We start from the raw sequence: 72,089 nt of genomic DNA, 5'->3' as shown, positions 1-72,089 counted from the left end.
TAGGATCTTAGAAAGTGATCATCTGTCCTTTCATTCATAATACTCAAAATTCAACTTTTTAATTCATAAAATTAAGAAAAAAACTTATGGACTTACTATGGACCTATTATGCTCCAGGCCCTCCTCTGTGTGTCTAGGTACAGAAATGCATGTGAATTACAAGGTCCCCCCTCTCATGAAGATTTCGTTCATAGTGAGGGGGAGGGGAAAAGAGAAAGTAAAAGAAGCAAAGAAAATAATTTCTTATCATGATAAATGCTTAGAATGGGGGTTGAGAAATGCTTTTGGAGACAGTGATATGGAGACTGAAAAGTGAGAACCGTATGAAACTTCATGGGTGGAAGATCCAAGGCAAATGTGATAGCCCTGAGACGGGAATGAGCTTGGCATGTTGAAGTGAGGGCGTGCCAGAAAGCCGCAGAGCAAGTCTTCCCTGGAGTGTTAGAAATGTGTACGAGCATTTCTGATGGTCACATGATAGCTGGGGGGGTGTTGCTATTTCCTGAACAGGGGCCAAGGATGCTAAATATCTAGCACTATTCGAAACAGTCTGATCCAGAAATTTCCCACCCAAAATACCAGGACTTCCTTTGAGCAACCCTGACAGAGAACAGTGAGTGAAAGAGAAATTGATAAAGAGGAAGTCAGAGAACTAGACAGGGGAACATCAGAGAGGGCTTCAGGGCCAGAGTGAGAGTGAAGAAGTGCAAACAAAGTCATCAAAGGCCCTGTAAGCAAAGGGATGCTTTCAAAAGTCCTAGAGACAGGAAGCATAACGCCTTCATGCAATGTTCTGTTCCACCACAGAGGCATGATTTAGAGGATCCTTTTTATACTTGAGTCTTATTTTTATAATTTCCTCTGAAATTCCTACAACCACAAAGGGAAGCCCTAGAAAATGTTCCCTCTTTGTCTGATTCCCCACTTTCAGATTCCATCACACCCTGGTCTGGGACCAGTTCTGCACTCATCAGAGGGAATTCCACAACTCACAGGTCCATATCTCAAGTGAAAATGAAACAATTTTCTCACTTCCTTGTTGTCCCCACTTTATTCTTGTCCCTATTTCTTCTTAGGAACTGGCTGCTGGGACTCATCCCACCATGTTCTATTCCAGATAATTACTTCTACTCAGATAGAGGGCCTGCAATTGATAGCTGCCAAGAACATTCATTCTCCTACAACTAGACCCACTTGGTTTTTGACCACACTTTCAGCATTCAGATCCTGCCCATGAACCTTAGGCCCACAGCAGATGTTCTATTACTTCCAACCAGACTTTCCTAATGCCCACCATATGGCTACCTGGCTGCATACACATGTGTTGTCTTGTTGCCAGACCTGTCTGTGCTCATGCCGTGCCCATCTGCTAAGACCACCCATAAGGGAAGCAGGCCACTGTCGTAAGACAAGTGACTTGGGAATCAAACCTGGGTGTGAATCTTGATACCATAGTTTAGTAACTGTGGAATTCTCTGTAATTCTTTTTAAAAAGTCTTAGTTTTCTAAGCAGTGATGGTAGTGATGAATAATGATACCTGCCTCAAAGCTCTGTAATAAGTAAATGAACATGACATTAGCATTTAAATGCAGCCATTGTAAGCTTTATTTAACGGTCATCACTGGACCTTCCTAATAAAGGCCAAAGGCTTACACCCATCACCAGCATATTGGATTCTGTGCCCTCAACAGCCCTTTGTCCTCCCTGAGCTCTGCTCCATGCCATTGAGTGTGCCTGCCTGCAGGTTCTGGTCCCCTGTCATCAAAGAACTGAACTGTAAGCACGACTCTAAATCAGTCTATCTGCTCAGTAAACCAAGTCACAAAAGACTATTGAGCAGGAGTGGGTGGGTGTACACAGGAAGAGGTCGATGCTTAGAGGTATTCTTGGAATGTTAAAAAGGTAGGGCAATTGTTGAGGATAAAGCTAAACGGGAGGATTGAGACAGGAGAAAATAGCAGGGAGTGGGAAGCGAGAACAAAGAAACTCTCATCCTCAATTATCCTGACACCTCTGGGTTTGGCCTACATTAGCAGGATCTCTGTTTAGATCCTGATTTTGCTTTGGCTGTAGAGGCCTCTCCTGGGGGGCCTGCAGGGGAATTTTATCACCCATCCTCCCACTTCTCTCTCTCTCCAGTGGTTTTCACTGACGAGGAGGAAGGGAACTACCCAATAAAACTAGGTCCCTTCCATACAACACAGCTGCTTTTCTTCATAGAGATTTACTGTTGACAAGTAATTTATGCTGCTTCCAATTACTAAGTGCTATCACTGAGGGATGGAGGAGGAAAGAACTAGAGACTAGATTGCCTGGGAGTGTCCTAGTGTCGTTTGTTGTAACAGGTGGCCTGAAGAACTGCTGCCTTGAAGCTGGGCCACAGCTGCTCTCCGCTGGCTGGACTGATGCAGAAACCTCACCGAACCTGTAGCAGGCATGACCCAGGCGCACCAAGGGAACAGCTGCCTCTGCGTTCACCAGGGGAAGGAAGCAGGCACGGATTTGAAAAGAGAATATTCTAAGAACCAGAGTGCAAAGGGATGGTTTGATTCCACTTAATTTTATTATTTGTTATAAACAGTTTATAAAAACACACTGAGTGAATTATGATGTATCTTTAGAGGGTTTTCACTAGTGTTGCCGACCAGTGCATCTCAGACTGTGATGTGCATACAAACCACCTGGGGACTTGGTTACACTTCAGATTCAGTGGTCGGGTGTGTGCCTGGGATTCTGCATTTCTGACAAGTTCCAGGAGATGCCAGGTCTGCTGGTCCGACAGATGACACCAAGTAAAAGGCCATCAACTACACAGCACTTCAGAATATGAGACTGGTAAAAACACTGTTCAGCTGTCAAATGTTAGAGATGGTCTATTAGTAGGGAATGAAAATAAACTACATACTGATGAGATTTTTAAAGGAAACTGAATGACTGAAGAAGTCTTTAATATTAATGATTTAAAATTACTCTTTTGACCTCTTAGACTTCTACTCATATACTTGGGCTTAAAAGTACCCATTACAATTATGTAAGAAATGGCTTAGTGTATGAATATTTCAATTTCTGAGAAATTTAACTACAGCCTTTTCTATATTATTTTGACCATACAATCAAGCAACCAAGGGATTCTTTAAATTATTGAATTCAGCAATTTAACTATATTCAAAGTTTTAGAAAGGCTTTTTCCTCCACTTTGGCAAAATGTTTAATTCTGAGGTATTACAAGTCAGTAGAAGTTGAGACAAGTATCAGTGGGGATGCACTACATAGACGAGGTGCTGAGAAGAAGTGCAAGGATGATTCATCACGTGTGCCTTAGCTGATAGAAAAAGACTATTTGGCAATATTAAACCTATGTTTAAACCTTTGATCCTCTCCCTGTTCCCCAATGCCACCATCACTGCTCCAAAAACAAGAGGAGATGAAAAAAGTAAGTTCCTATGAGTCAGGAGAAGGAACATGAGAGCCTGGCACTGCCACTGTGGGGAGCTGGTGAGAGGAAGAAAGGGACAGAGCAAGTGTTGCCCTGCCCTCCCTTTCAGCCAATGCCAGAGACATGGTAAAGAGACTGCAGGTCGAGTCAAAAGTCAGCATGGCCCCATTTGTGTCTGAGACAGTGAGGTGATGATTTAACCAGCCCTCCTCAGATCAGCAAGGGATGGCCACTGCAGTGAGAAGAGATGGGGTGTCATTGTTGGTCAGAGTTAGAAGGCCTGCACCTGACTCTCTGGAGGCTTCCTGTTCCTGAGGGCATGAACAGTAGAGGTTTCCACATGCAGCATGGAGGGTGCAGAAGATAGTTGATAATGCTGGCTGGCAAGAAAGGTCAATGGCCCAGAGGCGGGAAGTGGCAGGAAAGACCAGAGTTGAGAATCAAATCAGTGCAAGCAGATTTCAGGGAGGCCCACAGGGCCACCAGAGGCAAGGGGAGGCTGGGTCTTCAGGGTAGTCCCTGGGGACGTGACCGAGCCAGAGGGATGAGACCTCAACCTGAGCCGACCTGAGCAGCAGGTAAGGAAAACTGCTGCCAGAGGAGAGGATGCAGTGCCGGGACCTGCTCACGGATCCTGGGCTCCCACCATTCTTCCCCAGCACCATCGGGCAAGTCACATCCACCTCCACACACCCCAACAGGGTTCTGGAAAGAAAATGTGAGTGGGAGGTAAAAATCTGAAAGATCAGGACTTGATCTAAGAGACTCTGCTTTACCTTAAGAATCTGTATAAATTACTGAACTAGAATGACAAAATTTGGGCGTTTTGTTCCCACCTCCCTATCTAGATAAAAGGGGGTTCCTAAGGACGATCAAATCTACAAAAAAAAAAAGTTATCTTTCCTCCACACAGCTCCACATAGTGTGCATTTAATCCTCGAGCCTGCTTCACCCCTAGTAAATCATCACATTTCAGTCAGTGGGCCACCTCATTGTGAGGTGGAGGCACTGAGTTTTGGGTCTCCAATCTATCACAGCTCTCCCCAGCTCTGGCCATCTGTGGGCTGAGTTCTAATCATGGCCTCCGCCACCGCTAACCGTTAGGAACCTTCCTGCCGTAAACCTGAGGGAACCCCATAGCCTGAGTCCACTCCAGGATTTGCCCTGGCTTTGAAAATGTGTGTGACAATTTCCTGAGTGTGTTCAGGAAATAGAATCAAAAGAGCAGGAGCTTTGGAAACTCTGTGTTGGATTCTGCTTCAGGCATTTATCATCTGTCTCTGGCTGTGGAAAAGCTACTTTTCCTTTTGAGCCTCCTTCTGTAAAGTGGAGCTATTAATATCTACTTTTAGGACTATTATAAGGATTAACAATAAATCAATAAATTAGGGTCATAATATGTTATTCTAGTTCCTTCCACTGTATCCAGAGCCTTGTAATAGCCTATTCAACTGGGACCACAGACCTCTGCTCCTCTCACCACAGAGAGTTTATTCCTTGTTACTACCAGCTCTCTATGCATTTTCCTTCTTCTCGAATAGATGTCATGGGTGCTCTGTGTTGACACTCAGAATCCACTTCAGGACCAAAGGATGCATTTCCCCCACTGATGACAGACATTGTCAGTTCTCTCTCGGATTTCCTTAGCCAAAATTACACCCTCTTCCTGGAGGGGCAACCTTCTAGTGGACACAGAAGGATAAAGACCAGTCTCCCTGGCCCAAGCCAGGGAAACTGTGGGAGGTCATCCCACCTTCAGACCAAGGCTAGCCAAGAAAGGCTTTGTGGTGGCTGAACCACAGTCCACTTTTCCTTCAGCCCAGTCCTGCTTCCCTGTCTTTCACCTATAGATACTGATCCTAAGAGCCCTCCCCAGTAAGCATTCTACATGCCGGTCTCGGGCTCAGAGTTGGCCTTTTGGAGAACCCATCTGGTGACAAGAGGTTACCACAATCCTTCACTCAAAACCACTTAACTAGCTATTATTGTTGACACTGTGAAATCATCTTAACACAGAATTGGGTAAAGTAAACACGCATAACCCTTTTGGCCACTATTTTTGGATGGCTGCTACCTGTTAAAGCCGATGTAATCCCTGAGTCCTGGTCTTTCCTTCCTATTGGCCTTCCACAGTCTGCTCACCAGCCAAACACGTCCAGGGTGGCCACTACTTACACAGTGGCTTTAGGATACTTGCCACACTGGAGTGCTGGCTAACACAACTATAGCCTTTAGCCTTTCTTTGACCCAGAACAGAAATTCGCAACCACAAGAAGGTTTTTATATCATTGTCTCCAATCGATATGAATAAACTATGTCTAGCTATAGGAAACTGTCAATTCCCCTATACAGACTAAGCACCTGCTCCTATTGTTGCCCTGCTATATACAAACAGACCATTTTGCAAAATTAGTAGGACAGATATGCTCCAGAAGCTGCAATACAAGCAGTACCCAATGTGGAGATAGGCTGTGTTCCCTAAGTTAATTAGCAAGTTGGCTATTTGGAACCCAGAATTATCGCAGAAGCAGTGTTATAAATGATGGCCAGATTCACAGTATTGTGCGCAAGACTGGGTAAACTCACAATGTAATTAAAATGATATGGCCTTTAATAATGGACTGCTCTTTAGGGGAAAAATATCTTTCACAGGGCATAAGATGTAAACTATGTGGCACAAGGAACATGCATCTCTCTCTCTCTCTCACTCACACAGCTGTACTCTCTTCTATGCCACACATTTGCTGTAATCACCCATTTTCAAGATGGCAACAGGCAATGAACCTGGCCCTTGTCCTCTGTCTCCTCTAGAACTTGAACACAAATATAATGTAGACTTGGTGGACTCTGGCTTCTAGCAGATGATAAGCAAATTACAGAGGCTTCAAGAACGTTTCTGGATCCCTGGATCATGAGGAGAACACTCCCTGGCACTACACTGTACACCTGTAGTTTGAGAGTTCTAGTACGTTTGCAAAGGAATAAATCCCAAAGGAACAATATTATTTCCTATGTATAAGCCCAACAGAGAATGGCTGAGGCCAGAAAACCTATCCTCTAGTTTTAATGTATCCTACAACAATTCTATCTTACCACACATATGCAAAAGAATATCCTCCTAAAATGATATTTTTACAAGGTCTCCTGAAGCAGAAAAATATATCTGTAGCCAAAAGGGCATTTTCTCAAAATGCAATCCCTTGCTCAACAGCATCAGCATCACAAACAAACTTGTTAGAAATGCTAATTTTGGATACTACCCCATACCTATTAAGTCAGAAACTCTGGGTTTGGTGCCTGGCAATCTGTGTTTTAACAAGCCCTCCAAGTTATTCTGCATACACTAAAGTTTGAGAACCACTGACCCAGTGGTTTTGAAAAAATGATGTAGGAAAATCAAGATGAATTTCTTTTTAAAAAGAAATGACTAGTAACACTGTCAATGTAATTATTCTACATATAGCATAAAATATTATTCTTATGAGATACCCAAGAATTCAACTCAAAAAAATGTTTATTCCATGTCTCGTATGTGTAGGCTACTATTTTGTCTGCTAAGGAAAATTAAAATGAGAGTGGGTTAAATGGTGAGTGGAGTACAAATCAAAAAACTTTCAACCTTATGAGGTTGAAGGGGAAAAGGTAACAAGAACTAACAAATACCAGAGAGATTATTTGTAATTTTACAGAAAATGAAAAATAAAATGTTATGGGGAAAAGAAAAAAAAATAACTTTAGAAGAAGAAATCAGAAAAAGTTTTGTGGCAACATCAGAGTCAGACCTTGAAAGACAGGTATACATTTTGAAAACAGAAGCCATGTTGGGAGGAGGGGGGATGGAGGCCCATGGATTTGGTGAAGAGCAGTTTCCCAGGAAAGGAGAACACATGAGCAAAAACTAAGGAGTACAAAAGCATGATACAAATCTTGCTCTAAGGTGTGTCATAAATGCGTCTAGTTGTGATTAAATAAATTCTCAACTCTCGGGACAGCTGGGTGAACAGTGGAGTAGCCAGAGACCAAAGGCCAATTACCACTGTCAGAAGTAATTATGCACAGCTACACCAGCGTGACTTACTAATGTTATTCCATGCATACTATGACACCAAAGAACTTGCTTAGGGAATCAAGATAAATGCATAGAGTTTAGTCACTGAGTAGCTAAGGAGAAGGGGTGGGAAGGTTATGGGTGCCATATTCAGTAGACTGGATCTTATTTAGAAGGTGACAGTGTGTTTGGACTCCCCCCCCCCCCAAAAAAGGCATGATTTGCCCTGGCTTGTAAAATGATCATTACACAATATGTAGGTAGATTTAGACTGAAAACAGATGGAATCAAGAAAATCAGTTAGGATTTTACCAAATTAGGGCAGACAGGAAGTATTAAGAGCCTAAACTATTGTGGATCAGAATAGGAAAGGAAAGAGTTGCAAGATAATTAGTTCAATTCACTAATTGATTGTCTATGACACAGAAAATACATTTTGTCACTTTAGAGAAAACAAAAATGGCAAAGACTATCCTTTGTTTTAAATAAATTAAAATCTGTTAGGCAGAGTTATAAGACCACTATAAAATTATGATAAACAGTAAAATAATTATAATAAAGGAAGCATACAGTGTTATAAAGGTTTAAATAATCACAAGGTCACTTTTATATGGAGGAGTCAGTAGTTATTTCACGGATAAAGTACTGGTTTAAAGTACATGGATAAAGGACGAAAAGTGAGTATGTACAACAAAATATTGAGTATAGTACTCAAAAACTGAAATAATCTCTGCATGACAAAAGAAACTTCCTAACCCTACTGCAAAGCCCACCCCGTTGACAAAAATTCTGCATACTATGATTCAGTAACCGTATTTCTTATATAATGACAATAATCAATCTTCTCTATTTAGGAGAAATAGTAAGACTTGTGGGACCCAGAAAAAAGAGAAATTTTGGAATAAATATCAAAGAAAATTGAGAGATGATACAATATAGAACAAAACTTGTATTAAGAACAAATGGAGGCCTAAGAATGGATAGGCCCCTTTTAGGAAAAAAAAAATGGTAAAATATTAACAGATAACAAAGACCAAAGACCTATTCAACTTTTGTATTTCTTCCATTTTCATCACTGAAATGAATGATACTCTTGAAACCCTTGTAAAACACTAGATGGAAGAATAGTCTGGAATGATTAAAGAAAAAAGATACTTACATAATAAAATAAGAGTATATTTAATGATGCAAGTCTCCATATTAATATTATACTCCAAAGCATAAAACACAGAATTCATATAGTTTTTAAGAATCTCAAATGATGGAATAGAAGCAAATTTCTTAAATGAGTATAACAGTTCCAGAAACTATCTGAGGTTTGACTTTGACTTGGAGAAGACCTCAAAGGGGGCTTATTAGATGGTTAAGGAAAATAAGAAAAAAAAGAAGATAATTCCTGAAAACAATATGAAATACAGTCTTCTCAAATGTATGGTTTTAATTTTTACTGAACTATGAATTAATATAATAATTAAATCCTCCTTTAGGATTTTCAAAACATCTTGACAGCCATAACACCAATGACCGAGGAAAAATATCTTATAGGGTAGGCAGCAATAGAGAGGCAATTATTCCTATGTCACAGGGCAGTTCTTAGAATTAAAACAGATAGTACATACTACATAAGATGACATAGATTTCATTTCTCTTTGCTCTTCCCCATTAAGAACAAATATAGCCCAGGAAATAATGCAAGAGGTAAGCAAAAAAGAACCCTGAAACGTGTAAAGAGAAAGAGAAACTGATTATGGAATCCAGGACTGGAGGAATACAGCAGTAGGGTTTCTCATGACCTCCAATTCAACAAAAGAAGGCAACCCATTTCCCAACATTCAGCTTATCAACAGAAGGTGTCCCATATAGATTCATTTTTTCCCCACATCAAATGGGAGTCCCAACACTAAGTGAGCCCAGAAATAACTGGCAGAGGAGATCAGACAGAAACCCCACTGACAATTAAAGACAAGAGAGAGCACTCTCCTCTGCTGGGCGTGAGACTGCCCTCTCCCACTGAGAGTCATCAGATGGTACTAGCAAGGTGGAATCCCACCACATCAAATGGCCCAGCTCAGGAAGCCTCCTAGTACCAACAGGTTAGAGAATCTTCTCTTCTAGATACTACCAAATCAGCAATGACATAAAACATCTAAACTACACAATAAATCAAAAGGATCTAATTTATATACATAGATCCTTCCACTCAACAACACAAAAAGCTTTTTTAAAGTGCCCATGGAAGCTTTATCAAGACAAACCATATCCTAGGTCACAAAATAAATCTCAAGAAATTTAAAATAATTAAAATCATAAAATAAATTCTTTGACTACAATAAAATCAAACCAAAAACTGATAACAGAAAATCAACATAAAATCTCTAAATATGTGGAAATTAAATGACTCATGTCTCAATAATCCATAAGCCAAAGAGGAACTCTCAAAGGAAATTTTAAAAAATACAAATAACTGAATAAAAATCAGGATACAATATATAAAAATATGTAGAATACAACTAAAATTTTCCTGAGAGGAAAATTTATAGCACTAAATGCCTACATTAGAAAAGAGAAAAGGCTTAAAATTAATAACCTAAGTTGTTACTTCAAAAACTAAACAAGGTCCTACTGTGTAGCACAGGGAACTATAGTCAATAATTTATAATAGCCTATAATGAAAAAGCGTATGAAAAGGAATACATATAACTAAATCATTATGCTGTACACCAGAAATTAACACAACATTGTAAACCAACTATACTTCAATGAACAAAAAAAGAGAAACATAAGCAGAAAACAAGCAAAAGGAAGATAATAAAGATAAAAGCAAAGGGGAGGGGAATAGCCCAGTGGTAGAACATGTGCTCAGCATGCACCAGATGCTGGGTTCAATCCCCAGTACCTCCATTAAGAAGAATAATAATAAGTAAAGATAAGAGCAGAAATTATTAAAACTGGAAACAGGAAAACAACAGAGAATAATCAATTAAGCAAAAAACTACCTATTCAAAAAAATCATAAAATTGGCAAACCTCTAGCAAAACTAGTGAGACAGAAGATACAAATCCATTATAAAAAATGAAATAAGATATCACAACAGATTCTGCAACCACTTAAAAATGATACAGGAATACTACAAGCAACTTTATGTTCATATTTTCAACAAGTTAGATGAAACGTACCAACTCCCTGAAAATCACAAACTACCAAATATCTATTAAGATGATGTAAATAATCTCAATAGTCCTATAATCATTAAAGATACTGAATTCATAACTTGAAACTTCCAAAATATAAATCTCCAGCCAAATGGTTCCACTGGAGAACTCTATTAAATGTTTAAAGAAGAAATATACATTCTCTTCCAGAAGACAAAAGAGGGAACACTTCTAAGCTTATTTTATGAGGCCAGTATTACCCAAATATCAAAATTAGACAGACAGGTCAAAAAGCAAAAACTGCAAATCAGTGTCTCTTATGAACCAAAATGCAAAAATGCTCAAAAATGTTGGCAAATCAAATTAAGCAATGTATAAAATGAATTAAACACCATGACCAACTGGGATTTATTCCAGATATAAAAAACTGTCTCAACATTTGAAACTCAATTAACGTAATCCATACTAACAGCTAAAGAAGAAAAAAAAATTCTCAGCAAGTTAGTAATGGGGAAAACTGCCTTAACTTGATAAAGAGCATCTTCAAGAAACCTATAGCTAATAACATACTTAATAGTAAAACACTGAATGCTTTCCTCCTAAGATTAAGAACAAGGCAAAGATAGATTTAAAAAAAAAAAAAAGGTCCTACCGTATAGAACAAGGAACTATATTCAATATCTTGTAGTAACCTATAAAGAAAAAATATATATATATATATACATATATATATGCCTGAATCACTATGCTGTATACAAGAAACTAACACAACATTGTAAATCAACTATACTTCAAAAAAAAAAAAAAAAAAAAAGAAGGCAAAGCTATCCACTCTCACTTCTCTTAGTCAATGTAGTCCTAGCTACTGAAGTAAGACAAAAAAAGGAATAAAAGGCATACAGTTTGGAAAGTAAGGACCAAATTTACTTATTTGCAGATTACATAATTTTCTGTGTAGGAAATCAGAAGGAACCTACAAAAACACTTGTAGAACTAATAACTGAATTCAGCAAGATCAGTTTACAAAAATTAATAGTATTTCTGTATAATAACAATGAATATGCTGACTAGGATTTAAAAACACAGTACCTTTTACAATCACTTCAAAGACACTGAAATACTAGGAATAATCTTACCAAAACATACACAGGATCTGTATGTTTAAAATTACAAAATGCTGATGAAAGAAATCAAAGATCTAAATAAATAGAGAGACTTACCACGTTCATGGATTGAAGATTTAATGAAGATGTCAATTCTCCCTAAATTGATTTATAGATCTAAAACATTCTATCAAAATCTTAGTAAGGCGTTTTATACATAGACAAGCTTATCTTTATATTTTATGGAAAAATACAGGTCCTAGAATAACTAAAACAATTTTCCAGCTTAATTAAGATATAACTGACATACAGCACTGTGTAAGTTTAAGGTGTATAGCATAATGATTTGAATGATATGGGTCATGAAATGATGACCACAATTTAAGTTCAGTGAATATTATCTTATATAGATACAAAATTTAAAAAGAAACAAAATTTTTTTTCTTGTTATGAGAACTTTTAGGATTTACTCACTTAACAACGTTCGTGTATAACATACAGTCGTGTTAATTATATTAATTATATCGTACATGCCAGGGCTGGATCCCCGTGCTCATAGTCTAGAGAACTCCAAAACGGCACTTGCCAGCAGCAGTGTTTTTGTAGTAGAACAAGCTCCCCAAAACGGCTATTGCCAGCATCTGTGTCCCTCAGGGGAGTCGCGGTGGCCTTATGTCTTTTCTAGGAGGCTTCTCCAAGATCAGCAAGTGGGTCTAATTCAAGCTACTTTCAAATTACTGTCTTGGCTCTGGGTCCCAGAGTGTGTGAAAGTTTGCACAGGAGCTTTAAGAGTGGAATCTCTATTTCCCACAGCCTCTGGGTCTCCCATGCTCAAGTCCCACTGGCTTTCAAAACCAGAAATTCCTGGAGCTCATATTCCCGGTGCGGGAGCCCTGGACTGGGGAGCGAGATGTGGGGCTCAGACCCCTTGCTCCTTGGGGAGAACCAGTGCAATTTTGATTATTCTCCCATTTGTGGGTCACTTGCCTCAGGATGGGGGTCCTGACATATCTCTGCCCCTCTTACCCATCTCATTCTGGCTCCTTCTTTATATCTTTACTTGTGAAATTTTTTTTTCAGCTAGTCTGCAGGTCACTGTCATCAATAGTTTCTCTGTGAAGAGTTGTAATGTTGGTGTGCCTATGGGAGATGAACTCAGGGTCTTCTTACCTGCCATCTTGGCCACTCCTGTCTGACTAAAATAATTTTGAATAGAAAAATAAAGTAAGAAGAATTACTCCTACAAACATTATATATGGTACATCTACATGATCAAGAGAGAGTGGTACTGGTGAAGCAACAGACAAGAGCTAAGTGGAATGAACAGAGAACCCACAGATAGATCCACATAAATAAACCGAATTGATTTTCACAGTGGTGCAAAAGCAACTCAATGGGGGAAAAAGCATTTTAACAAATGGTATGGAGCAACTGGACATCCATAGGCCAAAAAATAAAATAAAATAACCCACAAAGCAAAACCAACCAACCAAACAAACAAACAAAACACCTGAACTTCAACCTAAACCACACACCTTGTCCAAAATTAACTAAAAGGTATCATGGACTTAAACATAAGATGATAAACTATAAAACTTTTAGGGGAAAAAACAGAGAAAATCATCTAGACCTAGAGCTAGGTGAAGAGTTCTTAGACTGAATACCAAAAGCACAACCCATAAAAGAAAAATATTGATAAATTGGACTTCATCAAAGCTAAGAATTTTTGCTCTGCCAAGATCCTGTTAAGAGGCTGAAAAGACAAGATATTGAGAGAAAAATGTCCAAACCAACAAAAGACTAGCAGTTAGAATGTATAAAGAATTCTCAACCAAAACAATAAACAAACCATTTAGAAAATAGGCAAGACATTTCACTGAAAAAGATATACAGATGGCAAATAACACATGAAATGGTATTCAAATCATTAACCATTAAGAAAAATACAAGTTAAAACTGCAATGAGATTAGTACACATCTATCAGAATGGCTAAAATTTTTAAAAATAGTCCCAATACCAAATATAGGCAAGGATATGGAGAAACTAGATCAGTCATACATTACTGATATGAAACTCTGAAAAACAGTTTGGCGGTCTCTTCAAAAACTAAATGTGCAATTACCACACAATAGCAATTGCATTTGTGGGCATTTACCTCAGAGAAATTAAAATGCATGCTTATGCAAAAACCTGTACACAATTGTTTGTGTTCTAATAGCCTAAAAGTGGAAACAACCCAGATGTCTTTTAATACGTTAATGGATGAACAAATTGTGATACATCCATACCATATAATACTTCTCAGCAATAAAAAGAACAAACTCTTGATACACACAACAATTTAGAATTTTATACAGATTACTTAGGGGGAAAAAAAGGCCAGTCCCCAAAAGTTTACATACTGTTACGATTCCATTTATTTAACATTCATGAAATGACAAAATTATAGAAACGGAGAACAGATCAGTGGTTGCCAGGACTTGAGGACGGGGTTGGAGAGGGGAAGCAGGGAGGAAGGGGATATGTCTATATAAGAGCAACACAAGGGATCTTTCAGGTGATGAAAATGTGCCATCTTCGGACTGTGACAGTGGAGACACAAAGGTGATAAAATTGCATAGAATTCAACACACAAACCGAAAGGAGTGCAAATAAAACTGGGGAAATCTGAAAAGATAGATTAAGTGCATCAATATCAACTTATTGGTTATGATAATTTTGGAAGATATTACCACTGGGGAAAAACTGAGTAAATGTTACATGAGATCTCTCTGCATCATTTTATACAACTGCTTATGATAAAATCTATAGTTACCTTAAAATAAAATGTATAATTGGGGAAGGGGGTATAGCTCAGTGATAGAGCACATGCTCACCATGCACAAAGTCCTGGGTTCAATTCCTAGTACCTCCATTTTTTTAAATGTTCAATTTTTTAAAACATTTTTTACTGAGTTACAGTCATTTTACACTGTTGTGTCAAATTCCAGTGTAGAGCACAATTTTTCAGTTATATGAAAAAAATGTTCAATTTTTTAAAAATACAAAATACATATAAACTGCTTAGCACAACGCCTGCTTTAAGGGGAAAAAAGAAAAGAGTAAACTGTTACTGTTTTTCACCAGCATGTGCAATTCTGGAAACAATTTAAAACAACAGACAGTATCAGAAGATCTTGATGAGAATGATCTATCATACCTCTGGAAACTATGTTATTATTTGGGGATGGAAGAAATTAGAAATACATATCACAGAGTAAAGAAGACTAAAGAAAACAAGTCAGTCATTAAAAGCATCAAAATAGTAGAAGCTGCATACTCTATTAACTCCTAGGGTCATTTTGAGACCACTGCAAGAGAAGTTTTACCTCGGTATAAAAATTACAACCACTCAAGCTGCCTCTTAACTGAAAAGCTGATCTCAAACAATGTGCAATAACCCCACCAGGTTCATTAGGTAGAGACTCAAATCAGAGATTTCTTGCTACAAACTCCAGGGAACACATTTGGGATCCTGGCTCAAAGCCCATCTTTCAGAGATGCCCGGAGAGGATTTGTGCTTAGAGTCAGAACTTGAAACTTTAAAGGTCACTTCCAATCACAATTCTGTGATACTTCATGACAGAATTCAGAAAACCTTGGCAAAGCTACAGAGATGAACCTAATATTAAAAAGTAAGGAAAGGATGCATGGGGGTAGGAATGAAACTTTTGATAAAATGAGCTGTCTTTTAAAGTGAAATATTAATGAGCTTTTAAATATCATATCTCATTTCAATATCATATATTCAAATTATGAAATTACTGGAACCAAAAGAGATTGGTTACAATGTTAGCCTCTTGAAAAGTGACCAGCTACTGAAGGAACAATAAATAAATAACAGCAGTTTCGCTCATAAAGGGATTGGTGATCAGTTAGTGAGTGACCACATAGCCTTTCACGATCTTGTAATAAAAGTAGCTACACAGGCATAAATCAACATTATGGTCAGGCCTTGAAGCCCACAGTATCTCATCAGACTATCTAATGGGCCTATTTATTAGCTGCCTAAAGGAGCTGATAGCATGCATGAATGTTTTAGTCATGTTTCAGCACCCAGGACTACATAATCACACCCCAGCAATTCACCACAATTAAGCAAATGGGTATTCTCTCACTTTAAAAGCTGGTCTATTAGTAGCTCTTAATATTTATTACCCAAGTATATGTATTACTAGATCCTAGAACTAATAAAGATGGTTTTAATGTTTCCAACTAATATTTTCAATATTCACCAAGGTAATCAATTTGTCCAATTTTGAGCAGCATAGCTCTATAAATGAGATATCTGGCATGGAACCTGATTTAAAATACATTCTTTTCCCAAGTGATTGAATATTGTAATGAAAGTTTATAATTTGCAGTATATTATAGAAGGAAGTGAATTGAATTCCTCTATCAAAATTACTCATGGTTCAAAATCTTTTGTGCTCTAATACATAGAAACTGGCAGACAAATGCCATTACATTAGATATGCTGTCATCCAGAACATCTGAAGAATGCTATTTATCCAGTCTTACCAATTTAAACTTACTCTACGACCACAGCTGAGTACAAATACCAGGCCATGGCCATCACATTAATACCATGAGGCTATCCCAAATGCCATTTCTGGAAATAAGTGGGGGAGAATTTTACTGGGTCCAGGCTATTTCACTTGAAGGCAATTGCAAAATCAATTTGTGTATAACTTAGATTCCTAACTTGATTTGTAATCTGGTTAATACCTACAATGCTTGCAGATTAGACAATTGATTAAGAAGTGCTGATTTAGTCTCAGAAAAATGGACCTTTCAAATAAATCACATTATTACTTTCCACAAAAATTAACACACGTTATTTCCAAAATACATAAATTATTCAGTAGAAGTAATAAAGGAGAGAGCACCATTTTTGTGAAAAGCAATTTCAATGATGTTTCTTACGATAATTTTGTGACACTTAGGAAAGCTCTGACTTATCAAAACATACAGGTTACACATTTACACTAAAAGATTTCACTACTGTATGTACAGTTCAATTTATATAAAGAAAGACATTACTCATGAAATCTCATACTGGTTCACTTTTCAAATTGTCTCTAATGTAAATGCAGTTAATTGTTTTTTAAAATTGTTTTTTAAATTTATGGCTCATTTCACCTACCAAGACTGTGTATAATACTTATAAACCTGATTACAAGCTAAACTTCCTTGAACTAAGACTTTCGTGTGCTCTGTCCCAAAATATGGAAACCAATTTCTGTTCTGAACTTAAAAACTGGAAACCTAAGGAATAAAAATAACTGGAAGACCTCAAATCATGGGTTTCTTATCAACTTCAATTTACCATTCTACTTTTGAAATTGAATACAAATTTTATAATTAGCTACAAATTGATTTTATTTGCTTTTAGTCACCCAAAAGATATCACTAGAATTAATAATTTTTTAATTATAGTAAAAGTGGCATTTTACATCAGAGAATAGCTACCAAGTTTTTAAAAAATACTATTTAGAAGTCTCCCAACTTGGTCAGGTGACCTCTGTCCCTTCCCCACCATAAATACTCACAGCACCAGATTAAAGGCAAGCATCCTTTCAGCCTTACACTCACACTGTTTATCATTTGGAACATTTACATCATCCTCTCATTTAACAACACCCTACCTATGGTTTCAGTTTCTTCCCTAGAACCGGAATCCAGAGGGCTTCATCTCACTCACCTCCTGCCATTATCACTGCCATGGTTCCTTTTCCTATACTTATTCTATATATTTATCAATCCAACCATCTATCACTCCTAGAATACACCATACACTTTGTCTCTGAATTATGGACTGGACCCTTAGCACTACTGCCACGTGACGCTGGTTAACTCCCTATAGCAGACGTTCCAAATATCTCTTCAAGACCCATCTCACTGTAACCCACCCTGGTCTCAACAGAAAACCTTGTCTGTTACTGCACAGAAGGAGTAAGGCTAGCAAACATGAAGTTTCTCAGATGTCTGGCCTGTCGCATCTCCTTTCTACAAATCTCTGAGGGAAAGTTGGCCTTTATACTGTTCAAGGTTAACTGAACTGCACATGCTCTTGCGCTGACCCCTTCCTATCTGTTCAGTTCTCTGCTGCACATGTTATTCTATCTTGTATGTTCCCTGTCTGCCTCTTGTTCTGCCTCCACAAACACAGTCAAGTAGAAAAGCCTTGCTTCAGTTCTCTCCTACTCACCATGCACCACCGCCATCTCTTGACAACTATGTTCCTTGAAAGAACGGTTATATTTAGTTACCATTCATTATACCCACATCCTCCCCTGCAATTGTTTTCAATTCACTAAAGTCATTTTTTGCTTTGGCCAGGGTGAAAAATGACTTATCCCATCATCAAATACCATGGGTTCTTTTCATTGTGCATCTTACTTGTCCTCTCTATGAATATTAACATTGTAGAAGACTCTTTTCCACTTGGGACTCTTCCTTGGACTTGCAAACACCACCTTCCCTTGGTTCCTCATTTCCCTCTTTGATAATTCTTTCTCCATCCCTTCTCTAGGCTCCTGTTATTTCCCTCAGCCCCTAAGTGTTACTGGGCCACCAGAAGTCTATCCTTGGTTTTCTTCTTGTCATTCTTGGAGAATATCATTAACTTCTATGCCTCCATTTACCATATACATGGCTCCCAGATTTATTCTCTCATTTATTCACCAAATATTTTCCTGAGCATCTTCTCTGCACTGGGCTTTCTGCTGGGTGCTGTGTGTTAGGTTATCTGCTATCATCTGGCTCTTCCAAAGGCATCTCATATACAACATCTCAAAAGCAATATTTTGTCCTAAATTGCACTTGCCTCTAGATTTCTTTTCTTGGGTATTGATACCACCCAGCCTTCCAGGCCAAACACAGAATTATCCTATTTCCTTCTTTCTCATGACTGGCAGTCAGTGACCAGTCAATTTAATCCCCTTTATGTTTGTTACCTGTCATTTCTTCTTCACTCCTGCAGTACCTTGTTATCTGTTACATTGTTCCTGAAACTTGCTGTGGCTCTCTACTTTCACAACCTTGCAATCCATCCTCCACAGTACTATTTTGAAAAAAAAATCAATCTAATATGTCGCTTACTAATCACATTGCTTAATGAAGACCTCAGAGAAACAGTAAACAGTAAACCCCTCGGCACAGTATAGAAGACTTTTCACTGCTAAACCTAGGAAGTGACAGCTACACTTTATCAGTGCTTACTATGTGCCTGACCTTGTGCTAAGCACTAAAAACACGTTCTATTATTTACTGTCAATATTCTGCAGGGAAGGAGGTGAAACTGTTGGGATGGTTAATTTTATGTGTCAACTTGACTGGGCCACAGGATGCCCAGATTTACCTGGCTAAACATTTTTTCTGGGTTTTGTCTGTATGAGTGTTTCTAGAAGGAAACAGCATTGGAATCTGTAGACTAAGTGAAGCAGATTGCCCTCCCCAGTGTGCGTAAGCACTACCTAATCCACTGAGAGCCTGAATTGTACAAAAAGACCGAGTGAGGGAAATTCTTTCTCTCTGACTGACTGCTGAGGTGGGGCGATGGTCTTGTCCTGCCCTCAGACTAGGACTTGCACGATCAGCACTCCTGGTTCTCAGGCCTCTGGACTCAGTGGAACTACACCACTGGCTTTCCTGGGTCTCCAGCTTTCAGATAGCAGATCGTGGGACTTAGCCTCCATAATTGCATGAGCTAATTCTTCATAATCTATCAATCAAGCAGTCAATCAGTTCCACATTGGTTCTGTATCTCTGAAGAACCCTGATTAATACAATTGCTATTCCCATTTTTAAAAATAATGAAACTTGAAACAATCAGAGAAATCAAATAATTGCTTAAGTCACAGCTACTAAGTGACAGTGACGGGATTCACCCAAATCTATCGTCTCCCAGGCCCATGCTCTTAACTATAAAGCTGCACCGCCGCTCTCCTTGCTCCAGGTCCACCCCTTCCTAGTAGTCTCCACTCTAGCCATGCCAGCTCTTTTAGAAGACCCAGCATGCTTGTCCAGGCCTCCGTATGAAATGTCTTTTCTTACTTTGGGAAAACACTGAGTCATCTTGAACATTCAGCACAAATACCATGTCCTTTGTAGTTTAAAAATCTGCTCTGAAAGCAATTCCCAAAGAGAGACTGCTAAAATGCCACTAACTGGGACAGACGTTGTTATAATGTCATAACTTCCTAAAGTGAATGATATTAGGGGACAGCTCTCGTTTGGTACAAAAAGGGAAAGAACATTTTTTAAATGAGCCTCATTAATTTATATTTATGTCTCATAAAGTATTTAGGTAATAATTTTGGCCCAGAAGTCTTGGCAGATGGTAACAGGACTGGTAAAGAGCCTTCCAAAATCAACAAATACACATTTATACATTTATTTGAGGGCAGTATATTTAAGTGAAGGAACACTGACATTTGTATCAGACCCACCAGGATTTGAAATTATTTCTACCACTTATCATATATGTATGTATCCTAGAATATGATGTTTAAACCTCTGAGCCTCAGTATCCCCATTTTTTAAATAAGAGAAAAATAAGTATGCAAAAGGGCTTTTATCAGGATTAAATGGGAAAATGCTTATAAAGATCAAACCATGGTTCCTGGGGAAATAAATGTTAGCTGCCTTCCAGTCCCCACTTCTCTTTTCTTCAGTGCTGCTACTCAAAAATGTCAGAACCAACTACAGTACAGACTCTTTAATGAGATTTCATTTGGACCAGCTGAGATATTTGTCACATCCATTATTTTACTTTACCCTGACAATCTGGACCACTATATTTAGGTACCACAGACAGCAGGAAATGAAGGGATCATTTGAAGAAACATGGTAGATCTTTTATGAACACCTGCCAGAATTAAATATCACAACTGATCTACTCATAGTCAGTTAATAACTGCATTGCTATCAAGGAAAGGCCTCCTGCTTAATAGAAGCATTTAAGTTAACCCAAACACCCTTCTAGCAAGAAACAACAGAGGGGACTAGAAAGACACTGGTGAGTGATATTTAAGCCACTCATACAGTGTTCTTCTGTACAGAGCCCTGTAGAGTCTGCATTATAAGCACAGAGCTGTCCTCCATGAGCACACAGTATGAAACAGGAAAAAGAGCATGATCTAGAGCATGAGAGAGAGGGAGAGAGAGAGACGGATTTCCCAGCTTTGCCCCTGAACTTGAAAGCAGTCAGGGTGGTAACAACAGAGAGGACTTCTGGCAGAAGTGGTGGAATCTTCAGGAGCTCAGAACACCAAATTGAGACTAGTATGACTGTGGCAGCTGCAAGCCACACACAAATAGAATGTTGGCAAGTCGAGCGGAGAACAGAGCCAGGAATAATACCGAGTAGCAGCAGAGCCTCTAAAACCTGACCATTCCTCCACATGTCTTAAACATATGTTCAGCCCAGCAGAGGTCATGGTGACATCTGAAAAGCCCCTTTGGATACTATCAGAAGTGGCATTTGTGAAAGCCTCTTCGTGCCTTCCTATGCCAATAAGGGAAATGTGCCTGAGGGAATGCAGCATATAAACCCAGAGGATGAGAGAGCTAGAACCGAGAGGCCAGGATATTTCCTTTAGGCCAGACCACCTGTCCCACTCACATGGCCTCTGGAAACCAGCACCTTATCACCACACTATCCCACTTCCCAACAAGGTACCTAGGAATGCTCAACTGCCACTGGAACATCTCAGATTTCAGCTCTCCAAACAAAACACACCATTTGTCTCACATAGTGTATCTCAATAAAGAGTATGTAGAAGGAGGAATTTGTTATTTCTAAATCATATGATCAAAAAAAAAATCAATTCCTGTTATTGGCAAATAGAGCAGGGAAGCCACAGGAGTAACTGCACTGAAAGCTGACTATTACCCATGTCTCTACAAGTCTACTGAATGATCATGTTCCTTATTTGGCCCCATGTTTTTGCTAAAATATTTTATAAAATAACAACACATCTGTATCTATACAAGGGCATTACAATTATACAGCTCTGGCTCTACAAATACATTTTAAAATCTTAGTTCCTTTAAAACACTTAGAAAAAATAACTTGAAATAACTTTCAAGAAACAAAGGTTTTAAAAAATAGAAGTAATCATTCCATTCAACAATTTGAAATAAAGTGAATGTCTCATAAAAATTCACAACTGTAAATAACACCAAGACAGTACCCATATTTCTGAATGAAAGATCAAAGGCCATATTTCAATACATTAGAACACAGGATAATTTTTTCAAAAACAGATTCAAGGATCTGAAAATTTATCTTGCTAATTTCATAAATGAAAAGTTCCTCTTCAGAGTATTTTATAAGGTACAGTAAATTCAGTTATTATACAAACTATTGGAAACCCAAGCCTCTGGCCTCTTGCCAGCCCCATGTCATTGTTCCATTCATTGTTGGATGGTTCTCACCCGAAATTTAGTCTCTAAAGTCAAAGACAGCGCAATTTACTTTAAAAACCTAGTAGAGTGTCAGGTTGATGCTGAAAAACTGGAAGAAGGTTCCCTGCGGAGACAAAGACATGAGAATAAAATCAAATCCACAGAAGAAAGTTCTCAAAAGTGGTTCTGTGAATGTCACTGCAAGAATAAAAGGCAGTTTAATGTTTTCTTGAAATAAGCCCCAAAATTAGAAGATGTATGCCCTAAGAGAAAAGATACTCAAATGTATATTTATTTCACTAGAATTTTTAAGGGGAGGAGGTTTTCATTATAAATTGTTTCTTGGGTTACAAAACGACATAAATTTATCAAACACATTTCCAATTATGTGCTAAATTTACCTTTCACATTTCAAAAAGTGCTCCTAGTCCTCATATTCTAAAATCTGATAACCAAATATCAGCATTTTCAGGACTTTGATGATTGATTGATTGATTGATTTTTTTTTTCCATTTTAACTTCTCTAAGTCCTTCAAAACTGAAAAGACAGTATACCCTAGTGCTTAAAGCTGTAACAGTCAGGTTTCCAGACCCAGCTCTGCCATGGAGTAAAAATGGAGTCCTTCAGCAGGCGACTTTATTCTCTACTTCAATCCCCTCACCTTTAAAATTGAGTAGTAATAGCAAGAAGCTCATCTGGCTGTTGCGAGGATTTTACACTGGTTAAAAGATGCATTCACAACATACTATCCATTATTATTATGAATGTTAATTTCTTTCATCTGGTCTTAAATGGGTGGCATTTTCTGAGGACTCAATCCCTTCTACTTTTATCCACTTTTACCTATTAGCACCATAGTTTAAACTGGTTGTATGTCAAAAAAGAATTAGTTCCAACCCATCATTTGGAGAATGATGCAAGAGCTGAGAAATAAAGCAGAGAGCTGAGTCCAATGGGCAGAACCTGCTCTAACCAGATAACAGACAGGCAGAGGGGGAAGAATGTGATTAAGAGGGCTGTTGGGTTAAAGAGAAGAGCCACACAGGTCTGAATAGCAATATTAGTAGGCAAGAAGTCCTCTTTTCCTGATATTCCTCCAAATAAACAATGAAGGGTTTTTTTCCACTTTTAGAGATCTATGAATGGCTTAGAAAAATGTCACATTTGTCACATTTGATCATATTGCAGTATTGGCTACTAAGCAAAACAGTTTCCAATAACTGACAAGATAACTCTAGAGGTTCTCAAGCAAACTTTCTCTCCTCAGAGCTACAAAATTTTTCTGTATTTTCACTGTCATATGATTCATAAATGTTTTAATTATATTAAAGATATATCTATCTATATCTATATCTATATCTATATATACATATATATAGATATAGATATAGATATATTTTACTTTTAGGCTAAATCTCCTATGGAGAGTAGTACGTTTTCTCCACATCTTGTCAGGATGGTAGGAACAGCAACCACTGAAAATTCTGCCCACAAATACTCATAAACCTAACACCACTCCTATACACACCCTTCAACGTTGTCAAAGCTCTTTTACTTATATTATCTCATTGCCTTCACAGCAACCAAACAGAAGGGAGGGAAATCTATTTTCCCAATAAATGAAGAAACTGAAGCCCAGAGAGATTGTTTCTCTGATCTCTGATGCTTCTTTCCATCACTGACCCTGGGTCTTATTTCTAGGCTACCCCACAACCACTATACATTTGGCGACGCTATTAACATGGCTTGTGTGTGTTCTCTCCAGCTCTCATCTTGATGACAAAATTTTCTGGCCTAGGACTCATTAAATTCTAACTCAGTGCCAGAGTTCCCAAATAAAATTGTCATGGGTAACTTAACCTCAGTCTTCCTACCACCTCATGGTTACTTATGTGCATATCATCTGCCCCAGTGAATTAGATTAGAAACTAAAATAACAATAACAATAATAATAATAACTGCAAGGCAGAAGTATGATAAACCTTTTATTTACAATATATTTTATCCTCACAACAATGTTGCAAAGTAAGTTATCTATATATATATTTTTATTTTATACACAAGGAAGCTGGGTCTCAGGGAAGCTATAGAGACATGGTGATAATGTCAGAATTGAAAGCCAGTTTTGGCTGGTTTCAAAATCCATTGTCTTTTCATGATGACACACTTTTTAAATCTCTGAATTCCCGACATCCAGCATGATGCCTACCACATGGTTATAAATCATTAAGAGTATGTTAATAGAGGGGAGGGCCTAGCTCAGTGGTAGAGCATGTGCTTAGCATGTACAAGGTCCTGGGTTCAAACCCCAGTACCTTCATTAAAGAAGAAAGAGTGGAAAAAAAGAGTGTGTTAATAACTAAAGTAAAAGCCAAAAAGACATGTACTTTCTCCTAACCTGATTGGAAATCTCAGCTTTCCTGTTCAACGCTCACTCCCAGTTTTCTCTCCAGTAGATGCTGCTCCCCTCCACTCCTCTGAATTCAGTGGGCTGGAGGAGTTGGCACTGCATAGACCCCATTGCTGCTTCCCAACAAGTGCCCATCCCCAGCTTGCAGCACACTTTCTGAGGCATGCTTGAGCATCTGTGTACTTTCCTACATCTTTATCATCATCATCTGGTGACCTCCAAGACACATTCCCAAGCTCTTTAAAACCTTTAGCACCCAAGGGAAAATCTTCTGCAGCCCAACATCTGCTATCTCATCTTTCATAACCTTCTCAATGTCAAACAACTACAACTGTGATCCACTCAACATCTGCCATCTCATCATTCATGACCTTCTCAACGTCAAACAACTACAACTGTGATCCACTGTAGCCACTCTGCATCTTATCATTTCTTAGAACTGCTCCCCCTACCCCACCCCCCGCCTTCAAGGTTATGATCTTTGCATTTCCTTTCTCTGGCTATAATTACCCTTACTTCCACCACCAATCTCTCTGTGATTGAACCCTTTTTTCCCTCCACTCTTTTGTCAATAACCCTCACAATCTCCTGCCTCTCTCATACCACTACTCTTTTCTTCTCCCTCCTGTCTCTTCCCTCTATAACAAATATAATTACTCTTCCATAACCTACAAAGTCTTTCCCACAAGCAGACTTAAATTCAAATTATTCCTCTATGTCTGCATTTACTACTTGTCCATTTACTTGGAACTTACCAGCTGGATAAATCCACAACTAGTAATTAGCCTCAGCAGTAACAGAGCTATACACAAAGACTCGTGTATAAGAATGCAATTACGAGTTCTGCATGCTTCTGTAATAATGCTTCAGGTACCAGGAATAAAGCAATAATATAACAATATATCTTTGCTTTAGCAATTGGTTATCCAAATACAAAGCAATCACCATTAAATACACTCTATTCTGTTTTCTTAACTGTCATGAAGAAAACCTGCTTTTGATGTTTCCCAAGGACCAATATCATATTTTCAAAATTTCTGATCAAAGAAGGTATATGCTCTCTCTCAAATATAGCTTACCATAAAAGTAAAAAATATATAAATTTATGCCAATAAAAATATCTGGTTTACTGCTATTTTCTTACTCATATTTAGGCAAGAATTCTTTTCAAAAGCAGGCAGTTGTGATTTTAGTACATTCTGTAAAGATGTACTTCTAAAGATGAGGAGCAAAGTATTCAAAATTCTTAAGGTTTAGGGTAAAATATGGTTTCTGTTAACTAAATAAGGTGAAGCTTTTAATTTGAGATACAAAAATTTTAAATTCTGATTTGAATATTCTACACTTATGTAGATTTATTTATATTTATTTTATTTGCTTATATTATGAGGTAAACACAGAGCTAAGAGTGCTATGAATAAGGAAGCTTTATTAGTCAAGTTACTATAAAACACCAGTTCCTTTAGGATAATATCAAATTCAAAAAAGGAGCTCATTTATATCCGTAAACATAAAACTCTCTTGCCTGGCTTGTCTGCCATCAAATAAATACCATCCATCCTAGGTGAACATCTAAGAATAGAGAATAGCAAAACTAGCGACCTCTCTTCTCTGAGATTGGATCCATTTTCCTCTTCTCTCTGATCTACCTCCAGGGGGCAGTACAATTCTGATGAAGAGCTCTGGAGTCAGACTGCCCCAGCTGAAATCCCTGCTCTGTCAGTTTCAGTTATATAAATTAGGACAAGTTAGTTAACATAAGCCTTAGTCTCTCATACATAAAATGAAGAGAAAAATAGAACCTATTTCATAGGATAGTTTATAAGAATGAAATGAGAAATGGCCAGTATATAAGTTCTCCATCAATACTTGTTAGCTATTATTTTATGTTATCATTATATTAGCCTTTCCTGTGATATCATCACTATACATAACTTATTCAACTAATATATTTTAAGCACATAATATTTATTAGGCAATGTAGGTAATAACGCTAAAAACATAACCCAACCTATCTTCTCCATAAAATCAGTCTAGCAAGGGAAAACAGAAATGTAAATTATAAACGGAACAATGCAGTAAGACCAAAGTACTTCAAGTGTCTTTACCCTCAACAGTATAAGTAAGGGGTGGAGGGGCTTCTGGTCATCGCTGATAGAAGAATAGATAGATAAAACTGAGTTGAAAATGAAAAGGCCCATCCACTAATCTCCTGCTTTCCCCTCCCCTAGTCAGGCACCATCCCTAGATGTTTGGACAATCACACATGACCTAGACTCAGCCAATTAGGTGCTCTTAACCAGTCCTTTGATTGCTGAGAAAGAGAGAGAGATGTCAAGTTGCTCAAATAGCCAGAGAATATTCCTGGCCCACATAGAAAAGGGCAGGGTCTAGCTGTGTGGTGGTAAGTGCCCAGGGGCATTGATGTCAATGGTAGCAGGAACAGTGACCAGTTCTAAGTAGTGGAGGGAACTCAGCTATGTCCCCAGCTGCTCCTCTTTTGGTTCCCACTCTCTTTCTGAATCAGATCTCTAGCCCTCTAGCCAATTTGTGAGAAATCCAATATCCTTCCAACAAATTATTTCTCTGCCTAAGTTGGACAAAGGTTATCTGTTATTTGAAACCAAGAAACCCAATTGGTACCTTGAATCATCAAGTAAAACTTTCCAGCTTCACTGGGACTGTGGCTCTGGCTTTCCAACTGGCCCCTAATCACCATTTTCTTCTATGTTAACTAAGATACTATTTTGCTGCCTTTTTCAGTATAAACAGACTTTATTGTGAAACGTTATCTTAGCAAAATGCATATCAAGGAAAGTATTGTCTAAATTTTCACTTCGCAAAAGAACCAATTGTTCCTACTTGCCATGCACACAAAAAATCTTCCATGATTCATCCCTTCCACATAAGATTCTCTTGTTCTTTTAATTTTATGATAAACAATGAAGAAAGCAAAAGATACTGGGAAGAATAATCTAAGGTAATAGAGAAATAAATCATTTATTGGTTTCTTAAAAGCCAACAACCCACTCCAATCTTTGCTTTCTTAAAATTAGGTTGATCAAGTTGGCATTTAAAAAAAAAATCAAATTATCAGTAATTAGACACTTGAAGCAGAAGCTTAAATTATAGGAACATCTCTTAGCCTGTGGACCACTGTCATTGCTGGAGGATAAACAGATGAAAAACATTGAGTTGAACATGCCCACCCCTTCAGGCAGCTTCAAGGATACCCAGATGGGAAGCCACACTTTGAGAGTCACTTATGTGAACACTGTAAAGAGAAATATCCTGGTACCCTGAACTACTGAAAAAAGAAAGATTAGCTTTGCTTTGCTATTTGAACTGTAGGGTATACAGGCAACAAAACTTAATTGAGAACATTTAAGAAGACCTTTTCACTTTCATATCCCCAAATTTCTTCCTCTCCCTCTTTATCACTTCTCAGCTGTCTCCAGATTTTAGCTAGGACGTCAGAGTTAAACCCTCAGGAATGTGTCTCTCTATAGGCAGAAACTTGATTCCCTCTCAAAAAACTCTTGGTAGACCTTGGGAAAACTGCAGTTGCTATCACATGTACAGAGACAGCTTTTGCAGTCTTTGGGCTTTAAATGTCTGTTTGTTGGACTGCCAAAAGGTTACTGCTCCCTGGAGAACTGAGCCAGTTCCTCTAAACCCCTCCCACTGACTCATATGTTTGTCTGGCTACAGCTGCTAAAAAAGATGGGAATTTAAAAGCTGCTACACAAGTGCAAAAGCAATAACCAAAACAGTGGCAATATCCTCAGGTCTCAAACAGAAAATATCCTTACTGAGAAAGGCAAAGTGTCGGGGAAGGGACGTTAGCAAGGAAACAGTGAAATACAGAAGGGATAAAGATGAAAAGGAACAGGAAGGAAATCACTGGTTCTCAGGGCTGGAAAGTATTTTGCTCTGTGACCTTGCTAATGGCAGTCTCATGGATGTACTTTCTTCTGTCTGTGAATAAATTTTCTTTGACCCAGATTTACATGGATAACTTGTCCACTATCACAGTGTTATAATCATATTCTCCAGCAATGCTCAGAGAACTTTTTAAAATTTATTAGTTGTATTATTATTATTATTATTATTATTATTATTATTATTATTATTATTATTATTATTATTATTATTACTATTATTATTATTATTATTTCATTGTTACTTCTGGCCTAACAATATTCCAATGAGATAGGACAGAAGGTTTTTCCTACATAAAGTAAAGATTCCTTAGCTCTCAAATCACTGTACACAAATCCATGTTTCATTCAGAAGAGCCCAGAAAAAACTGTCAAGTCAGCACCAACACTTTGCAGGACTCTGACTCCATTTCTGCAGCTCTACTCTCCCTGCTCCCTTCCACACTCTCGCCCTTGAGTTCTCAAGTTTTCCCATATTTTTCATCAAACAGGAAAGTGATCTAATAAGCACTGATGTAATGTGTGAAAGAGAGAAAGTGCTGCCATTCTCGGCAATTCCTCCACCTTCAAAAAGAGACAAAAGGAAATTGCTAAGAATGGGACTTTTATTACTAAGTGTGAGAGTTAACTGGAGATGGGAAACCTTCCCTGAAACCCCTCAAATCACACTGCTGAGACATACTGAAGGTACAGTTCTCTAAAAAAATTCCCCAAATCTTTTCCACTGATGCCTATTATGTCACAAATCCTGCATAACCCATTTGATCCAAAAACAGTTTTAACACTGCAAAATAAAGTCCATGCCCACAGATTAGAGATGTCATCTTTATAGGGTTTGTTAGAGAAACCTCTGCCTTACCAGAAGCTGTCTCCTCCAAAGCCTTTCTTCATCTGTTATCAAAAACAGGGGTGGTTCTTTCTTAAGACTGATTCAGCCTAAGACAGCACTTTAGAATTCCACTGTATCTCATTTTCTTGTTGTGGTTGGAACCCTGCCACCACCTACAGTTTTGTATGAAAGTCTCTGGTAATAGGTACATCCATGGACAACTCCATTTGATTTTATTTTTAGATCTTACTTAGGTGGGTCTTGCTTAGGTGTCACATCTCCATGGATTCATTTTCTGTCAGTTTCTCAGTATATTTCCACAAAGATCTGAAACTATTTATAACCAGCTTCACTTCCTGGAAAGTTTTTGCTATTCCAAGGAAACTTCTAAAGTTTTAGAACATCAGTTTGGAACTGGCCACTTCGGCAGTGATCCTTTTTTTTTTTTTTTTTTTTTTTTGAGGGGAAACGTTTCAAAAACTCACATTTAAATTATCCTAACTAAATTGCTTATTTTATTTTGTGAAAGTGTGCCTCCCCAGCAAAACTGTCAACTCTTAGAAGACAAGAAATATGCCTACCATTCGTTAGTGAGTTAGCTTATATAATCATCACTCCTTCCAGTGCCTAGCACAGCTCCCAGGCACACAGTGGGAACACAACAGCATTTTGATAACTGACCTTGAACTAGGTAGCTCAATATTTAAGGCTGTGTTTGCAATGACCAACATTTTTGTATATACAGACAAATGAAAATGGAGATGGTTAAAACAGACAGGGCTATGAAATACAAGCTGTCACTTTGTCTCTTAGCTATGAAATGTGTAAATGTAGAGATGAGGGGAGGAATTACATTATTCACTGTGTAGACACAGACTAATTATACTCTGACTGGTTACTGAATAGTTATGCATCTGAGGAGCTGGGCCCCTTGTGCTTAAAATCACCAGTGAACACATACAACAAACATTTGGAAAGTGTTTAAATCACTAGTTTAATCATTCATCATTTACACTACCCACTAGGATCTGTGTTTCAGGAACCAAATCTCTGTTCCCTTTCTATTTTCAGCACTAGTCCAGCTCCTGACTTAGGATATGCAATTTGATACATTTGTTCACTGCTATTGAAGAACTAGATTGCGTTGCTTGGGGGAATTGCGGTCTTCAGTAAAGCCGTATTGGACCAGAAGAACAATGATATATGAAAGATAGAAAGCTGGGAGCTGAACAAAACAGCATCATTTTTTTATTTTATGTACTGGACATGTATAACTTCATAATGGAAAATAAAAAGCACTTATAAAAGAATAATTATCAGTGCCTTGTGCTCCCCTGATGAACCAGAGGGCTGATGATTCAAGAGGTGAAGATCATGGCATAGGAGAAAGTACCATCTCCACTGCACTGAGACAGAACTTTCTTTGCCAGGCTTCCTGCTAACAGAGCAACGACAGAGTACTTTATTCTCCTCCCTCATTGCCCCTCACCTGTCATCCTCACAAATTATTTGTGGAAATGAACAATGGCAACCAGGGAATAGCTTCTGATCTCTTTCCATGACTAGCAACAAGCATCCCCCAAATCCTGTTCATACTAAATTCTGAACTGGCAGTGGAATAGGCTTAAAACCTGATGTAACACTTGAGATATGAGATTTCAAAGAAGGGAGTTTTTCTCCAGCTGTGCTGCATCTCCACATCTGCCAAAATGCTCATGGTTTGACTCTGTGCATTACGAGTTACATTCCTCCCTCTTAAAACTATGAGAACCATGTGCCAGAACTCATTAAGAAATTACCCAGTAAACACCCTGGCTCCCAAGTTATTTTCTGACACCAAGTAACTTTCTTTGATCAGTAGAAATAGTGTATTACATTCAGTATAAACCTTTAAGTAGGAGCCACTGACAAGAAATTCCAACAGATGAAAAGACCAGAATTTCCAAGTTGACCCACAATTGCTTCTTGATCCCACAGTACACTGTGATTCAAAGAGCTTAATTCATTACTATTTAATTTTGAAAATGTTTCTACACCCAGTTAAAAATATCCTCTTTCATTTTTCTCTCCTTGAACCTCACAGAGTATCACTGTTCTATAACTTGAAACTATACCTTGGGATTATTTTATTATAGTTCGAAAGTAGATTTCCAGGGATCAGTAGCCTGCCACTTGTTATTTAATGGTACACAGCACACAAATGGTGCTGTGTGTGCAACCTCCCCACCCCAATCCCACCCTCATTTCCACAGGTTAAAATAAGCAGTGAGTATAGATAAGAAGAGAAAAATGTCCATCAGCAAAGGACAATCTGGACAGAACATTTGATAGGGAGCAAGGGTAGCTTTTGTTAAGAGAGGCTATGAGGAGTTTATTTGTGTTTTCTTTAGAGAACAGAGATATTTTTAGTGTCAATTTGTATGATAACTTTCTTCTATTTTACTGGCTACTTTCCCTAGAGTTCCTGAGCAGAACAAACCCCAAAATTATGGTGCTCAATAGGACAACCCTGATAAGCTTAGTAACGAATACAACTCTTACAGCAGCATTCAAACTTTTGAGTAGAAAACACAGAAACAAACTTGTAGTGCCTGTATCAGAATCATGTGGAGAGTTTGGTGCAATTCCTCAAGCTCACACCCACCCCCAGGACACTCTGAAATGCACTCATCTTCGCCCACCTGCACCCCCATTAAGAACCATTGCTCTCATAGTTACCGCCCACCCTTGATACCATAACTCAGTCCCTCACTGTTTTGACCACCTATTAACTAGCTTTAAGCCATCATTATTATATAGGAACAGGGCTGAGAAAAGGGATCTTGGGGCTGGACACATGTAGCTCATTCATAAGAAGTTTTTGTTACATTAAAGCCACAAGACTTGCAGGAGAATTTCCTGGCCCACCTGGTGTAGCACACTGGGATGATGTACATTTGCTACAGCTGTGGCCAGACCTTGTTTCCCCTTAAAATGGTCAAGCACAGCACACAGACTCCCTGATCTGCGGCCTCCAGCAGTGAGCAGCCTCTTCTGTTCACTCCAGAGTGCTGCACAAATACCCACAGCTCCATGTGTGCCTAGAGGTTTGGGAAGTTGTAAATTTCAGGAACTACAAATGTTACCAGGTATTTGTGTCACTGCATGTCTCAAAGACTAATTTCCAAAGAAAAGAAAACAAAACATTGACTATAACTACAGCATCCTATGCAAAAGAATAAAGATACTTGGGGCTATTGGAATCCTTTCTTCATCTTTTACCTTAAAACCACTTTGAAATGCTAAGTGAAAGAAGCTAGACACAAAAGATCATATAATATACGATTCCATTTATGTGAAATGTCCAGAAAAGACATGTCCATACAAACAGAAAGTAGATTAGTGGTTGCCTGGGGCAGGGGTAGGAACAGATTGACTGCAAACGGTCATGAGGAATCTTTTGAGGATGAAGGAAATGTTCTAAAATTGGACTATGTTGATGCCTACACAACTCTGCAAATTTACTAAAAATCATTGAACAGTGTACTTTAAATGAGTGAATTTCACAATATGTAAATTATGTCAATAAATCTCTTAGGAAACACTTTCAAGTAATACTAAACAATTTACAATTTTAGCCATATTACATAGATTTCTAAACAACAGAAATATATCTGCTATAAAAAGTAGGTAGCAATATTGATATCCTATCTTTTTCATTTAAAAAAGAAGGTATATTCTAAAGAATGAAAAAAGCATTTAATCTTGAATATGCACAACAAATGACTAGAAGGAAATACAAGGAATGCTGTTTCGGGTGAAATTAGAGTTTCCTTACACGGAAATTTTCACTTCTTAATTTACATATTTTTATACTATTAGATATTTTTATAAGCAAATATTTTCTTTATTTAAAGATATACAAGTTATCCTTAATATCTGTGCTTTTCTTTGGTCCTCAAACAGACATGTCACCAAGGTTCTTAGAAAACAAATTATTTGTAATTAAATATTTCAATTCAAAAATAAAAAGATAAAGTATCTGCTGGTTCTGGAAACATGTGATTAAAGAGTTAATGCATACTCTCTTTGTAAAACTGCACTATAGTTATGTTTTACAGAGTGTGCAATGTCTTCTATTAATGGTATATAGATAACTTTAGGTCAGAGGTCGGCAAAATTTTTTCTTAAAGAGCCAAATAATAAATATGCTAGTCTTTGTGGGCCATTCTGTCTCTGTCTCAACTACTCTGCTGTTGTAGGTCACAAGCAACCACAGACAATTCATTGATGAATAGACTTGATTGTGTTTGCTGATCCCTGTATTAGACGGTAGATTGGATCATTTTTTTTAACACTTGCCTGAATAAGTATTAGAAAAATACGACTAGCACACCAAGTCTATGAATTCGTAAGTGTTATTGCTTAGGATAAGACTAAATATATGCAAGTTTTTAAAAGATTAGAAATTTAAAGAAAATATTAAGTAGATAATGCAACAGAAGATACCTGAGTATGACAAAAATCATGAAATATATCTGCAAATGATAAACATTTGGGAAAACTACACTTGAGTATAAACATCAATTTTCTGATTAACAATAAACAGTAGAAGAAGAAAATCTCTCCAGATCAGGTAACTCTTAAAATCCAATCCAGTAGTTAAGCCAAAGCTCCTTGAGAAATATCAAAATGCAGACCAAAAAATCCCCCTAAGTAGTGGTCCTTAGTATTTACTGGATCACAGAAATTATGGATGCACTACCCAGAAAAAAAAATACGTACTTAAAAACTAAGCTCCTTAGAGCACATCCAAATTCAGAAACTTCAAAAGAGCATCACACGTACACAACAGCATCATTCCCAGGTTTTTTCCAGGCACTCCAGTGCACATGACCCGTGCTCGGCGCTGAACTCAGCAAATCAAACAGACAGACCAAGAATACAGTGCCCTGTGGGAACCAGTGCCCTCCTCGCATACCAATTGTGATGACACAGGAAACTATGCAGTGTCAGAATAAAGTACTGTTGCTGCCAAGGACCGCCCTCATTCAATTCAACATGCTGTAATCCAGGTCAGAAAAAGAACAGGCGTCTAAACCTCTTGACTCTCCCTCCACTTTCCTAAACACAGCCATAATTTCCACCATTAAGGTTTTTTTTTTTCCTACTTGGGAAAATCAGAAGTGAGAAAGGCATATGAGGGTAAATGGTAGCAGGGAAAAGGAGTTAAGACTTTTGAGCACCTACATGCTAGGTACTCTACATATGTTGTTTTACTGAGTGCTTACAACAAATCCACAAGGTAGATATAATTATTTTCATTTTAGAGAAAAAGAAATGGAAATATCTGTCCAGATTTATCTCCTCTGTCTCCTTAAGATGAAACTTTCGTATCAGTAATATTGAAAAGTAAATTGTGATCTGTAAATATATCATATTATTTCATGTATCCCTGTTAGATTTCCTTAGGCTGCTGGAATGTTCTTTCTACATCTAAATTCAACTACATTGTACTTGGCTTTAAGACTCAGCTTAAGTATGACTTTCCCTGAGAAGCCTTCCCTAACACCCTCCCCCATTTCCAATTCACACCTGCCTTGGTTTTAGTTCTACAGGCACTACCATTCCACATAGTTCCAAGGTACACTACAGCAATCACTGGTTAATTTGCCAGTCTCCCCTAGTAGACTAAAATCGCTGAAAACACAGAGATCATTCCTATCTGACTTCTCTCCTCAGAGCTTTAATAGTATGCCTGGCACAAAGTAAGAACTCCATAATCTGCAGAATACATAAATAAACAAATGAACTGCATTGCCTAATGTCCTACAGCATGTAAATTCTAGAACCAGGATTTGAAACTAGTCTTCCTTTCCATTATACCATAATGTGACTATAAAAAAATCAATTAATTATTAACTACTTTAGCCTTAGGATATTAAACGATAGTCTGTCACTGACTCAATTGCTCCAAATTGGCTTCAGAATCCTTCAAAAGTACTATAAACAAGTTTTTGAGGGACAAATAAAAAGTTTTAAAATGTCTCAAATCTAGTGGAACTTAAAATTCTGTTATGTAGAAAAGCTAACTTTTTCTCAGAATTAAATTGCTAAAGAACTAGGAGGTGCCAGTGTGGTACTCAAAAATAAAACCATCAAAGTCAAGAAACTCTGCATTGTTGTGAGGTCCCTCTAGCCCTACAGCAGGCCACAGTATTCCTGTCGTCCTATTTTTAACAAACCCTCAGGAAGGTCCCAAGGTGGAAGCTGTTTCATATCAAACTGCCCCTTTGAGATTTCCCTTGAGAAGTTCACAATCCCTTAGCACCCAGGAATCTATATATACACCTGCTGTCTGACTGGGAAACAAGCAGAGCTCACACTGAATACCAAGTTGTTACTCCTGCTTCTCTGCAGGATTTTTCAGATAGTTCTGTGGAATGGAATGTGGTGGGGCCTGGAGGCCTTTATCAAAGTGAATCTGCATCCTGCATCCAGCTGCCACTGACACGACCACCATGCTGAGCCCTGTGTCCCAAACAGAAGTTTCGGGACTGACACTAACAGCAATGAGAAGCAGTTGCAAGGTTATAAACGAAACAGTGATCGGACTGACGCTGAAATACTCTAGTTGTATCACTGTCATTGTCGTCGTCATCATTACTGTTATTGTCATTATTACTTTTACAGTAATGTTTTCTCATGCACATTCCATATGCTTCCAGAATGGGAGAGAGTTACAGTTGGTATGCATGCAGTGACCTTGAGCAGACATGAGAGATGCATCAGAAGGTTGAAGCAACACCTATCACGTGTGTCATGAGGGGAAAACGACAGACAGATGTTGCTTTAGACTACCACAGTCTACTGAACTGACAAAGTTAAAAAGTACTCGTTGCACATCTACTGTGTGCAGAGCATTGTGCCAGATGCCGCTGTATCTATCTTTAGAGAGAAATGAAGAGTTCTGTTAACTTCTCAGGCAAGATCTCTGGGGAAATTTTTTCAGGAATATCACCATTGTCTAAGACAGGTCCTATGCTTTCCTGCTTCAATTTTTAAAGACATAGTTAGAAGATTCATAAATAGTTAAATATAAAGAATCACCTGCTAATTTTTGCAGAGAATATGCTTTTTCCCAGTGACTAAAATAATATCTACTCTCTATGGCATTGGCTTTTGAGTATCTAGGTATTTGAGAAACCCAATTATTAATCAGAAGGCTATATGTACAGCACAAATCCAGAAATAAAACAGAAACGGCTAATTTTTTAATGAAGTATAGTTGATTTACAATGTTGTGTTAGTTTCAGGTGTACAGCAAGGTGATTCAGTTATATACATATTCATACATTATTTTTCAGATTATTTTAATAGGTTATTACAAGATATTGAATATAGCACCCTGTGCTATACAGTAGGTCCTTGTTGTTTATCTATTTCATATGTAGAAGTGTGGATCTGTTAATTCCAAACTCCTAATTTATCCCTCCCCCCACCTTTCTCTTTTGATAACCATAAATTTGTCTCTTATGTCTGTGAATCTGTTTCTGTATTGTAAAAAGTTCATTCGTATCATTTTTTTAGATTCCATATATAGGTGGTATCATACGAAATTTGTCTTTCTCTTTCTGGCTTACTTCATTTAGTATGATAATCTCTAGGTCCACCCATGTTGTTGCAAATGGCATTATTTCATTCTTTTCTATGGCTGAGTAGTATTTCATTGTATACATACCACATCTTTAGCCATTCATCTGTTGACATTTAGATTGTGTTCATGTTTTGGCTGCTATGAACATTAGGATACATGTATCTTTTGGAATTAGAGTTTTCATCTTTTCCAGATATATGCCCAGGAGTGGGACTGGCTGGATCATATGGTAAGTCTATTTTTAGTTTTTTAAGGAACCTCCATACTGTTCTCCATAATGGCTACATCAATTTACATTCCCACTAACAGTGCAGGAGGGTTCCCTTTTCTCCACACCCTTTCCACATTTATTATTTGTAAGCTTTTTGATGATGGCCATTTTGACTGGTGTCAAGTAATATCTCACTCTTAGAACTGGTTAACTTTAAAGAATATTGTACAAAATGTTGAATAATTTCTGCCCCCAATTCATCTACAGACCACTAAAACTGAGAATCTCTCTTCTTTGACTATAGATGTCAACTCCGTCCAATCAAACAGCCTTTGTTAAAAGTGACCACAAATATCATTTCACCACATAACATAAGTTGCAGTACAATTAAATAAATTACAGTTTTCATTTATAGTCCCATTATGCCTCCTTGAGGATACACCCAGTTCAAGACTATAACAGCAACACATTTAGAAACCAACTCTTAGGACCAATAACGGCAACAGATGTAATGAATTCATTTAATGAACATCTATTGCGTATATGTGCAGGATATTGCTCTAGGAACTAATCATTCAAGCAAAGATATTGTTGAGAAAACAAACAGGTAACAGATAAATACAGACAGTGTGGTGGCTGCTCTGATAGAATGAAGTACTTTGGAAGTGCATCTAATCCAATATGTGCAGTCAAGAAGCTTTTCTGGTCTTGAAGAAAGAGTATGAAATAACCAGTTGAAAAATCATGCTAAACTCATCCACAGTGAGATAATTTTAAAAAAGTTTCCATTCAATGGGCGGTCTTTTTTCTGGCTTTGACCCCCACAGGCAGTCCCTGTGGAAGATACCATTAGCAGGAAATACCCTGTTCACCCACAGGCCTAAAATCTAATTAATATAATAAATACACATTTAAAATGATGCGTCAGCAACAGAAAACTTGTGATTAAGCCCTAGATCTGCCACTTACTAGTTGTATGATTTGGGACAAGTCAGTGCCTCAAAGTCTCAAGTTTATCATCTGTATAAACTTCACATGTTGCTGTAAAGATGAAGTCAAATAATGCAACTAATGCACTTAGGCCAAGCCTGAGAACTCAGAAAATGTTGGCTATTACAAAAACATCATTAACATGACTAATCTTATAATGAGTGTACAAATATTCAAAAGAGCAAGCACTCATTTTCAAATGTGGTTATTTTTAAAAGATTTAGCAGAGACACTGAAGTTTGAGATAACACTTGAAGGCAGCACAAAAAAGGTTCTACATGGTGGAATGAACAGCAATAAGGAAAGTCAAAATAATCATGATTTGTCAAGGGGTAATGAGGAGACAATTTGACTTGGAGCAGAGTATGTATAAGGAAATGAGAGAAATAGGACTTGAAAGGTAAGCTGGGGCCAGATTACAAAAGTCCTTCAATACCAGACAAACAAGTTTGAGCTTTGTCCTGTACATGTTGGGGACTGAAAGTTTTTGTTAAGTAAAGTAAAATGACCAAAGCAGTGCTTTATAAGAAAAAAACTGGAAAGGAAGAGACAAGTTAGACAAACCAGCTACGATGTGATTGCAGCACTCCTGCTGTATAGCAGTGAGGACATACCTTGGAGCAGTGACAAGTAGAAAAACAGAGACATGAAGCATTTTGAAGGATAAATAAACAAGACATATTCACTGAATGCAAGTATTGGTCACGGTTCTAATCCAAAAAATGTTGTCAGGGCACATTTTCTTAATGAGTCCATAAGTCTCTGAATTCAGGTTATGAAATTCCAGAGATAGGTTGATTCTTCCAGATAGTTTAATGGCTGATAAGGGTATTTTGCTCACCAAGAGCATTAAATCAGTGTTGGTGCTCATAATAATGTGATCTGCATTTGTACCCCCATGTTCACAGCAGCATTATTCGCATTAGCCAAAAGGTGGAAGCAACCCAAATGTCCACCAATGGGTGAATAGATAAACAAATGTGATATATACATACAATGGAATACTATTCAACCCTAAAAAGGAATGGAATTCTGATTTCTGCTACAATACAGATGAACCTTAAAGACATTATGTTAAGTGAAACAAGCTGAACACAAAAAGACAATAATACTACGATTCCACTTATATGAGGTACCTAGAGTTCTCAAATTCACAGAGACAGAAAGTAGAATGGCAGTTGCCAGGGACTTGGGGAAAGGAGATTGGGGAGTTATTGTTTAATGGGTACAGACTTTCAATTTGAGATGATGAAAAAGTTCCAGAGATAGACATCAGTGATGGTTGCACAACAATGTGAATATACTTAATGCCATTTAACTGTATACTTAAGAATGGTTGAGATGGTAAATTTTGTGTTATCTACGTTTTACCACAATTTTAAAAAAATAGTAATAATGTAGATCTAATCCCCTGAGAAACAGCATGCTCACTCAAAACAAGAGAAAGGTAAAGCTTGCCAACCCACTTAGCCTAGCTGCTCAGCCAAAAGAGACATCCCTGCCTCCCCAGGTCACACACCATTAGTTGGCTTGTCCAACTGGAGAAATGAAGAGGAAAAAACGTCAACCATCATCTACATCAAAATGATAATGGTAGCACAGTGGTGCATGCCTCCCTGCTTTCCAACTGCCCCAGTCTGATACAAAAGGCAAAAAGGAGAAGTCACTTCACCAGTCAAAGCAATCCTTCACCTCGGTACTTCCACTTGATGACAAACTTCCTGGGGAAAGGAAAAGTAACTTGCCTATCTCTGTGCCCTGAAGTCCAGAGCCATAACAAATGCTCCAGAGACACATTCACTGAGATTTGAGGGACTGCAATTATTTAATATACATCTATCAATTACAATTTTCCCAAATGGATACTATGTTCAGCACTATACCAGACGGGATGCAAATACAGAAGTATACGATACGGCCCCTGCCTTTAAAGACCATATAATCTACTTGAGGGGACAAGAATCATACAATGACATAATAATGAACAATACAAGACAGAATATAATTAGGTGCTAAATTGTGTAGTACAGATTATAAGTACTCTAGGAGGTCATAAAAATGTCTAACACCTTGTTGAAATGAATAATGGGTCAGGAAATCTTTACTCACTGCCCACTTGCAGGAGCAAGCAGAGAAACATAAAAAATGAAACAAAAGCTTTTTAAAAGTATCCATCATATTTATTTTTATGTGTAACACACCTTCTCTACCAAACAATCCCTTTCTTAGCTTTTTTTCCCAAATTTGCTTTTTTTCTCAGCCTTGTTTACAAGTAATTAGAAAATGTCTCAAAGGAAAATTAAGTGTGCCAACAACCATTTGAAAGAATGTATAAATTACCACGAAACAGAGGTACTCAGTAAAAAATTAGTAAATACAGCCTTTAAAAAAAAAATAAACGTTTCATTCAAAGTTTGATTTGTTTGTACAAAGCCAAAAAATAGCTATACAGACTGTCCTCCATCCCAGAGGAGGGCTAATGAGAACTAAGGACAATTTTATTCATTTAGCTTCTAATTCAGACCATCTGCTTTAAAAATGAGAATTTTACATCCTTCTGCATGTCATAGATCAAAAGAGACAGGGATTTTGTTTCTGTAAAGACTCAAACTGTGAATGTGTATATTTTTTTGTTCTGGCCGACTTCAAACATTGAAAGCTGTATGGCTACATAGCTCAAGCAGAGAACTGAAGATGCAAGACTTTAAATTCTATTTCCTGGGCTCCCAGTACCTGTAATCTCTCTCCATCACTTTCTTCATCTCTTCTCCCTAAGTAGCAATCAAATATATTCTGCTCCATTAGAACAGAATAAATATACAGCCACCTGGTATTTCTCATTCAATTACCAGCCCCACATAACACTGGCAAGACTTAGGTGTGCTTTGGGTAACATATTGCTGCATAACAAACCACATCAGTATCTGTGGCTCAAAACAACCATTCTGTTTCATTCATGATTTTGTGGATCAGGAATAAGGAGGGCTCAGCTGGGTGGTTTGTCTCGCCTACCTGGTGCCAGCTGGTAGCTGGTAGCTGAGGCCAGAGGATCAGCAGTCAAGATGGTTTCCTCAACTAAATATCTTGCACCTCTCTGGTACTTCATTCTCTCTCTCTCTCTCTCTCTCTCTCTCTCTCTCTCTCTCTCTCTCTCTCTCTCTCTCTTTCTCTCTGCCTCCCTCCCTTCTTCTTCTTCTCCCTCTCCCCCTCCTCCTCCTTCTTCATTTTCTTCTTCTTCTCTCTATCTCTCTTTCTCTCCACTAGGTATTTCATCCTATATACCATGGAAGGGTGAGAACTAGCGTACGGCAAGAGAAGGGCCTTGGACACAGATTTTAATAAGGCATTCATTCCCAAGTGCTGCCTCTATACCTACTGACCCCCGAGAGTGAGTGCCTTCTTAAGAGTGAATCTCCCAGAGTGCAGAATGTAAGGAGGTGCTCACTTTCAGTATCATGCAAGTACACCCGAGAGTAAATGCCTCCTTAAATTTTGCACCCTGGGAAACCCACTTGCCTCACCCCAGCCCTGGTCCTGCCTCTAGGGCCTCTTCATGTGGCTTGGAAACACCAAACTGAGACACACCACAGCGTAGTGGTCTCAGGGGAGGCACACCTCCTACATCGTGGCTATCTTCCAAGAGGTAAGGGAGCCAATGCTGCTGGGACAAGAGAAGTCTATGCATATAACTGGTATAGTGGCACATTCATTCTACTCTACTGGTCAAAGCAGCTGCTGGTTCAGCCCAAATTCATGGGCTCTGCCAACAATTGATGAAGATACAGAAAGTTCTCATTGCAGAAGAGCAAGGGTATGAGAGACACTGTTGGAGCCATCTTTGGAAAATATAGTCTTCCCCATCTTCCTTTATAAACTTTCCTTTAAGTTACTCCTGGAATATTATAACATACTCCTAATTAATATCCTAGCCTCTAAACTTCATCTTCAGTCCAGTATACTAAAGCATACTGCTTGCTACCAGGCCTTCGTGTAATAACTATCTTATCAGTACCCTTGCTTAAACTTTCCAAAGATTCCCCTGGCTTATAAATAAAACCCACACTCTTCTACCTGTCATTTAAAGTGTTCATGATTTAGTGCCATCTCACTTTTTGTTGGTTAAATTGTATTCCCCCAGAAGATATTCAAATCCTAACTCTCAATATCTGTAAATATGACCTTATTTAGAGATAAGGTCTTTACAGATGTAATCAATTTAAGATGAGGTTGTGCTGGATTAAGTTGGGTCCTAATCGAACAGCTGGTGCCTTTAAAAGAAAAGGAGAGAGATCTGGACAAAGAGATGCAGGAAATAAAGCTATGTGAAAACACAGACTGACTGCAGTAATGCATCTACACACCACGGAATGCCAAGGATTGCCAGCAGCCACCAAAGCTAGGAGGAAGCAAGGAAGGATACTTCTGTGGAGCCTTCAGAGGAAGCATGGCCTGGCCAACACCCTGACTTCTAGCCTCCTGACTATGAGAGAAACTTCTGTTGTTTTAGGCCACAAAGTTTGCAGTAATTTGTTATGACAGCCCTAGGAAAGTAACACACCACCCATCCAACTCTGCTTCCAAAACTCCTCCTTTATTTAGGAAGAGGTCTCTTCCCCATCCTTATATCCCAAGAAATCACTGCTTCTCTCTTTGTCCTCTCCTTCCACTAAAAGGAACAAAGCAAAGCAGTGTATACACCTATAAATTGCAGCTGAGGTATAACTGGCATCTTCTAGCATTCTGCTAGGCAGGGCTACTTCTCCCAGATGCTGAGAGTATACCTGGCATAAAGAGAATTTCACACATCTGTTAACTTAAATAAAAATGTTGAGAAGATATTAAGTTTTTTTTAGTAAGTGCTTAGAATTATAAATAGAACAATTATTTCCCTGTCATGTTCTTTGCTCATCAAAAAGAGAAAAATATTTAAGTGAGATATTAACTTATAGCAACAGTACAAAACTATAAAAGTCCTTTCTTGGCTAGTCGGTAAACTCTTAGCTGTCAGTGGCTTTAACCAACTGGACCCAAAATGACCTCTAAATTGTAATTCAATAACCCAGAATCCTAGCAAGGCTTCCTAATTATAGTTCCCATTTGGAATGTTGGATGTAGTATATGAAAAGCTCAAGAAATTAAGGAGGTCATTTATCCTTTTCCCAAAAATACCTTATATGACAACTCGTACAAAATAAATGCAATACTTTTCAATACAGTACACATTGATCACTCAGAGAGATGTGAGGGACAGAATCTGAAATTCAGGAAGTGACCATCCTGCTGCATCCTGTGATGGTCAGTCTACACCAACCCCTGAATACCTGGTGCTACACCTTTAGAGGTAAGCAGATGACATGGAAGGCATTCATGGAAGTGAACAAGATGAAGAAGAGGCTTAAGAAACAGCAGAAGAATACAATGATGTTTAACATGAAGAATAAATGTTTCAAAAAAAATCAATTACCTTAACAAGTAAGAAAGACTCTCCTAGAACAGAATCAGACTTATCTTTTGTGCCCCCAAAGAGTAAAGCTAACACTAATAAACGAAACTTATAGGAAGACAAATTTTGACTTGTCATAAGACAGATTCCCAAAAATCAAGTTACCAATTGTGAACTACCCCTAGAAATGTTCATGCAAAGATTTGTAACTACTTGACAATAGTACCTTATTTATCTTTACTGCCCTAGCACAGACATTCCCATGTAATAACTGATTAACATGTATTTGATATATAAAGGGAAACTCAAACGGTCCCTCCTAAACTTAGGATTCCAGTATTTTAGGATTCCAAAAGAAACGCAACCATGAGTCATTATTTTCCTTTCAATGGATCACACAGTCATAATTTTCTTTATGCTGGATAGGGATGGGTATTCCCTCAGGAAAACAAAGAAGGACCCCAAACATCTCAGTAGGAACATTTTAGGTAATACAACACAGTTGTAAGTATAAAATGTGAATTACTTAACAAGTTCAAAGATTCAAATACACTTATTTACACATATACTTAATCCCCCTAAAATTCCCCTTATTTAAGGCAAAAGTGAGTCACAATTTATCAAACCTTTACCACATACATTAACCTCAGTGGTTTCATATTCATTTGAAAGCATTTACTGAAGGCTGGTTATGTGGCAGACATGTCTCGTACTGTCAACCAATTTAGCGAGGTAGGTACTAATACCTTCCCTTAAAGGCCAAAGGAGTTATGCAGCTTGTCCAAGTTCAGGCCTCTGCTAGCCCATACAGATCATCTCTGCAAATTAAAATCAAACAAACAAAAAAACCCAAAAAAACTCTTCCTCAAGACATTTCACTGTCATTTGTCAGAAAAATGTATCATAATATACTAATTTTATTAGAAGAAAAATCTTACTGCCCTCTACCATAAAATTGTCTCAATATATATTCAAATTGATAACTGCGATATAAAGCGTGCACCTTAGATGGGTTTCTTTGTACAGTGCACAATTTACTCAACAGTAAATGACAATCCCATGAATCTCATATGAGATTTAATAAATGCAGCACCAGGCATTTTACTCCAAAGTACTACCATTGACTCCCACCCTAAATGAGGATCATCAAGAATTTCATATGAATTACATAACCCTCTGGCTGCATATGACTACTGTCTCCTTTCAGTACTGTTTCACACTCAAAGCACTCATAAAATGTATTTATGTAGACATAAAGCTGCTGAATACATAGAAAGCAACTAATGCTGGATGAAAGAGAAGGGTTTCTCAGAAAGCCCATCATCAGTACCTCCCAAACAAGAACGCTTCTCAAAAGCCTGATTTTACCTACCAGGCAAAATGAAAAATATTCTTAACATTAATATAAAATCGTTTTTCTCACATCAAGCAAATACTCAGTTGGAACACAAAGGACTTAATTACTACAAAAAAATGATTTTAAGCAGATTCCACTAAGATGGGATCTTAGTGCTTCAGATAAAATTCGAAGTCAAGTCGAAGTGCTTCAGGCCAATATTCAGTCAAATTGTGGAAGAAAAGTACTTAGGTAACACGGTTTTTTATGAAAACATTTTGCCTTTCCCTAGAGGAAGATATCCCAGAGTGTGAAATGGCCTTAACACTCAGTGAAAATAAAAATGTCTTTAGAAAGAGCAAGTACGTTTATGTGGTGCTTTATTCATCCAAACCACCCTTATTGTGTCTCTACTATGTTGCAAGTTTTGTGTTAGATGCTGAGAACACAGTGATGATCAGATCCAGACCATAATCTACTCTCATTCCAGCAGGCAAAATTAATGTAAAAAAGGAAAGTATGATCATTGTTGCAATAGAAATCTAGAAAAAATGTCATAGGCCCACTCACTCCTGCCTTTATCTATTCTCCATACATAATTTCTTGGAATTTAGGTAAATAGAGTTCACAAAATTTTAAGCATGCTTTAAAATTAACTTAAAAACCAATCACTATCATCGTATCTGGCACACAGTAAATACATAATAGATGTGGAATGAATAAAAAAATGAACTTTCCAGCTTACAAATGAGAGTTGGGCCACAAGCAAACATCCCCATCAATTATAAAAGAAGTGTTCATGAATGCAAAATATTTTTAAATAGCCAGAAGCCTAAAACAATTTGAGTGGAGAAAAGAAACCATTTAAACACAAACCTTATTCTGAACCAGCTTAAAACATACATAAACTATCTCCTATGTCTGTTAAGCTATTTAATGATGTATTTTCAGCATCTCGGCAGCACATTTATTTTTATTTTCAAAGTCATGTGGATTATTGTTTTTCCCTAAATTCCAACCATATGTATCAATCAGGCTTTGACAAGAGTGATCAATTACTAAGACCTCTAAAAATTTCCATTATTTTCTACCATCCTGACAAATAAGATCTGGGTTTAAATACAAAAAAGAGATTGAGAGAGAGACAGAGAGACAGATTTTTCCTTGCTGTATAGAGGGGATCTCTATACCCATGAATTCCAACTTTTCAGGTGGGTAATTTGAGAAGGTTTGTACCCTTAACAATCTTAACAACTCCATCCCATACTAATCAAGCCTCCTCAAAGACATTTCACTGAAAACAGAAGCAAAACACTACATAACTGACTCACTTTTTCTTCTAATCCTGTTTTTGGACTTCTTTTCACTCATCTCACATTCTATTATAAGTAACTTGAGGATGAGGACAAAGCCTAGGACCTAGCCCAGCACCGTACGTAATGAAGTACTTACAAAATGCCTCTGATGACTGTTCTACACAGAAAGCCACCGCACAAACGAAACTCAGAAGCTGGCACTTCTTAAAAAAACATGCTCTGAGGCAATGACTGATATGAAGGAGAATCACAAAATACTACAATTAAAAAAGGTCTTCACCCTATTTAAAATACAGCTCTTGTAAACACTTCGTTGAACTCTGTTAGCATCTCCCATACTAATTCCCACCACCACCACTTACCAGAAAATAGTTCCAAAATTTCTATGTGGAGTCCATGGGGCTCCAGAAGGAAAGAAAGAAGAATGTAAATCCACTCTACAGCTCGCGCGCTCCGACCGGCGACGGTGGCGGTGCGCCTGCGCCCGGGGGATGGCATCCCGGCGACTTGACCTTTCCCTCCTCAGTTTCTCCTCTTCCAGCCCCAGCGGCTCCCGGGTAGGCGCTTGCGCAGGGGACTCGGCACTCAGGTGGTCAAGCTACCAAGAAGGATCCCTGTGGGCGCTTCGAGGACCCAAGACTGTCTAAAGCCACAGGGGAAATGGTGGAAAATTCACCATTGCCATTTCCGGGAAGAGCGACGTATGGCTTTGTTCGTTTGTTAAGCTCCCAGTATTGGTGCACACTATATCTCGTGCGAGCTTTTATACCTGAATCTTGGCTAAACTTCTTAGGCTTAACCTATTGGGCTCAAAAATATTAGGCAGTTGCAATGCCTGTCTACCTCATTTTTACTATAGAAACCCGTTACATTGACTTATTTGGAATAAACATGATAAGTACCTTCCCACCCAACTCCATTCACGTAATCACAGATAACTATGCTAAAAACCAACAGCAGAAGAAACATTGAGGACATCCAGCACTAAATGATATTCCTATTTATGAAGTAACTAAAGTAAGTTAACTACTTTAAAGTAAACTAAACATTCTTCCTTACAGCCAAAGAACTTTACACCAAAAACTAAATTGTATATAGGCTGACACCAAACACCTATTATGTATCTGATATAATAATGTTGATCATAATTATTTTCACTATCTCTTATTAACACTTAGTATTGAAATATTAAAAAAGTAAGTTGAAATTATCTAAATTCCCTTAATATTGTAAATGTTCTCAAATATTACACATTAAGTGATAGAAAAAATAAAATTCTGCATTACTATATGGATATAGATAACTCTATAGTATAACTACATAAGTATACTCTATATGTGTATATATATATAGTATGCTCTACAGTATAACATAGCATACTTGCAGAGAAGAGCCACTTCTCTGTAACTCAGTGAAATTCTGAAACCATAATGCCTACAGTTTTCTTAGATATTGATATTCAATACAGTTTAAGGAGAACAATTAAATAGGAACAGACAATTTGGGTTACACAATTAAGGTGGCACCAAAAAGCATCTTCCAATATACTATGAATTCTGTACAGTGAAACACTGAGAGGTTAGTTCTTGATTCAAAAAGAAAGTAAGTTTCATCTTCCTTTTGAGAAATAGGCATCATCGTTGCCTGCTGTCTACCAATCTTCAGGTTCCTTCATCTTTCATAGGTGCATGTATGCCGGTCTGATAAGGAACAGCACAGACAGAAATGTTAAAAAGCTCTATGTATTAGAAACTTAAGAAAATCATTAAAAAGAGACTCAAGTACTTACATGGTGGAATTTTTGTGCTCTCCCAGTTCTCATTAACAAAGTTTCTCATTACTCCTAAGAGTTCAAACACAAATAAATATTTCTACTACTTCCAGGTCCAGTTCCACCTAATTTCACTCTTCTCTACTGAAATCAAATGTGCATCTGGTTTACACAAGGTACAGCCAGTACCAGGCAACTAGTAAGTAAGTGCTCATATTTTGCTAAACAGATATTTATTACAAATGTATGCAAACTTTGTACAAAGTGCTGGAATATGAGGGATTATGCAAAGATACATAAAAAGGATAGCCTGATTTGTAATTTAAACAAATAGAATGAATAAAAATACAAATAAAATAAAACAGGGAAGAGAAGAAATGAAATGAAAGGAAATAACATGATAAAGTAAAAAGGAATGGACAAATTGTTTTTCTACTCTTGGCTCATTCTTACATGATTATCATACTGTTGTTCTACATTTTTCTAAATTACTGTATCAACCTAAAGACATAGTCTATTATATTTTTCCACCATGTCTTTAACACCTGCCCTAATGGAGAATATAAATTTAATGGAGTAAATAAACAGGAAGACATCACACAAGAGAAAATTCTATACAGACCAAAACCAACACTGTGAAAATAACTACCTCAAGCATTAAGGCATCAGCTTATTAACTGTTACCTGAAATAAATCATCTAAATGTTTTCTCAAATTTTTATTTCTTAAACTCCATTTGTGCCTTTGAAGTGGGGACTTCAGAAGTTAGAAGTGACATTCCTAGTGGTATTTACAGTCAAGAGTAAATCTTTTAAGAGTAGTTCAGGCTGGATTTCTAGGTTTATCATAACAGGATGTAATTTTGCATATAAACATGCATATGATTTTCTAAAGATTAAAAGATTCCTTTCTAGTTGTGTTCCTCATGGAGAAAGAGTCTGACCAAAAACCAAATGACAAGGCCTCTAGCTTTTAAATTACCTTTACTGAGTAAGAGGGGATCCTGGCACCTTATTACTCAATCCCTCTATAGGGCTGGCGTGCAGGAACTAGCAGACCATGGTTGCCAGAGTTTTGAAAACCTGGAACAAATAACATGAAACTTCCATGCTCAAACACACCCATTTGCACATGGGCTGACTTCCATCCAGGAGATAGTCCTGACCTCTTTAGAAATTGAAGAGTAAGCCAGGGAATCAGCTCATAATCAGGGAATTATGTGCTTCTGCTCTGTCTCAGGGGCCCCAATCCACATCCCAGTGGCTCTGATAAGCTTCCATGACCAAACCCACAAACAAGAGGCAGAAGACCTGAAGGCTCACAAATGACCCATCCAGGCTCTTCTGTGGAGGCAACACAGTTTCTACCCGACACCCTCTGAGGAATGTGAACCATCTGTTCGGGATTAAACTGCTTTACCGTCTTTGTATATAAATTATTCACTACCCCTCTCCTTTTGCATATTTTGCTCTCCATTTTCTCTGTCTATTCCCTGCTCTCACTTCACCAATTTTTCTCTGAGCTACTTCAACTGCTTTGTGCTCTACTCCCTTCAGAAACTTAAAAAGGAAATGGATTCATTAGCCAAATAACTGAATCATAAATTTTTTTTGACATACTGGGGAGTATGGAAAGCTGTCTAGTGATTTCTCTGATATTCAGCTTTTTAGAAAACAATTCCTTAAATTATCCTGATTTAAACCTTTGGACTACTTCGTCTTTGATAGCATGCTAGCATTAAAACGTGGAACGTTAGGAAAACCCATTGCCGTCGTCAGTGCTACCACATGAACAGCAGGGGGCAATAGCATACCAAGAATTGTGGAAACTGTCTCAGCCTGTAGGAAACTGTTGGATTGCTGCACTGGGTCTGTGTACCCTAGCGCGATGATCTCAGCTCTCAGATGAAGTCTTTTGTTTTGTGTCCTATTTTACAATGCACTGTTCAGTTTTCTATGAGTTGTGACTTATTCAGACAGCATTTCACTGTGACAGTTTAGCTTAAGAAAAAGAAAGGTGGAGGAAAAAAAAAGAGGAAAGAGGAAGAAAATTAAAGTGCTGCCAAATGAAACACAGAAAGACAAGGAGGAAGTAATCCTGCCTGTATCTAAAGTTTGTCCCTTCTCTGTTCCCATCCATTTGAAGCTTGAACATTGTTTTTCTGGATTACAGACTTAATTCACCCCATCCCTTCCCCCCGTAGACACACCGATTTCATTCTATCTTCTCTACCATACGGTTTTCTGTTAAAACAACAGATTTCTTTATAAAAAGAAAAAAACTGTTTTAAGCCAAATATTTGACTTTTTAGAAGAATTCAAAAAACTTCTATGTCATGTGCTGGCCTTTAGTCAAGCTTCTCTGTACAGAATTGTAATGTTTTTCTCTGCTTTTTAAACGTTTATTAGTCAAGATACATTTCATTGATATGTTTCAATAAGGTTCTTCCCCTGTAAATTCACACCTTCAGCTCAACAGCAAAAAGCTGTAGTTGTGAACCTATATCTGACACTGTGTTTGGGGGTAAATATAAAGTGGTAACTGGAACACCAGAGATCTGAATATAACAAGGATCATTTCCACTGCACTGGAAAGGTGTTTCATCATCCCAACCTTCAAAATCAGCAAGATTAAACTATTTCATGCATAATTTGAGTTGCACCCCAAAATATAAAACTCGTAAGATTCACTTCCTCTCCTACCTAAGCTGTAATTCCCACTTATTAATGTATTCCTACAAAGTTATTAATTTATGACAGTAGGATGGCAGAAGTAATTTTATTTCAACGTGTGGCACCCAAATTCCTCTTCAAGGGATTGTTCACTCTCTGAGACTGACGGCCCTAACTGATCTCTTGACCTCATTCCCTCTGGCTTATCTCCTAACATTCTCCTGCACACACCACTCTAGTCACATCAGCCTCTTCGCTGCCCTTTGAAAATACACCAAGAAATCTTGTGCCTCCGGGCCTTGCCCAGCTGTTCTCTCAGTCAGGGTAAGTCTTACCTCACTTATCAAAACAACTCATACCTTCACCTACTTCAAGAGTTTGTGCAAAAGTCACCTTCTCAGTGAGACCTTCCCTGACCACCTACTTAAAATGGAAAATACCTCCCCTCCAGCATTTCCTACCCTCCCCCTTCTCCTTTATTTTCCTCAATAACATTTACCATCAAATATGCTATATATTACATATAAATATAATATAAAATGAGATATCTGAGTTCAAACATATCAACCAATAGACAGCGTAACCGCCCCCCATTAAAAGGACAAAAAAAACCAGTTGATTCCAAAGCAAAACCCAACTCTATGCTCTATACAAAAGACAAAGACATACCTAAAGCAAAGTAATTTCAGAAATGCTAACAATGAAAGGCTGCACAAAGGAATACCAAGAAAGTATAAATATAAAGAAAGAATTATGATTCTGAAATACAATTAAGTAGTATTCAGTTCAAAAAACCACTACCAAGTCAAACAGCACCTTATAATGTTAAAGGCTACAATTTGCCATGAAAATAAAATATTTATGAAAGATATGCAGCAAATAACAGTAGCTTCTTTCATTCAGCAGAAACTACAAGAGATTCAAAAAGACTAGAAACACATAAATATAGCAAATTTTGGTATGCTTCTTAGTCCAAGATCAAAAAATGGTACCAAAAAACATTTAGAATAATTGAGTTTACAGTCACATATAGATACATGTATAAGTTACATAAAGAAAAATACAAATAATATTCTCCATCAACAAAATAATAAAAGTAGGAATCCACAGCAATCATAGCCTTTCTACCTTGAAATTTAAATTTTTTCTACTAAACATAGCTTGGCTCAGGGAAAAAATACCAATTGATACAGAAAATTTCTAGAAAAAAATCATGAAAACATGTTATCAGAGTTTATAAGATACTGCTAAAGAGTGTTCGAAATAAGATTCATGGAAAATATTTATATTATAAAAATGAGAGAAATAAATGAGTTAGACATTACACTCAAAATGTTAGAAATATCAAAGACTAGCTTTTTTTAGTCCCACTTTGGAATTTTAAATTAAGCAACCTATATTTGAAAACAACCTGAATCAAATAAACCCAGCTGTATTAAACTGCATTTAGCATTCTTATAATGCATTATAACATTGGTAGTTATTTTGAAGTTATTATATAAATTATGGAAAAAAGCAAGCAATTCTGTTAACATTGTTAGAAACTATGCTTTTCAGGAGAAAAGAGATGCAATATAAAATTAAAGAAGTAAAAAAAATTCTATAATCTTTCATTAGAATTGGAATACCAGCACAAATTTATGATTTATCTTTCTTTGAAAAACTACATATTCCCTAGTACTTGTATTGAAAAGTCTGAGAAGTAACAAGACTTTTAGCCATGAACAACCTTACGTACACAGATTGTGGTCACCAAATACGTTTTACACTGAAAGCAATGAAGTCTCCTTTGAGAAATGGCTGATTCTGGGTCTAGAGCAGTAAATGAGACTGTTCCAATATGAGACTGGGACTCTTATTAAAGTGTCTGAAAGCAAGGAAGCTATCAAGACATTTGAGGTTGTCAAATGAACAGAGAAGCCAAAGATGGGCAATTTGAGCTTTAAAATGAATAATCACTGCAATTATGTAAGTGTAAATAGAGATGCCAATATAATCAATGCAAAACTAGAAGCAATAGGAGATTAAGATAGCAAGATATAAAATTACATACAGAAATCAATATGTTCATATATTGAAGCAATAAGCAGTTACAGGGGAAAACAGAAGAGATGACTCATTTACATTACCAAAGAAATTTTTTTTAATATCCTAGGACTAAACCTAATAAGAATTGTGCAAAACCAATATGAGAGAAGCTTTAAAGCTTTCCTGAAAGATACAAAACTGCTGACTTGAGTAAAATGAAAAATAAAACTTGCTCCTCAATTGAATAATGCAAAATCATAAATTGATGCCAATTTTAAAGTAATTTTATGGAGTTTGATTCTATAATTTACATGGAAAAAATAAATAAGCAAGACTATCCAAAAAACAGGAAAGAAAATAAGATAACAGCATGAGGCAGGCCTAGATCTATGAGATATTGGAAAATATACGGTTTCTATAATTAAAGCAGTAAAATATTAGCCCACGAGTAGTCAAGCAGATCTATGTGGAAAAAAAAGAAAATACAGATATAGAGCCAAGTACAATGTGGAAATTTATGTATGTGATAAAGTGGTATCTCAAATCACTGGGAGATAAATGGACTTAATAAAATTAAACGTTGGAACAGCTAGAGAGTCCTTTGAAATAGAAAAAAATGGATATAAAATCACCTAGGAGAATTCCAGTCAAAAACAAAAAATTCAACGTGAATCTTACAGCGAGGATGAATCTGAGTACCCAAATTGAAGGATATTCTGGAAAACCGCTGGCCTAAACTTTTCAAAAAGTCAATGCCACAAAAAAAATAAACAAAAATGGCTGGGGAAATAGTCTAAATTAAAAGTAACTAGAGACTCGATCTTTGTTAAATTCTGGATTTATATTTTACAAACAACAATACGGCAAGAAAGGATTTGGCGTAGGGTGGGGGATACAATCGAGGAAATTCTAATATGACCTATATATTACATTATAGTAATGTGACACCGTTTAGTGGATTCTGACTTCTTGTGTCTGAAGAGCCTAATGATACATTTCTTAAAGACACTACCCTGCAATCCTATAGGACAGTAGTCCTCAATTGGGGTGATTTTGCACTGCCCTGCCCCCCACACACATCTGACAATGTCTGAAAACATTTTTGGTTGTCACCAGCGGAGGAGGGGAAGGGAGGGTTGCTACTGGCATCTAATGAGCAGAGGCCAGAAATGCTACTAAACACTTGTGCAATGCACAAGACATCTCCCCTCCCCCACAACAAAGAATCGTCACGCCCAAAATCAATAGCGCCACGGCAATGATGTAGGAGAATCCCTAACTCCTACAAGACAGTAGTGATACATTAGGCTGAAAAAAATGAAATTGTCCTTTGCGTACCGCAAACATTGGTCATATTTAAGGGTGAAGAGTTATGATGTACACAACTAACTCAAACAGTTCCGCAAAAAAACACTGTACGCGTCCTTCCGCCCAGCTTCCCTCCTCCCTCGGGTACCCAGGCGGGGTCGCACTCCTCCCGGGCTGAGGACCCACCGGGCCTGCGCCGTGGGAGCAGCGGGCGAGCAGCACTGCGCAGGCGCTAGGCGGCCGCACCCACAGGGCGCGTCTCCAAAAGTTACAGATGCGCTGGCGGAGCGCTCAGTCGGCGGGGCTGCCCACCGCAGAGAACAGGAAAGAAAACTCCCGAGACGCTCCGTTGGCATCTCCAGACGTGGCAACGCTGCTTACCTGCTTGAATACCGCTCCTCTGCCGTCCGCTGAGGGCTGCAGTGAGCATGGCTTATCGTTTGGAGCCCTCTGCCAGGAAGTGCCAGTGATGTGTGGCCCGCGGTGCCTGACCATCCCGGTCCAGACTGGATTCTCCAGAGATGAGCTTTTACCCTCTCCTTAGTGGATTCTGACTTCCTGTGTCCGACAAGCCTGGGCATTACTAAATCTCCTGATAACCCTAACCGAAAGTTTCCTTGCAGGCCCAGTCCCCACCTGGCTCCTCACCAGCAAGAGCTTACCCAGGTAACATTTTAAAATACCTTAAAAATTTTCAGCCTAGAGTTTCTTATTCAAGGAATTGGTAGTCTTCTGTGAAAAGCCAGGTAGCAAATATTTTAGGGTTTGCAGGCCAGGAACAGTCTTTGGGGCTTATTTGTCTTTTTTTTTTTTTTTTTTTTTTTAACAACCTCATACTAATGTAAAAACCGCTCTCAGCTTCTGGCCTTACATAAAACAGAGGAATAACAATGATTAGGCTCTGATCTTTCCATTTACCCAGCACGGAGGCTAGAGCTTCGGCTCCTCGTCCGACCAGTTCTGCAGTAAGGACTTAGGTTCCAGAAGGACTACGACTCGCTGGGTTCACTGGGTCCCACCTGCTGAGGCTTCACAATTTTTTGGGTCCCTACACTTGCACCTCTGCTCTTCCCCGCCAGGTGGCCGCTACTGAGTTCCTGGCAGTCAGCAAGACCGCCAGGAAATCCCCAGACCAGCAGCCACACCCTCCTTCACTCTAAAATGGCAATCCCTTCCTATCTGGGCGCAAAAGCCAGAGTCCTTACACTGTTACTAAATTGGTATAAACGTAATACAAGGAGATCTCAGACCACTGTATCCTTATAGCATTTTTTCTAGTGATAAATGTAATACATGTCCACAATGGTAATTTGGAAAATACTGAAAAGTATATAGAAGAACATTAAAATTCAGCATAATTCCAACCCACAAAAATTAACTGTCAAAATGCTTACGTATTCTTTTAGCTCTTCTTTTAAATGCGTACTAATAGTGCAACTTACTGAACTGGATTTTTAAAAAAATCTTAATGAACTTTTGTTGAAGTATAAAATCCAGGAAAGTGGGCAAACTGTAAATGTACAGTTCAGTAAACTTTCAAAGACTAACACAAACACACCTTGCAACCAATACCCAGATCAAGAAATAGAGAATGCCTAGCTCCTCCAGCTCCCTGCCCAGCCAGGGGTAACTTCTCCCCAAGTGTAACCACTGTCTTATCCTCAAATACACAGATTAGTTTTGTCTTTTCTTTAATTTCACATGAAGTGAATTATTAAGTAAATATTCTTTAGTAGTTTATTTCTTTCACTCCATAATATATTTGAGATTCATCCATTGTTGTGTGTAACAGGTCTGTATTTTATGCTGTATGGCAGTTAATTGTGTGAATGTACTGCAGCTTACCATTTATACAGTTTTTTTAAGTTTCAGTTATATTGAGATACAGTGCACATACCATACAATTTTCATCTATTAAAGTGTATAGTTTAATGTTTCTTTAGTGTATTCACGGGTAAGTGCAACCACTGGCAGGCACAATCAATTGTACAACACTTTAATCACCTCAAAACAACTGCATACTGTCTAGCTGTCACTCCCCTATGATACCCTCCATCCTTTCTAGTCCTCAGTAACCACTAATTTACTTTTTGTCTCTGTAGATTTACCTGTTCTGGTCATTTTATTAAAATGGAATCATATAATATGTCTTTTGTGACTGATCCCTTATATTGATACTGGGTTATTCATGTTACTTCCAGGCTTGGGGCTATTACAAATAATACTGCTGTGAACATTATTATACTCATCAGTATATGTATCTAAAGATATATATGTATCACATAGATACACATTTCTATTGGGATATACACCTAAAAGTAGAATAGCTCCAACATAGGTTTTGTTGATAGTGCCAAACAGTTTTTCAAATTTACTCTCCCAGCAGCAGTGTATAATGAGTTTTCATTGCTCCACACCCTCACCAACGGTTGGTGATTGTATGGTTTCAATTTACACTTCTGTTTAAAAAAAAAAAAAAAATTTACACTTCTCTGATGACTAATGTAAGAGAGCCTCTTTTCATGTAATTATTAGTCATGTGAATATCCGCTTTAGTAAAATGCCTTTTGGTTCTTTATTTCATTTTTGGTCAGGGAGAGAGTTGTTTATCTTTTTCTATTTGTTTTATATATTCTAGTTGTGAGGCCATTTTCATTTATGAGCACTGCAAAAAAAAAAAAAAAAAAAAAGAAGCAAAACAAAACACTTTTCCTAACCTGTGACTTGCATTTTAACTATCTCATTGTTAAATTTTAATGACTATAAAATTTTTCTGGAAGTCTAATTTATCAGCCTTCTTTTATGGTTAGTGCCTTTGCTATCCTAAGAAATCACTGCCTACAGGAACCTTCTCCTATGTTATCATCTAAAAAAAAATGTTTTTCTTTGAATTTTTAAATCTATTAACCATGTAGAATTGATTTTAGTAGAGTACGCAGTAAATGTTAATTTTTTTTTTTCATATAGCTATCCAGCTTACCCAGGTCCTTTTCTTGAAAGACCATTCTTTTCCTACTGCCCTGCAGTGTCACCTTTCTCATAAATCAATAAAATCATAAGTCAGTCCAGATGTTAAAATTAGTACATAAGGTCTTGTAGTTTTCTAGTAGCCTCTTTAGGATTTTCTATGTTAAGGAATCTTACTAAAATAAGATGTAATGGGTGAAGAAGTAGAGAATTTTGAGAGAGATACAGATAATTTTTTTAATGAGATGGAAATCCCACAACTGAAAAATACAGTATCTGAAATAATTTGATAGAATTATCAGTAGGTTGGACACAGTAGTAGAAAGCATCATTAAACTTGAAGTCTGGTCACTAGAAATCATCCGAATATAAGTAAACTGAGAGATACTTTAAATAAACAAAGCATTAATAACTGATAGAATACCATCAAGTGATCTAACATATATGAAACCGAAATCCTAAAAAGGAAGGAGAGAGAGCCTGGGGCAGGAAAAGACTTGAAAAAATATTAGCCAACGTTTTCCGGAACCGATCAACTATATTTTATCTGGGATGTTTACTTGTTTTCAGTGAAGAGTGTATCCCAGTAACCTGGCTTGCCATGAATGGGATTTAGAAGTTAGCATAAATAAAGTTTTACATCTACAGGAATAAGGAGCAGGGCATTTTAAAGATGCACAAAATGTAGAAAAATGCTTTGTTCGTGGACCTGTCCCAAACATTATTGTACTTTTATCATAAATGTTGCCTACCCACTAGTACCATCCCAATCATAGTAATACCTAAATGTTCTCCTGGTTTTTCAAAACATCAGCTCGGTGCATAGTATGGCCCTCCATCCATTGAGAACCCCTCTCTCACATGATCTGCCATTGCCTCCTTTCCCCCATGCCATTTCTAACTTCATCTTTTAATGCTCATATCTCTAAAACCACACTGGCCTCTTTCCATTTCGGGGCTCTGGGGATGGCTTCTCTTGCTTCCTGAATGGTCCTCCCCGAGACACCTATATGACTGACCCTTTACTCCTCCTCAGGTTTTGTTCAAATGTCATTTTTTTTTTCAGTAAAACCTAGAGATTAAAACAAAACAAAAAACTTGCACATTCATTCCCCCATTTCTAGTTAATTTTTATCTGTAACCTTTATTTGAAATGCCGTGCATTTTAATTATTTAATTTCCTTACTATCTCACTTTCCTCACCACTAGAATATAAGTTCCTGTGAGGAGAGAGGAATTTACCAATTATGTTCTCTGTAGTGTCTTCTATTCCTTAAATGAGTAAAAAATTATAACTGCTAACATTTTTCTCAGGGCTAGCATATGGGCAGCCTAAATTTATCCCTAATAACCCCTGAATCTTTCAAGATGTTTCTTCAGTTTTTCATGAATAAAGTCTTGACAGTATTCCAGTAATTTTTACATTTTTAAGGTTTACTTGAGAGTCTTAGCCAGAAAGGATCACAGCAGTAAAAGCACCAGCTTTTCACCAAGGAGAATAAGAAATGTGATATGGTTGTTTCCAAAGCAACAAAAAGCTCTGCCTCGTTAAGTAGACTGAGGGCTCCTCCTTATTGGATTGAACTATCCAGTCACATAACTGAGGGTCCCCACACAAAGAAAAAAGTGCTTAGAGCTGTCATCACAAAGAAATTTGCCTTTCCAATTATAAGCTAATTTGTACCAACTTTTTTTTCTTCAGGCATTCAGACATCATGATGGATGATGAACTCTCAAAAAGGAAAAAGATGGAAAATCATCAAAATTACCATAAACTGTGCTCCCAACTAAATAAGTGTTTCCTTGTAGCATGTGCAGAGTCAAGGGAAATTATATTCCTACATTATTTAATCTACTAACAACCTATTTACCTAGTGTCTTAATCTAGGTTATTCTTGAAAGCAGGGCCTTCAAAGGTAGACACATCTATTTGGGAATGTGATCCCAGGGAACAGGAATGAGACAGGAGTGAACAGGGGAAAAGGGAAAGAAAATCCAAGCAAAGCAAGGTAGTGTTATTGAGTGGGCCACTAGTGTTCATGGCTAGTTAGTGCAGAACCTTCTCAGGATTCTTATTAAACTATGTCTCGAAACTGCCTGCCTGAGGGATGAAAAGGAGAAGCATTTATCTCTCAGTAGCTGAGGGCTACTTCCATGGGGTGTTAACCCTCCAGGACGAGAGCCTCACTGGTGCCACACCATCACACATGCTGCATCAGGGTAGCTTTGGGAAGGAAGCTAGATTCTTGATGCACGCCTGAGGTGAGGCACTGTCAGCACAGAGCTCAGTGAAACCTGCCTAGAGGTGTTCACCAGAGCTGCGGCTAGAACCAGAGGTAGAAGAGATGGGAGAGAGGGCACCAGAGGCATCTTCTAAGCCTGGAAAGTGTGCTGTTAGCCTTGTCTAAATCCATATTCTTCCTTCTTTCTATCATCAAAATTTCATTGTCCAGAACAAAGTTGGCAGAGGGGTTAAGTAGCAAGGTTCAATGTATTTCCTAGAAGCTGTACATTAGTAACAGTTTTAACCTTGAGTGATGTTTATAAGAAATAGAAAGTGACACTAGAACTTGGAAAATTAAAAAATGATTCTACTTGAAACATTTGACCATTGGATAGAGATACTAGATTCTTCTAAACTCATGTAATCTCAGGAGCAATCATGAATCATTTGGAGAAATAAAATTAACCATTTCTTGTATCTCTATGAACCTAATAAATCAGTCATTATTTTTTCCAAAGAGGTTGTTTTCTACTGTCACATAGTGATACTGAGCTTACAACAAATGAAAGGAAAATTGCTAGAAATATAAGAAGGAAAAATATTGGGATAATTTCCATAACAAAAAGGGTTGGTATTAATGTTGACTGGAATGGTGCTGGAGAGGAACTGCACATTTTGATTTGAGGTTCCTTTTTAAAGTTCCATTTTACCAAAAATAATTTTCTCTCTGCCTACACCCATGTGACTTCATAATCATCCTCTCTCATATGGTCTGGAATTACCACCAATAGGATAAAACCTTTGAGTTATTTCATATGTGTTGAACTCCTTCCACTTGCTATGTATTGTCATGATGCATAAGAGTGAGACATAATATAAAACATTATGTCCAAACATTTCAGAATACATACTCTTTTAAGGTACACCCAGGACACTTACCAACACTAACCATCTGATTGATCACAAATCAGCTAAATGAATTCAAAAGATTGAAATCCTAGAGTATTAAGCAAACCAGAAATCAGTTAACATAAAGATTAAAAAAAATCCCAAATGGTTGTAATTTAAGGAACATACTCCTAATGACCCATAAGTCAAACTATGTATTATAGTGAATTTATAAAATATTTTGAAATGAATTCTAATGAAAATACAATATATCAAAGCTTATGGGATAGTGTGAAGCAAATACTGATGGGAAACTTATACCTCTAAATACATATATTAGAACTTTCACAAAAAGATGAGCTGTCTTCGTTCAAGAAGCTAGGAAAATTGTGTGAAGCAGCATTTCAGACATTGGACAACTGGTAGCAAAGGACTGATCACTGAGGAGGGGAAATAGGGTGACCAACCCTACTGTTGTCCTGCCTTTCTGTGTTTAAGTACTCTGGATCACTTTGCAGGAGGAGGAGCTTTAGCAGAGCAGAGCAACCTTGCTGAGTTGAGACAAAAGATTAGTATTGAATGGGACAGATGGCTTGAATTTTCAGGGCAGAGAATCAGCAAGGAGGAACATATGCAGAGAAGAAAATCCCAGAAATTTGCATACAGATACCTTTGCGTCCACTGCTGAACACTAAACAATTCCCCAAAACTAGCATGAGAGTGGGAAACACAATTTCTATCCAGCCAGTGTCCTCACTGAATACTCCAAACTTTCACTAGGATCCCAGGAAGGTTACACCTTACATAAGTAGGGCTAAACTAGCATGACAATGGTATCTACACTAGACTTGTTCAAAAAACAAGCCTCGGTGGTATGAAACTGGTCCACAAGTAACTTAACCACCTGCCAGAACTAAGTCCAAATTTACTAGTTCAGATCCTCTGAGAAGCTCATGCAAAGCACGAGATTAGATTTATAAGAGATCTACTTGGAGAAATGCCTGTGAGGGTTGAAAACAGAGAGGAAGCCAGAGGAGGCAAAGTCTTCAGACTGCCTAGCATGTCTGATCCCTTTGAAGGAAAGAGAGAAGGTAGAAGGACTGAGAAGCAAGAGTCTCTGCAGCACAATTGCAAGAAAGTTTAAGTTCAGGCTGATGAAGACCCCTCAAAGCCTAACCCACCCTCAGAGGTGTCCCCTACCTCACAGGAATAGCTGTGCATTAGGATACCCCACTCAGTCATTCTGGTGCCAACAATCCATGAGAAATGGAGCCTCAGCATGAAAATAATGGATCTAGAGAGCCACAGCTGGGGCCCTCAGTCAGGTACACTCCCATCTGTGAGAGATCTGAGTGGTACACTGTACACTAGCTACTAAGTGCACACCTCAGGGAGCAAGGCCTCCATGGTCCCTGTAGGCCTGTATTCCTGGGGGAAACAGAAGAGGGAGGGAGGTTAGCAGGATGAACTACATCCCCGCCCACTGCAGTTGATCTCAAGGCTGCAGGTGGTCCTCATCTTCTCCTCCACTATCCATTTTGGATTCCCATTGCACTTACCAATTGCCTCGGCTGTTCCTATTGGTTTACCTGATGACATGGTGCAAACTTTCATTCTTGAGGGGTCTGAACCCTTGGTAATCATGCCCTTCTTAGGCTAGGTTTGCCATATGAGTCTGTTCACAGTTAATAGTAGGGCGGGGGAGCGACGGGAGGCACCAAATGGCTTGCCTGGGCTCCAGACATATACCTCCCTGTGCTATTTTGTAGACGCAGCCTGACCTCCTGCTCATCATAGTCAATGACCCGAATATGGTGACTCCTCATCTGCATGCCCCTGGGCATAAGGAGCACAAAATACCCTGGTGGCAACCATTTCTTGTTGCTGACGGGACCCTCGCTGTAGCCCCTAGGAAGAGTATGCCCCCTTTGGGAACCAGGACCTTAGCTAACCTAGTGTGGACTTGCAGGGCAGGAAGCACACATGCTTCCAATAAGAAGTTGTTGGGAGTGTTGTAAATGAGACCACTCTTTTGCCATCCCACTTGACTCTTGTAGTCTTCCAACTGGGGACACAGCACCATAGAGGTCTCTGGTTTGATGACTACACTGTATCCTGAAGGGTGACAACCCATTCTTTCAGAATGTTGCCTCATAAAGCTCACCATTTAGCTCTATCTTTAGAGGACTGTTCCAGCATTCCATGAGGCTGGCTGCATGTATGAGGCGGTGGTAAGTCCAGGAGATCCCATGATCGTGGGCCTACTCTTGCACCTTTATCACCATAAAGTGGCTGAATACTGTGTAAGTCCTTTATAGTAATGCTAGCTGAGGCTCTGCAGGTAGGAAAGGCAAACCCTTTCCTGAACTAGCTTCTGTTCCTCCTTGTGAGGACAAATTACTGGCCCTTCCCAGATGGGAGAGGCCCATTATAGTCAATTTGCCACTGGGTGGCCAGTTATTCTCCTTGAGGAACAGTGCCATGTTGAGAGCTTAGGGATGGTCTCTTTGACTGCCAGGCTGGACATCCAGAAGCTACAGTAGCTAGATCAGCCTTGGTAAGTGAGAGTCCATGTGTTGGGCCCATACTTAACTTCCAGCTCTGCCACTGAAGCTATTCCATGAATTCACATGCCTATCATGCTGGTGCAGGGTGTCTGATGACAAAGCCTGACTAACCTCAACTGGCCAAGACAGTTTGTTTATTTGGTTGCTAAGTGCCCCTTCCAAAACAGATGCTTTCTGATAGATATTAATGTGTGAAACAAAAGTCTTCACACTCTGTGTCCACTCCCATATGTCCATCCACATACCTCCACGCCACACTTCCTTGGCTCCAATTATCCAGTCCTTTTCTTTCCTGGCCCCTGAACAGATGGTCAGGCCATTATCCACTGGCCAGTAAACCACATATTCTCACCTAGAACCTGTCCTCCTCTAAACAAAGGAGATGACCAGGTACACCACTCCCAGCTCTGCTTATTAGAAAGATTCACTCATTCCACTGTCCTTCAAGGCCACTCCTGGTCATAATACTTAGCACCTTCCCCTCAGCCAAGTTCATTCCCCTACTCAAACTAGTCTTGAAGGCCTCATGCTTTAAGGAAGAGAGTTCATAGAAGACTCATCCAAAGAAAAATAAGATATTGGCTTTGAGTTTCTAAGGCCCAAAATCATGGCATAAAATGGAGGATTGGAAGGATACTTGTCTAGCCAATCTCTTCTGTGCCTATCTCCTCCAAACTCACAAACAAACAAACAAACAAAAAACTCAAAAACTCAGCACTAAGAAGTAAATCACAGATAGAGAGAAACTGAGAGAGTTACCTGCTAATGAGGGTTCTGAAGAAAACTTCAATATTCTAATTTAGAGCATGAAAGAACACCCCCAAAAATGTGATCTAAGAACAGAGAGACCAGTGCTCTACTCTCTATCTGGTTATCCTGAGAAAGTCCCGTAGTGTTATATTGACACTGTGGCATTAAAATTGGATTGCATTGAGTAGCTAGGCAGATAGATCCTAAACTACGTCAGAGACATTATGAGACCACAGAATCAAGCTAATGTTTTTCTCTTGGTGGGATTGAAAGCATTTGAAAAATGACCCCAAGAGCTGGCAGACTCAAGGGACCTCTTGGCCAGAGATGGAGTAAGAACTCTCTGAAGAGGTACTGGATGTAAATGCAGACATCTCATCGAATGTCAACATGGAGGGTGATGTTGGTGAAGACCAGAAAGGATGGTGTTCATCTCAGTGGATGCCAGCTGTGGACAGATGCCAATCAAGAATCAGATGTATCCCCCAAGGACAAGACATGTCTGAAGTCCCCTGGAGCTTAGCCACAACCCTGGCTGGAAGAGAAGATGTTGTATTCACTTATTTTAGAATAGAATGTCTATATACCTGGAAAATGAATAAAGTTAAGGATTCTGTGTGTGTGTGTGTGTGTATGCACGCGCGCGCACGACTAGGCAGAAGGCGAGCTTAAAATATGAATTAGGTTCAGTTATGGAAAAATGAAGCTCTTTTTCCACACCTGAGCATGTGACTTGCAAGCCCATAACTAGAAGGGTAATACCAAAGTTTTCAATTAGGACTTATAAAAAAGGGAAGCCTGGAGAAAACAAACAATCTGTACTCAGTTCTTTTAACATAGCCAGCAAGGTTCTATAAGATTAGGGAGAGATTAATCAAATTATGTTTGGTGGAACCCTAGTTCCATAGGATATGAACTGATGTTAGGAAAGAAACAAAGTTGGAAGGTTTCTTCAGTGCCAGAGTTTCAAAGCCACTCATATGTCAAAGTTTACTACAACTCTCCAAAAGAGATGATTTGACCTGGCCCAAGTGGCAGCATTATAATGTCAGCCTCGGATCCTCCTTCAAGAAGGACTCGCTCCTTATTTACTGGGAGTACTGTCAGCAGGCAGTCTGCAGCTGTCAGCCCTCTTTGGGAATTGCCTCAGCTGCAGGGATCCACCTTACCTAACGTCACACCCCTTTATGGGGTTGCCCATATCCAGCGCCCTATCACGGCAAGGTTATAGAGTTGTTCTCCTGCCCATATCAGGACAAGTTTGAAAGTCATTCCAACTCCAGAGCTCCCTGTGATGTTGGCCAAGGCGTTGCTGGACCTGCAATTACAACTCAGCTTTTCCTTCTACCCGATCCTGCTTCTTCCCCTTTTTTCTGCAAGTATTGGTCCCAAGAGCTCATCTTAAAAAAGTCCTGCTGGTTAAGCTACATCTCAGAGTCTGCATCTTGGAGAACCCAGCCTGAGATGCCCCACTTCCCAATTGTCTGCCCACAAAAGCCTTTCTTCACAGAGCACCTAACAAACAGGGTTTAAGAAACACATTTTGGATGAGGGTAAGTGCAAGTATGAGAACAGGGTAAGTGTGTCAGGGGAAGTGGGGGAGGGGTGCCTAAGCCTGAACACCAGCCCCTAAATCCTTTGCAGTTTAAAACTGGCCCAATTTTGAGAAATAATTGTCTAATTCTTAAAGTGCTACAGAATGCATTATGCATTGAGGCAGATGAAGAGATCTAAATATTATATGACCTATGCAAATAAATTTTGTTTTCCTGTAACAATGCTAAATTCTCTAAGATGATTGGTGAAGATGGATAAAATGCACTGATTTTTGTCTGACAAATACAACTATTTTGCATTCACAGATGCCTTTGGATATTTAGCAGGAGAAGAAAAAGGAAAAGTATAATGAAAGCCTTTGAAAATCAGTTTCCAAGAAATAAAAACTAGGCAGTGGGAATTTCCACAAAACTGAAAAATCTTCAGAACTGGCAAGGCTATCCAAAAAACCCCAATGGATTATAATACACTTAACTTATTAGAATATTTGTGTTTGGCAAGCCACTGACTAAAATCATTTCAAGATGTAAAATGGAAAGTGGAATGAATTTTTTTTTTATAAATCTTTGAAATAATCATTTTTGTATTTTAATACTGCTATGAAATAAGGAGCTGGCTCAAAAGACTAACACCTAAATGATCAGAGACAGTGAGCTACCAGACCACATGATCAGCACAGAGCAATTCCCAGATAAGATGAGATGCACACAGCCTCTACAAATGTGGCTTGGGGAGGAGTCTGCCTCAGCTCACTTGAATAAGCTACTGTCTATAGCTCACAAGGGTCCCGTTCTTAATGAGATGGTGCGTAGCAGCAGCACACTGTGAATCCAAATAGCAGATGGCAACACTGTTGAGTAGGCTGGCAGTCTGATGTCTAGCCACCAACTGGCAGCAATCATTATTAAACTGATTCATGTGCCCAGGGAGAATCTCTGTAAGAGTCTTAGCAAGTGTGAACAGTGAGGAGCAAATGATCTGCTATTCCTATTTTCTACGGATACTTATATTTTAAAAAATATTATTCCCCAAGGCAATCTACACAAAGAAATGGCATGATGTGTGAGCTGGAGGCCCTATTTCTTTCCTATATACTCATGTATAGAGTACATGATGCCTTTAAACATGTTGGCTATGACTTCTCTATTTGGTGAATCACTTTTACTCGAAGGAAACAGCTTCATAGCTTTCACCCTATGGACTTACGGCAAATATTCAATGATAGGCAAGCACTCACAGATTCTCTAAATAAAGCTTCTGTGTAAATGGTATTGCAAATCTAATAACAACATATTCTGTCTCACATAATGAAGCAATGGCCTAAATTGCTCATGATCCATCTACCTGAGGCAGGTAACTCATCTCTGGGCAAAGAGCTTGTTATTGTCACACTTGGCTAGGAATGCAGATTAAGAGAGCCACTAGCTTTAGAAAACTGTTCTCCTCTAAGAAACTTTCACAAGAAAAAAATTCTCGAAGGTATTCATTTTTAAAATTCTGTCTTTACAATTCAAAATGCTCAGCAAATAGCATTTTTTTCTTTTCAAATGGTGAAAGGATCTGTTATTTGTTATCATAAAGCCCATTTCTATATCCTGATATGTTAATAAAGAAAGCTTAGGCTTAGGGAAGGCTTTTACTGAAAAATAAACTCCTGCTTTATTCACTTATAAAATACTTGCACTTAAGTTTAAAAAAAATACTGGTTATTCTCTAAATCCTCATCAGATTTGCTGTCTAAAATCAAGATAATATGTTTCTCTTATGTCATGTGCTCATAATAACATGGAGAAAACACTACAGTCAAATGTCAGGTATTCCACATGTTTACTACATATTCTTTTTATGGAAATGTTTTAATGGAAATAAAATTTTAAACATTTTTTTTAAAGAAATGTTAAATCTGAATGGATTCTCTTTGGCGCTGGCAATTTGCTAAACCAATTCAGGCTGAAATATTTGGAATTTCTAGAGAGAGTTCCTGTGTCCTGTGTCAAACATGAGGGTGATTCCTTTCCAAAGTTAGAGACCCCAATCCTGACAGCAAAGCTCAAAAGCAAGCTCAAACACCATCTCTCAAATATCTCAACATTCTCTCTAAAACAAGAAATTAAATGCCAGAAACCATCATGCATTTTAGTATTTGAGATCCCAAGAAACAAACCAATGAGAGGCGTACTCAAATTTGCTTATCGGGGGAGGGTATAGCTCAAAGTGCTAGAACACATGCTTAGCATGCACAAGGTCCTGGGTTCAATCTCCAGTACTTCCTCTAAAAAAAATAAATAAATAAATAAACCCAATTACTTCCCTCCCTGCACCCCCCCCAATTTGCTTGTCTCTAGGTTACCTTACAAGAAATGAATTTCTTGTTCTGTATGAGAAAATAAGTGCCATGTGTTAAAAGAAGTCTGCAAATGGTGGCACATGAGTTTCTTAAAATGGCTGAAATCCCTCAAAATGTTGAACAATTTACCAGGCCACCAAGATGTATGGTTTTATCAAGTATAAAATGCTAGATTTTAGGGAAATAAGACAGGATGATTAACGTTATTCTAGGGTATTAGGCTCTACTCAGTGGTAAGTATAAAAGAAAACCGACAATGGAAAGGCTAGTTCAAAGGACATATTTCTAGGTATGCTGATACAGAGATAAAGCCTTGAAGGCGAACAGGTATGATGATAGCAGTACTATAAAAGTTCAATTTGAATAAGTCAGCCACACTACCAAAAAATAAATACAAGATTCTTTTTTAGAAGAGAAGAATTCCAGTGATCATGAGCTACGGATGCTGGAAATTCATTCCTGTAAACTTGTATGAACCATTCCTATAAATTGTTGTTTTCTGTTTTCCCTCCCTTCATTAAAGCTGCCTTTAGCAAAGACACCAATGATATCCATCTTGCCAGAATCAAAGCTTCATTCCCAGGCTCTAACTTGCTCTGACTCACAAAGGCATTTAATGCAATTGACCACTACACTACCACCATCTTGAAACACTTTCTTGGCTTGGTTTCTAGAACAACATCGCACTTGCCTGGTTTTCCTCCTTCCTTACTGCAGCTCATTGTCATTTTTCTGTTTAGTTCCTATCAAAATTCTGACCTTTTGACATGTGCATAGCCTTAGATATTCTTCCGTGTGCACTCTGATATCAGAATGAACTTAGACATTGTTACGTACATTTTGATGAGAGCAAAGACTGTGTGTATCTGGCTTACAGAACAATGTCTGGTATATAGTGGACATGTAAATATTTGTAGAGGGAATGATCAAATACTGGAACACATACCCAGTTTGAATAGATGAGTGTAAGTACAATGATGATGACCTGGAATTAAATAGTTCCCAACATTATTTCGTTCAGAGAGGTTTAAATAGCATAATCTTTACTTTTTTAGAATATGAAATTGAGGTTTAGGTAGGTCAAGTAACTTGTCCAATAACATGCAGCTTCCAAGTGTCAGAGCTGAGACTTGTATTCCTGCTGTCCTAATACAAAGGCTATGCTCTTAACTAGTAGTCGATGTACTGATAAGTACAAGAGAAAACAAAGAAGAGAAACCTGAGTTCAGCTGTGTGTCTTCTGGTGCTCTGCTACAACCATACAGTTTTGAAGTTGATGGCAGGATAAATGCTATTTTTCCCACAGTCAAAAGGAAAAGGACCTATCCCCTTATCTGTAAAATGGAGATGAAAATACCATCAATCTTCTTTCCATAAGATAGTTATTTTTAGGCTAAAATAAGATAATGGATATGCAAAATATAAATCACCATCCAAAAAAAAAATGAATGATTATCACTACTGGGAGATACTAAAAGAAGTACTGAAGTGGAGAGGCAGAAAATCTTACTAACTGTAAGAGCAGGAAGAAGACAACCAAGAAAGAGCTATAGTTAGTCAGTAATATTGTATTAACTTTGTAAGGTGACAGATAGTAAGTAAACTTATTGTGGTGACCTCAGTGTTCACAAATGTCAAACCACTATGTTGTACATCTGAAACTAATATATTGTATGTTTATTATACCTCAATAATAAATTTTTTTAAGTTTAAAAACTAAAAAAAAGAAAGAGCTACAACATTCCTCACTTACCTAACTCTTGTCAGTTATGGAAACGGAAGGAAAGAGAGGTAATATTCTCCAGTTCCCATGTAAAACATAATATACCCAGTACACAGTTACAGAATTAAAAGATCATTGACCTAGCCATACTGTATTTTTTTTTAACAACCAAAAAAGAAAATCAAAACTCTGATGCTATGAAATAAAATTGGAATTCTGTAGTTTAACTGTTTTGTACCTGTGTGGTTTTTACTTTCCATTGACTCCAGAGTCATTACAATTAGCATTTCTCAGGGATGACTGGAGAGAGAGTAGGCAGGGGAAATTAAGTTAATGAGGCAGTGTAGAGGAAGGCAATCCTGTGACCTCCTGGTCCTCAGAATATACAGGTCTTTAAACAGTAATCAGGTAGCCACAGTCAGAAATATTCCCAACATTCCCTTTCACCACTAAATTCCAGGTTGTAAAAATCATTTGTTATAGAAAATGGCGATCAAGATCAACTTAAATTCTGGGACTTCACTTAAAAGTTTACTAAGGGTACCTTCTTCCTTTGTCACAGCAGAATAGTCATCAGCTCTCCACTGAGGAGACTAAGGCCTGTCACTGCAGATAGCCAGGCTTCCTGGCCATGTTTGTGTCTCCACTGTGGACATCACACAAGACATATAGCTTAGTTAACAAAAAATATTTCTTAAGCCAAAAAGTGCAGAGGTATGGGCAAGTAGGTACAGCTTTGGAGTCAGTCAGGTCAACATTTAAATCTTAGTTCACATACATACTTAGAAATTAAAAGACTCAGCCTCAGCCTCAATATGCTCATTATTTAAATGGATAGAGTCCCTCATAAGGTTTGAAGATCCAAGATAATATACTTAAAGTGATCAGATTGCCTGGCACAGAGTCAGTTTTCAATAAAGCATGGCTGTTTCTATTATCAAAGTTGTTAATCACTGATATGTTAATACCAAAATTGGCCATAATTTTACTTTCACTAGTTTTTTTTTTAAAGTTTTTATAAAAAGAGAGATCCATATATCTTTACAGAGATCCATATATCTTTATTCTAGAGATTCAGGCGTTCAAGCAACAATCACCTCTCAGGTCTTTTTTCATTTTAATTACTAATTAATGAACTCAAGGAACATTGAATAAGTGCCTATTATGTGCTAACGACCATGAATCTAAGATCTAGGGAAGATACAAAAGTTAATATAATATAGACTCCATTCTAGAGAATAATAAAAAAGAAAATAAGAATCACAAAAGAGGTACAAATAAAATATTATGGTAATTCAGAGCACACAGTTCTGTGTGAAGGAATCTGGGAAACTATCATGAAAGAGGTGGGTATTTAATCTAAGCCTTAAAGTAAGCACAGAATTTAGATATGCAGAGATTGAGGAGGGAATAGACAAATGAATGGATGATTCATGAATGACTCATTCATTTCAAAATCTTCCCATTGCTCAAATTCCTGGAGATCAGCATTTGTGGTGTCTATGGTCTAGTGATGGACAGTAAAGCCATATGAAAGTGAGGTGACATGGGCAAGAAATGTGGAGAGGTTCATGATGGCCAAAGGGAAGAATGGCTGTTAATAAATCTGCAACCAGATCTGGGAAAGTTTCAAATCCCGAGGTAATGTATTTGAACTTTATTCAAGCCTTTTGGAAAGAAATTTCAAAAACATTAACCCCATATTGAAGTTAAAAACAAAAACTAGAGGTCTGGCTGAAAGTACAAGCTGAGTCAAAGAAAACTGTTAAAAGATAAACTGAAATTTTTAAGAGTTTATTTGAGCAAAACTAGATGTGAATCAGGCAATCCCAAATCAAAAGTGGTCAGGAACGCTCTGGCAACAGGAGCCAGGGGGAAGATTATATATGGAGAAGTGTGGAAACAAAGAAAGGAAATTATTGATTGGTTAAAACTTGACACCTAGTTGGCTATTTCTGATTGGTTGTCCTCAGAGTTTTGATTTCCTAACCCTGACGTATTTACAGGCTTAGAGGTTGGTTTGCTTATAGGCCACCTGGGCATCAGAGCCACACAGTCTAATGACTTCCTTGTTTAATTAAGTTAGCAACATGCATATTGTTAAGACTTGTTGAGTGGTATTTAAATTCCTTTGCAGTAGTGTTTGAAACGCATCAGAAGGGAAGTCTAGAAATAGAAACACAACAGATAGAGGTTGATTTCAGTCAGTCAGGAGTGAGGCATTGAAGACCTAAAGTGATGGAGAAAGAGACAAACGGGAGACACTGTGATGGTGCTTCATGACTCTTTATAACTCTGTTTACCTCCTACCAAGACAAGGAACTTGATGGAATAAATGATTTCAAATCCATCTCTCTCTCAATATTTTCACTTACAGAAGTATAAACATTTCACTTTTAAAATTATACATGAAATAAAAAGCAAGGGAATTGAAAACTCAGTTAATCTGGCAGACTCCAATGCAAGCCAAAAATGTATCAAAGAGCAGCCTCCCAAACTACGCATTCTTTTCCACTCTTGACACCACCCTGTCTCTCCGTCTCTATGCTGCTCGTGTCTTCTTCAAGGATTTTCAGTTAACCCCTCCCTTAAAGTCTAATTTTCAGTTAACTCCTCCCTTAAAGTCTAAATCACTTAAGTACCAAACCCCTTTTGTGGCTGCAACCAGCAAGGTGTATCCCGCTAATTTTCAATCTGGCCCATTTTTGTGTGATGACACTTTTTTGAAGTGACTGATATTATCTCTATGAGAAAAAGCCCTATGTGTGACTTTTCATTATAAAAATATCCACTGGGTATATAACATTATTCAAGGAAACATGAAAACTTGCAGAACAAGTAAATAGCTGAAAGGGCAGCAAGATAAATGTTTCCTGATAAAAACATAGGAATACATTTCATTATCTGTGAAAAGTAGAGAGGTTATCCTAAAAGATACATAGGGTTAAAAAATGCCATGAGAGATACGCTCACACACACTA

At 38.0% G+C, this 72,089-nt stretch overlaps 1 long non-coding RNA gene across 1 annotated transcript; it reads left to right on the top strand.

The window, feature by feature from the left end:
* Positions 1–54,187: 54,187 nt before the first annotated feature.
* On the top strand, positions 54,188–59,793 carry LOC105087707 (uncharacterized). The gene is made up of 2 exons (XR_837033.3): positions 54,188–54,751; positions 58,755–59,793. It is a non-coding gene; the product is annotated as an uncharacterized LOC105087707 (long non-coding RNA).
* The last annotated feature ends 12,296 nt before the right edge of the window (positions 59,794–72,089 follow it).

Source organism: Camelus dromedarius, chromosome 2 (assembly GCF_036321535.1).
Source record: "Camelus dromedarius isolate mCamDro1 chromosome 2, mCamDro1.pat, whole genome shotgun sequence".
NCBI lineage: Eukaryota > Metazoa > Chordata > Mammalia > Artiodactyla > Camelidae > Camelus > Camelus dromedarius.
The sequence above is the reverse complement of the archived record's forward strand: the minus strand, read 5'-3'. Positions and strand labels throughout refer to the sequence as shown.